Genomic DNA, 64,895 nt, shown 5'->3' with positions numbered 1-64,895 from the left:
AAAATTCACAAAAAAATAACTTTAACATTTGGAAAGTAGTTTTCACATATATTAAATGATTTCACAAATAAATAGATGAAATCACATAAAATAGTTTGTTTCACAAAACAAAAATCATAAATCACTCATTGTAAATATAAATTCACTCAATTTTGACAACTGCACACATTCTAAAATTGTTTTCACCGATAAATAATATATTGCACAAAGAAAAGGTAGAAGTTCACAAATGTCAAACTAATAATTGTGGCAGAAATACAATTTATTAGAAGACAATCGCAAAAATGATGCTTAGGTGTCAATATAATTAATGTTTAACGCAGTAATATAAATATGTATATATTCGTGCTGCTATCGTTCATATATTATTTGATGTAAATTTACAACCAAATAACACCACCTAGGTACTTATATCTTTTTCGGCTCATCGATATAAATTTTGGTAAATGTGGCGCAGATGCCGTCATGAGATTGTATAAGTATCTTTTTTGAACTAAACCTAACCTAACCTAACCCAACCTAACCTAACCTAACCTAACCTAACCTAACCTAACCTACCCCAACCTAATATTACCTAACATAATCTTAGTTTGTGATAATGAAGTATCAAATTCTATGAGCATTTCAAATTTTAAATTAACAATTATTGGATCGAAAAACCTATGCGCCGACAGAAAAAGGTATTTATTATAATTCGAGTGCTTAAAGTCAGACAAACGTTATTTTACATTTACGGCTACATGATAGTTAAACAACGTTATGTCAATCTTTTCTAATTTCTTATTAAATCGTCAGTAAAGTTTAACGCTAACTACATAAGTTACCCTTGTTTTCATATTTTTCTTAAACTATCCCTATAAATTTTGACATCATCATAAGCAAGATAAATGTACAATACACAATAAATTATAAAATATTAACATTAGGTTTTAAATAAACATTTCCCTTGTTGAGTTACAAGAATCTAAAATAACGATTTTTGGCTTTCCTGTAAAGTTGCACTTTTGTAGATAGTGTTGTTTGACACTAAGCCCTCGAATTGTATACTTACATGGAATAAAATGTTTTCGTAAAATCATAAAAGCTCATGACGGCATCTGCGGCACAATTACCTAAGTTTTAATTAACGTCACTTTTTAAATAGGTATTTATAGTATTATTTGAATCTGAAAGTAGGTACCTAATACATACTTAAGTTTTGCCAAAATATTGTTTAAAATCATTAAACCTAATTTTCATAGTGTTTGTATTCTTTTACGATTAATTGGTTACAATAGTATATTGATACGTGAAGACTACTTTTTCCTTAGTGCAAATCGATCATTATTTGAGAGTTGTAGTTGATTTGTGAATATCATCCATTTCCGATGTGACGAACATATTTTTAAATGATGTCAGCGCTTTGTGAAAACAGTCTATTCAATTGTGCGAATATATATTCCCCCGACATCCGTAGATAATAATTTGAATATAACCCAACCTGCAGACCATAGATAATAGACAACATTTTTATCGAAAATACATAGTGCCAACCGCTAAAAACAAAAAAAAAAACATGATTTTAACATGACATTCGAAAAGTGTAGGTATGTGGAATATGATAAAAATGTTCAAAACGTCATCCAGGTGTCGATGCAGTGCAGTTCACATAAGGTAACATTATTGTTGTTTTAGTGATTTCGGCAGATTTTGTTAATTGCACAAATGTGCTACGGGATGGGAGTATCAGTCTGATAACATTTTAAACACCAAGAACAACGACATTACACACTTTTTTCCCGTAGCAGCAGCTTACTGTGACGTCACGTGATAGTCAGCGACATGCATTTCAATTTGGTTCGCGCTTGAATCTTGTTTTATTGTAAGTATTATAATTTATAAACACTTGATTGCTTTGCTTGACTACTTATCGGTTTCAACTTTAAGCCGTAAATGAGAATTACTTCACGTATTTCATTCATCTATACTCTATACCACACATTCCCAACCTTTTTCGAGTCATGACCCCATTTTATAGAAGTCAAGTGACCCGCGACCCCGATAAATTGTAAAAAGTCTTTTTAATAAGGTAAAGACATTCTCAACATTTAATCTGTTTCTTGTTTTGGCTTTCATACGAAGAAGCGTTGACAAACTACTCTCGCAGAGATACGTAGAAGCAAGTGGTAGTAAACCTCGAAAGGCAACCAACATAACTAGGTAACATTTGGATATGACTGAAACATAACACACCAGAATTGGAATATCTTCGCCGATTCTGGAGTTAGGATGAAAATGCACTGAGATTATCTTGAAATGCAATAATATAATTAAAAAATAAACCGATGCAGTTGGATCCTTATAAAATTGATATCTCCGTCAATTATCAGCAGATAATCCTGAAAATAAAATATGTCCTAATTATGGATATTCCCAATACTAACTCAAAATGTAAATTTTACTGGTTGTAGCTTGTCATACTAGGGGTGCAATTTAGTCCATAAACCATATATTTTTTCATGTTTACTGTTTCACCCGGCGGCCCGGCAGGAAACCCTTGACGACCCCGCTTGGGGTCGCGACCCATAAGTTGGTAACCCGTGCTCTATACCCATAGCGACGCTGAATTGTCACATTCCCTTCATGCAATGAGTAAAGGACCACACATAGATGCCGATATTGATATATTTACGGTGGGTTGATCATTGATTTATATTTTAAATGAGTTGAATTACCCTGATTTGCTCGGGTGTGATTATTTTGGTTACATGTAAGTTGTACGTATGCAGTTCATCGTGGGACACTTATTCGTGCGCCGCAGTACGTGAAACATGAGTTCGTATAACATTTTATCAAATGACGAGTTCTTCGTTGAATACATTGAATACATTTGTACGTATCTTACAAAATGCGGCGATAGTTTGCAAATAGTACTGTTCCAATTAGATTAACCCTAACCTAACCTAACCTAGTAAAGACATCTCCACATGTTGTACCATACGTACAAATGTATTCCACGGTATAATGTTCAACGAAGAACTCGTCATTTGATTAAATGTTACACGAACTCATGTTTCACGTACTGCGGCGCACGAGTAAGTGTCTTGCGGTGAACTGTTTATGTAAAAATTTCCGGATACGGATTATTTTATGGTATATATTTAATATTTCACAGCCGCACGTTTTTGTTTGTTTCATTAAAAATATACATATTACCTATATACTTACCTATTTTGTGATTTTTCCAGGGAAAATTGTTCTGTGGATTTTTCAGATATTGAGAACCAAGAGTTTATTTTAAGAAATTAAGAATAATGAAAATGTACAAATTCAATTATCTTGAAACTTAAATCGACGTTGCCTATGTTTTTGCATGCATCTGGAAATCTGGACTATGCAGAATCTATCAATGAAGGTTTTATATTAATAGTGTAATTAACGAATAGTTTCTTTTTATGCAAGAAGGTTTGGACCACAAAACTGTGCAAGTTTTATCAATATTGGTCTAGTAGTTTTTAAAATATAATCGAACGCATGGAAACGGATAGACACACAGACACTCCACCTTTATTTATTAAGTACTTAGTAGATATAGATATACCTAGAGGTAACTTAATCTTTATTTGACTTATTCTGTCGTTCTAACCTAGCCTACCCAGTGGTCCAATGGGCAAATTAATATTTTCTCTTAAGTCAGAAGGTCTTTGATTTTTTATCTCAATGTACCTAAAGTATTTTTTTAAACGTTTTTATATAACTCGTAATAATTGGTGATTAATATAAATACGTCAAGATGTCGTCGAAAATTAATACAAACATAGGAATAATAGATAATAACAATATAATCTATGCGTAGTAATACGTAGATGCCTACGGACTACGGACGTGATCGTGCGCACGTGGGAAAATGTTTATTTTTATCATTTTTAACTAGTCAGCGTAATTACTTTGCTAAGAACACTTTATAAGTTATAATAATTATAAAGGCTTTTAAAAGATTCGTCATACAATCATTCAATACATAGCCATGAAAATAAATTTGCAAATGTTTAAAATTCCAACAGGTATACCTAGGTATTAAAAAAATATCTACTCACAGTCAGTGGGTGGTCTTTTATTTATTTATTTAAAAAAAAAAAACATTGTGGACATTACAAATCTAAATTCAATACGTTCACAACATGAAAATTACGTTATAACAAATATTAGCCTCACAAGAGATAAGAAGAAAAATAAATATAAAAATATACAATCAATAATAAAAGAAAATGTCTATTTTGTCTTTGTGGAGCGCATTGACTAGTCTTGCACCCCTCGCTAATGATGCCTGATAGGCTTGACACGAGGAGATGGTTCCGACCCAGAATAGATTATGGCTGCGACCACGTAGGTAATAATTGATAGGCGCATATAAATTCAAATTCTTTAAGACACCAGGATTGGAAAGCATTCCTTGCGATAACAGGTAAAAATGTCTCAAGAGCAGAAGTGACATACGAGATTCAAGAGAGTGAAAAATAGGCTTGCCTTGTAGAAAGGCAGTCGGGAAATAATCATTTGACGAATATCGAAAGTATAATAGTTAATGTGTGATCCTGAACAAGAGCCCGATGTATTGAGTGAATGACTAATAACCATTTAGCATCTGGGTGCGTAATTGCTCCGTTTAGGACCGATAATGGTAATTTACATTTTTCTGCTATTCTATAATGGATGGATTTATCACTATTTATTTTTACTGCTTTACCGGGAGTGGTGATGCGTGGTCTCGTAGAATGGTATCTCGATTAAAACGCGCAAGTTTATACGGCTTTGACTGTTACATATTATAAATTAATAACAATATATGCAGTTGAGGAACTGCGTTAAGGTTCAAACAAATGATTGTGCACGTGCATTTTTTGCTGGAATATGTATACAGTAGGTATGGGCTTTATTTAATGAAGCCTTAATAATCCCCAATGAAAAAAAATATCACTTGTGTAGAAAATGTAATTATTATAGACATTCTTGTGGAAGGTGCAGAGCAGGAGATTGTATTAATTAGAGTCAGTCAGTCATGTATTAGTGATGGAAAATGATGTTAATCTAACAGCGGATATTGAGGGCCATAACAGATAATTACTGAATCCTAGCGCATTGATCGCAGACTGGAGGGTCTGGTTCATTTGAGAACATTATTTAACTCTTTGTTAAAGGCTCGGAAAATAAGATTCAATTTTGGTTAATAGGTACATCATGGAAGCAGAAACAATCAATTGGCAATAGGAATATATAATTTGAATAATAATAATTAACAGAGAGAGGAAAGCTCAGCATACATTAATGTGAATGTTCAGCCAACTAAAGACACCTAGCGCAAAAATACGAGGTTTAAAATTTGAGTCTTGCAATGATTTATTGATCATTTACATTTTTTTACCATGTCCGATACTAATAGTAATAAGATCATATTATGGGGAGGTTTGTATTTACTTAGCCAGACCCAGGATTCGAACCTGGGTCCGACGACGTTATAGGGCGACGATTAAGCCGCTCGGCCATCGTGGGCGTTAAAATTTTAACGTCTTTTAATTAATCAATACCTACCATAAAATTTTGAATATTAAGCTTTATTTTATCTATGGAAAATGGTGTTTGTGTTATTGCGAAAAATATCTTAGTTAAAAAAAATACCTGACCTGGGTATCATAATAGATAATCAGATGAATTTGAATGCACACATCAAAGAACATATGTATTTTATCTGAAGCTCTGAAGGTACTTTATTTTCCATATATTCGATTAATAGTTGAGGAGTGATTCTAATTTTAGACGAAACTCCTTTATTCTGTGGTCTTGTTTAAATAGTTATGATAGTTATTTTTCAATAGTTGATACGTTCAATAATTCACCTTTATTTTACCACGTTTTTATTAGCTCGTATTCTTGTTTGTCCAGTACAATTTTTTTCTTGTTTGTCCAAATCTTGCAATCGATTTTTAACCGACTTCCCGACTAGATAGACATTTGAAACTTTTAGAATATATCAGAACACGATGACAATGCATTCTTTTAATACTTTTAGCCATCTTTAAGCAGAATTGAATTCATTTTCAGTTAATTCTGTTTTGTATGGAAAGTTATTATTGTTGGTTGCTAAGGGGGTCCTAGCAACTAAATTATTAATATTTACGTGCGTTACTATGTAAATCAATATGACATGTCAAAATGAGATTTCAGTATTCTATATTTATTCAGTATTTCTATCTAGTACAAAAAAAGGATTTATTAATACATAGTATTGTCAAGTTTATATGATTCAACTGAAAATTTAAAAACTTGGTAGCTATATAAAAAGTTCTTTTTATTTTGTAATTATTTGTATAATTGACACTAATCGAATTTCAAATCTTTTATCTTTCCTTATTATTCTCTTTTTCTATTCTCTCTTACATTACTCATATGTACATATTATATATTATAAAAATGTTACCAGTTTGTTTTTAATTATTCAATATTCTTTTTGTATTTGTATTCTATAGTTTCTTTCGATTTTATTTTTAATGATTTTAGATGACATCTTTAGGTTAGTATCATTTATTTGTAAATATTAAACAACTTATTTTCAAGAAAAGTTCAAATAAATAAGTTGGGTTAACTCTCGATTACCTATATAAAATGCATTCATATTTTCTAATATGGTTTATAAAGACCTGTGCAAATAATCAAATCAATTATAATGCTTATTAGCGATTGTTCAGTGTGTTAGATGAAATAACATTATTAGTAAATGTTGACAATGAGGTAATATGATTGCAGATACTATACAAATTACGTATAATTTGAATCTTATTAAAAATACAAATTTGTTTATGTTTTGTTGACATTATAGGCTGCTCTAAAAGTGTAAAGCATACGCAAAGTATGTGATGCATAATTGTTAACCATTATCTTTCGAATTGTTTGTCACTGGTCTTTTGCGTAGATTCATTTAATTATAGTACAACATAACATTTCCACCAAACAGGGGTGACGGACTCACGCATGAAATTCAAGCTGATATTAATTTATTTAAGCAGTTATTTTGTTTCCAATATGTACGTGTAACAGAAAAAAATATGAATTGTCCTATTCCTGATAAATTAATAAATATTTCTCCAAGGCTACTCGGTATCATTACTAAACTGTAAAAAATGTGAGACGAGACACGCAAAATCACTGTCAGATTTGTAAAAAAAAAGTCATTAAGCATAATATCTATTGGGTGTCCTACTTTATGGTACCAGTGGCGCACCCAGGATTTAATATTGGGGGGGGGGGCAAGGAGGAGAATTTAAATTAGTCCTATAGGCTCTTTTTCTTCTTCACAGCCTAATTTATCATTTATCGGTATTTTGTCTATTGCATTCGGTGTACCTACACCATGGTTCCCACATCCTGAAACGGGCCCTCAGGCTAGGATATTTGGCGGGCCCCCTACCTACCGCTAAGATTAATGGCAGTGTGAAACTCTAGGTATATTAACGTTTTTCAAATTGTGTTTTAGTTAAAATTAAGGGTACTTATACAGTGAATAGTTGGCGATTTTTAATACATCTACTTTAATAATGGAGCTGTCGAGTATCGACACATAATAATCAAAAAATAGATTGCACAATTATATAAGTAATTGAAAATGTTCATGGCTATTAATTAAATTAAATTTTTTTTACTATTAAAGCTAATTTATGATGTGTGTTTATCTCACTTATCTGGTCAACCCGACACGCCGGGCCCCCCACAACCCGGGTCCCCAGGTTAGAGCCCTGTCAGCCCTCCCCGGCCATGACCTACACCACTCCGGAATTCGGGTGGACACCGAGAATTTTTTGACAGTTCCATTAGGGATTGGGTTTCTAAAAAAACCTGACATTAGTGTTTCGAAATTAAAATCTAAGAAATTTTTCTAAAAAGGGTGCTGGATAATTATTACAAATCATTTTTTGCCGTGTTTTTATTTGTGTAAGCCCAAAGGTATAGTTTATTGGCTTTCAATTTCAATTTTTAAAATCATTCTGATAATTTTCATTTTGGGGGGTGCCAGGGCCCCTTGCCCCCCCTGGGTGCGCCACTGTATGGTACTGATCGATACATATTGATTCGGTTTGAGCAAAAGAAATCTATGAAAAGAGCGAATAGGAAGGTGCTAGTAATGGCATATTTTTTATGCCGAAAAGGTGTAAGAATGATTTATATTAAATCCTTGGAGATTTTAGTATTTTACGCATATTTCCTGTAAATTATAGTATAATTTACTATGTTACATTTTTGCGGAAACGCACTTATAGTATAGGTACTACAATAACTAATATGAGTGATAACCTAACGAGAACACCGTCGATGTAGTTATAGGTGTTATGCTGCAAATTACATTTTTTTATTCTTTGTACAAAATTTTTGCACAACAATCAAACATACTTCATTAATTCATATGTGATTTATTTTTTAAATTAGAGATATTTTCCATGAAAATAAAATATAACCATACTAATTATTAGTCTATATTATATTTAAAAAAGACGATTTTTAGGGACGGTAATCGTTGAAAAATATTTTTAATCCCCTCATAAAATATCTACAATTTTTTACCTGTGTGGGTACATATTTCATAATTACATATTATTATGTCATTTATCGTTGAAAACCCGGGTTTTAAAAATTATTATATTGTTTCTTTTATCGGCATTATCATATTTTTTTCACTGGTTTCGCGGCTTCCTTCATCGTCTGTTTTGATTATTTCGTCGAAGTTAGCATGGATGATTTTTAATTTTTTAATTTATAATTATTGACACTATCTTTATGTTCTCTAAAATAAATACATCATGTACCTACAGGAAAAGGAACCGTACCTATTGATAATATATTAGTATGGGCTATAGCGGAACATCATAATATTATATTATAATAAATATGCCATCGTAAGAAAAACACTACCTTGTCAATGCTGTACCGGTATATTGAGATACTACTTAAGGGGGATGTCATCAAAAGTTTCGATTTCATAGAACCATAATATATTCCCCGAATTACAAAGCATATAGGTCAAAATTATATCAGAATCGAATTCCAATTACAATCCAATTTAAATGAATCCTCGAGGCATCTTATCTAGATGTCACTGTAATTATATATTAATAAAAAATCTAAAAACAGATGATATAATTACAGTTATTATTTAAACAATGGTATATATATATTATATTTTGCATTTTATTTCAATCGGACTTTTTTATATTTTGTCAGATTATTATAAAAATATCCGTGGACCATAGACCTGGTAGTACCTTATAATAATTACTTATGTTGACGTTGTAAAAACACATAAAAAAGATAAATATATAAGGTTTATGGTATTTAACATGTTTGCAGCATTGCTGCAGCAGCATTCTACTACATTGCTGTTCCCTCGTAACACTGATAATGACGGATTTTTTAAAAAGTGGGCGGAATAACCCCGAGATAGTGTAATTATGCCTACATATCTGTATCAGTAAAATCAATATCTTAGAATGTAGATAAATAATATTAACTATTTTTAATATTTGCAGTTAAGTATATATAACCATACATAACAATGGATACGTAGTACAAAAAAATGTCAGAAAATACAAATCAACACGCCTTCGAAAAACCAGACGGAATAACCCCGTTTGACGGTACCCATTTTAGGACATTCCCCATGGATGTGGTTTTCATTGTGTATTGAAATCGACTGATGAATGTTTGCTCAAATGAGATAACGGCTTAATGTAAATGCTAACATAAATTTCTCAAATTGTTTCAGAAGATTCGTAATAAAATAAATTATGTTTCTTTTGTTTAAATCGTAGTTTGAGGGACTTTTCTAAACTTGGCACTAACCATCCAACAAAACACCACCATTCGTCAGGAATGAATTATTCATCTTATAGGTACGTGTTTCCGATGCTCATAAAAATAAGTTTACTGCAATTAGAAAGCACACCAATTCAAATCTTATTGAAAATATAATCGCCACTTTTCGCCGTTAGAGGCGCCACCTCCTGGTGCATAGTAATTAAAACATGTTAATTAACAAAAACCTCATTAAAACGCAATTAAAATATTACATAAAGTATATCTAAAAATTAAAAAAAATATTTTGATCAGATTGTCCTATTCGTTTGTTGCAATTATTCAAAAATAACCGAATAAAATACATTTTAATTTTTCGTAAAAATCGATGTTTTTTAGATTGAAAAAAAAAACATTAAAACTATAATTAATTGACAAAATAGATACACAAGTTCCAAGAAATTACTTGGAACAATAAATATATCTAATAGCAAAACCCTTATTTTTAGCGGTTTTTTCTTATTTGTCGCTTTCTCTTTGAAATAAAAAAATATATTTTATTTTTCCCATTGTATTTAGATAGGTATTGATTGATTATAATATGTTTAAAGCATTAATTTGATGATGATTTATAATGAGTTTTTATGCGTCTCCCCCTTAAGGGGGAGACGCATGCCAGCAGAGAACCTAGCGGAAATATACGAAGCTTGCAATTTGAGATTTTTTTTGATAATTTACAATTTCAACTGTATTATTTAATAAATATGTATCCGAAAACATTAAAAAGATTCTTTATTTTTTTTTAAACTTAAAGTAAACTTACAATTGTAAAAAAATGTAATAAAATGTGAATTCGTTGCAGGGTCAAATCTGATTATTGCATTATATTTTATGGTCATAATTATCATTAAAATTTAGTTTATTAAGTTTTAGATTTTATGTGGTTTAGATTTTTGACTAATTCATCGTTTTAATATTTTTTATATATATTTTAAAAAATATCGATTTTTATAAAAATATAAATGTGTGTAACTTGAAATCCTTTTTATTTATATCAACTCAAACTTCAATATTGTGACCATGCCTAAAATAAAATTTGATATAAATAAAAAGGATTTCAAGTTATACACATTAATATTTTTTTTTAAATCGATGTTTTTAAAATATATATAAAAAATATTAAAACGATGAATTAGTCAAAAATCTACACCACATAAAATCTAAAACTTAATAAACTAAATTTTAATAATAAATATGGCCATAAAATATAATGTAATAATAAGATTTGACCCTGCAACGAATTCATATTTTATTATGTTTTTTTTACAATTGCCAGTTTATCTTTAAATTAAAAAAAAATTAAAAATCTTTTTAGTGTTTTCAGATACATATTTATTAATTAAGTACTACAGTTGAAATTGTAAATTATCAAAAAAAATCTCAAATTGCAAGCTTCGTATTTTTCCGTTAGGTGCCTCTTTTCGCCTCTGATAGTATAAGCATCCCCCTTAACTGTCTTGTATTCTGTTTCGAATGCTTTCTTAGCTATAAAATGTTGGCGTGGCTGCCGTACCGTATCAGTATCTTGCGTGACTTAATCCACTACACTCAGTAGACAACTCAGAGATGGCGAGCATTAAGACGTTCGGAACAATAATATTGTTTATTTTAAGGTTAAAAATTATTTCTGTATTTTTATAAAATCTCTAAGTACTACAAGTTTTAACTAAAAATAAAAAAATATAATACGACAGTATTATGTACATATTAAAAATAATAAAATTGCAGTGTCAACCGCATCGTTTCGTACATATTAATAGTGATATTATTTTATATTACAGTGATTATAATGATTGTTTATTGATTCTTTGTAGAATAACCTTTTCAAATCCAGTGGAAATCACAGTGAGAAAATTTCCCAAAGATTTCACGTTCGGAGTGTCGACTGCATCTTACCAAATTGAAGGGGGGTGGAATGCATCAGGTAATTTTTTTTAATATAAATAATAATGAATTTAATAGTAGGTAATAAATAATTATTTGAAACTTTTTCTATTTTAAATATTATTCAGTGCTTTTATTTTATTTTGAGAAAGTAGGTAAGCATTTAATATTTTTAAAAAATCCCAATTTTCAATAGGTATTTAAAGGATTGTGAGTAGGTAATGATATTAACGCCAAAAGAAAAATGCCAATTTAAACTAAATAATACTTAATAATAGTATACTGCAGTGGCGAAGGGTAGAGGTAGGCTGTTAAAATCCACCATAAATAGTGCACACTAAACTTTGTCAGTCAAACGTATATGTTTTTATTGAAATAAGACTACAATTTACAGATGGTATTGGTTAGTTTTTAAAATTCAATTAAACCCTGCGGAAACCAAGCCATAATAGATAATAGTAAAAAAAAAACTCATCTATCTATAAAATATCTAAAATTACGCAATTAAATCATACATAACTTTGGATATTTTATAGATAGAATAATAATTCTTATCTATTATAGTTTGGCGTAAGCAGGGCTTAATGAATTAAAAATGAACCAACAATATGTGTAATATGTATTCTTAATCCAACGAAAACAAATAAGTATGAATGAAAAAGTGTGCACAATTTTGTCGTATCGCCTAAAATATACAAATACTATTATGGTTTGGTTTTGGCAGGGCTTAATTGATTTTTAAAAACTAACCAATGCCATCTGGAAATTGTAGTCTTATTTCAATAAAAACATATACGTTTGACGGACTCAATTTAATGTGCACTATTTATGGCGGATCTTAACAGCCTACCTCCACCCTTCGCTACTGTAGTATAGTCACTATGACATAACTCAATACTAAAATCTGACATAAAAAACCGACAGTCTCAAAGACATAAACTAGGCATTTGTCCAATCCGTATTTACAGGGACGAAAAGAAAGTATTCATAGTCAGTCAAATTAAACAATTAGTGTTTAACATTAATGGTATTAAGTACATAATACTTGATACATTTTTATATACTTTCCATGATGTATAATATACACCGTGAATAGTATCGTCAATTATCTTCTTAAATAATATAGTAATTCCAAATGCATATTCATATTATCGCTCATTTAAATCTGTACCCGATTTTTTTTATTTACAAATTCAGTATACAAATTCACTATTGTATTAATCAGTAAAAATCACTGAGGGATTAGGTACTCAGGAAAATTAGTGGAAAAATCAATTAGAATACACTATCTAAAATTGAACGGAATTATACCCCGGGAAAACAAACGTGGAAAAATGTCGAAGATCTTCGTTGTCGTCACAAAAAGTCTATTATCCGTTTCGTAACATGTCGCTCTAATAACTAAATCGTTTTATTTCAAATTGCTATGCACTGACAGTGAGGTTATCTGTTGTTAAACATTTTGCGATATAATTCGTTGATGTTTTTACACCAATTAATTTTACCGTAGTGAATCATTTGAAGTAGGTAGTGCTGGAAATGGAAAATTAGAGCTATTTTGCGGCGTGATTTATTTGTGAAATTTAAATGATAATATTATGTTTTGATAGCTGATACATTGTAAACGCTTGCGTTAGATTGAGAATCATAAATTCTATGCAAATTATTGTTTTGACGTGTCATTATTTTCGTGTTGTTTTCTTGTTCACCATATATATTTTATATACAAAATATAGGTATTTAGTTATTTCTCTGGAATTTTGTTTCATTTGAGAAATAACACCATTTTAACTTTGTGAAAAACGTTATGCACAGTTTGTAGGATGCCGATCTCACGAAACGGTAACTCATGGCATTTGATCCATCTAAAATCAAAGATCTGATTTGGATATCAAAAAAATGCATTAAAAACAACCATTGAAACATGTTTTTTTTAAATTATTTTGTCAATGACGTGTAAGACGTAAGTACACACTGGTACAGACTATAAATAATGCAATGGGATTTATCAGGTAGGCACCTTTGTGTACAATATAATTAGCTTTTTATATTAGGTTTGTGACTTAAAATCAGAGATCTGATTTGGATATCAAAAAAATGCATTAAAAACAACCATTGAAACATGTTTTTTAAATTATTTTGTATACCTAAGTGTTGTCAATGACGTGTACAGACTATAAATAATGCAATGGGATTTATCAGGTAGACACCTTTGTGTACAATATAATTAGCTTTTTATATTGGGTTTGTGAATTATTGCTTTGTTTACCTACATATTTATTTCATTGACTTTATAAAGCTATTATACGAAGAATAACATTTGAATATTCATTGTTCCCCAGTAGTAACTTTACTGTCATTAGTTTTTATGGATATATCTGACTCGTGCAACGATTCTGTACTAGGTACAGTAATAATTGAACCATTTTTGATGATTCAAAAAAGGTATAATATTTTATATGGGCGTATAAATAGACTTCCCTGTATTTCTTCTAATATGGCACATTTAAAATTCACTGGTAGGTAGAGGAAGGACATATTCTTTTGGTATTGCAGCCACGATGAAATTACTTCATAATGGTGTTAGTGTCATTTAAATGTAATGTTACCAACACATGAATGAGTCGCCTCACCGCCATCTTTGGATTGATAAATCCTGAGCATAACTTTTTGCACAAGCAACGAGTGGTCCACTTTTCAGCTGTCAAAATCAGATCTCAGATTGCTTTACATATTGATTCGCCCTTTCTCGTTTCAAATTGAATTATAAAAAATTCTCACATCAAATATAACTATCAGTGTTATTTAATAAATAATATACATTCCTGTTATTCATCAGCTGTCCAAAGTCAGACTAGTCCTTCACACAAAAACCGGTGGTAATATCGATTTTCAAAAAATATATAGCATTGATCTATGCATTACATTTGTAGAAGGTGTGTTAATGCTAGTGTATTATCTATCATATAACAGTAACTCATCTATCCAAATCAAACCATTCCCTGTGTGAACACGAAAGACGCGTCAGTATGAGCACTCTATAGATTATAGAACAATGACAGGCAATGACAGGTCATCCATCGACGGGAGGGTCGGAAAAAGTAGGACCAGTCGTTGTGAATGTATCGGCTTTCTACTTAAGGTGATACATCAGTGAAACGGCAAATAATTTTCAACTATAGGCGCGACGAAATTTTGGACACGCTCGCATTCTGAGAGAGAACGTCGAGATGGAAACGCGTCACTTTGTTTCGTGATGGCGACGGGCGTATTAATTCTTAAATCGTGTAAAGATGACTAAAAACGTTACCCATTTACTTTAAAAAGAAAACATGTCAATGAATATATTATTATTATTATTGTTAATTGTTATTGTAGAACAATAAATAGAACATAAAATGGACGTATATTGGATTTATATTACAAATTATATTTCGTTTGGCATGCGTCATTTGCACCCGTGACCCGCTATTCGCGCATCGCCTAGCCACGATCTTTTTAGACCGTGCCTCAACTGAGGTACAACCTTAAGTCGGCAATGGTCGCCTACAAAGTCAAACGAATCTGACACAATTCTACCTGAAGAATTTCATTTTTTTATTAACAGTCGGCCAAATTATTGCCGTGTTGGTAAATGTTGTAATCATAATCTTTCTCAATTATTGCTTCATGTTTATTATGTATTATTTGATAATATAAAATTGTGGGTTATGAATGTGATATGATAACGGTTTCAAGGTTGAAAATTATCAATGAACTCGAAATACTAATTAATTATTTTTTAATGAAAAGAAATAGTAACTAGGCACCTATGTACCTATCTACTTAAAGTAATGGGTTCGCATTTTTTTTTTTATATCTACCTAGGAAGAATCATAAAAAAATAGTTTATAATATAATGTTATCACAACGCTATAATATCACGTTTATTGGTAAAGTAATAAGTACTTCCAGCGAAAAGTGAAAAAATAATAACAATTAATAAAACTTAAAAATCTCAACCTCTTGTAAACTTTCCGTGCTGCACATTCAGAATGAACAGCCTTGGGCCCTGAGAGAGTGAGATGATAAGCTATTCTCTATAGTCTATACCAGTGGTCGGCAAACTCATTAGTCAAAAGAGCCAAATATCAACAGTACAAGGATCGAGATTTCTTTTGAGAGCCAAATATCTTAAACTGAAATTATAATATAATATATTATGTAGGTACACTGTTTATTAACTTATAAACTTTAGTTAAAGATTTAAGTCTTAATTAAACTATAGGTACACTTAATAAAACTTGATATCATACGTAATAATCATCTTATGTATTGATAAAAATTAAATTGTAAGTAAGGTATCAATAGAATTAAATCATGACAATGACTGACAAACACTCAATGTGAATAATGGTCTTGCATCTCCTTGCAAAGTTTGGGTAAGTTTATATGTTGATGTTTTTAATTTTAAACACGATTCCAGGTTCTCATCAATAAGACGACTTCTCAATTTACTCTTGATTTTCTATATAAGAAATCTTTTTACTAACCACAAAACATGCAATATTAACATTGTTGGAAGATTTTATTCAGTAATTAAATACAGAATTTAATTTTTCTTGACTCTTCTAAAGTTCCTCAACTGCTTTCTTCCTTGAATCACCGACAGGATATTTAGTGCTAAATGGCGCGTGTTCAGTTGTAAAGTGTCCCTCCAAATTTGACTTCATGTTAAGCGCCAATTTTTCCCGACAAATAATACAGGTCGGTAGTTCATTTTTAAGTTTTGAATAAACGCGAAAGTCTCGGTCCATTCAACTTTAAATTCACGGTTTTCGTCATCCATAACGCGGGCCGCATTACTACTGGTGTGACGAAAAAAACGATGAAAATCCCCCTTTTTTACAAAACATTTTTGAGATTTTAAAAATTTTGCGTGTTTTTTAAATTAATCGTGTGCAATAGCAACACTCTTATACTAGATCTGATGTGGACCATAATGACAATCCTCTTCGGGTGTCATTATCTGTGCGTCGAAGTCGAAACGAATCTCAAGATATACGAAATTCCTGATAATAAATGTGTTTCGGGCCGCACATAAAAGCGTAAAGGGCTGCATGTGGCCCGCGGGCCGCAGGTTGAGTATCACTGGTCTATACCTTCTCCAAATGTAATACATTTTTTTAACGGACGTTGGCGATCACCCCGGATATTATTTGTAGGAAATGATCATTGCACAATATGTTTAATGAGTAGTTTTCCATTGCCTTCCGCAAGTTTCAGAGACATGCCGTTACTGTACAGTCTGTAAATTTTTGGATCAAAATCAATCGGATGTCTATCATCATATTATTTCCTAGACTCTAAGCCCCGGCTGTTCATAGGAGCTTGAACCTTGAACAGATAACCACAACAGCACTTAGTGCTTTGGTCATCCATCACTATCAGGCACATGCCGCACAGCTTTCGTTAACATGATTGTACCGTCCTAAATTAATAATAAATAATAAATAAAAAGCCTTTTTATTTCTTACAAACAAAAGTAAACACGTATATATTAAGGGGGGACATGCTCGTCGAAGGTCAAAATTGAGTTTTTATTGTATTTTCAAACCATGATCCTGGACACTCCTTAAACGTTGTAGATAATCTATTTATATAATTTTGAAGCCTTATTATCCTTTATAGTTATTTTAAACATTTGATGACTGCATGAAGTATTTTTGTTACATAAAATAGTATTCTTTTAAACCTCTCGCTCTAATGTTTTAGAATATAGTCATATTTCGGTACAGAACTGTGCAGTGGTGTTAAGATTTTTTACATTTATTAATTTTTAAACGCATTTATAAAACCATTAGTATAATTTATTACGAGATAATTTTTGTAAAATATTCACGATAAAAAAATATTTTGATAATCTCTGTGATCCCAAATTTGACAAGAATTAGGCATTTTATTATTCAAAAAATCGGCAAGATTAACACATTTGAAGATGATTCTAAAGATATTTATTATAAGCTATGTCTTTGATCATTCAAGTGTGATAAAAATCTTATGAATAATGATTGCTTTATAATAATTATTGACCTAAGAATAAGGTAGTGTTTTTTTGAAATACGCCATTTCTTTTGTCATTCCCTAGTGGTTAAGCTACAACATACGGCCGTAGCCATAAAATGACAAACTATAATTAAAGTAGGGAGTAAAATTATGTTAACGCGCGTGTTTGAACATGTACCTAACCGAATTTTTTTTTATTTTTTTTTAAACGGTACATGTTCAAACACGCGCGTCAATATCATTTTACTCTTTACTTAAATTATAGTTAGTCAATTTATGGCTACGGCCGTATGTTGTAGCTTAACCACTGGGGAATGACAAAAGAAATGGCGTATTTCAAAAAAACACTACCTTATTCTTAGGTCAATAATTATTATAAAGCAATCATTATTCATAAGATGTTTATCACACTTGAATGTTCAAAGACATAGCTTATAATAAATATCTTTAGAATCATCTTGAAAAGTGTTAATCTTGCCGATTTTTTGAATAATAAAATGCCTAATTCTTGTCAAATTTGGGATCACAGAGATTATCAATATAATTTTTTATCGTGAATATTTTACAAAAATTATCTCGTAATAAATTATGCTAATGGTTTTATAAATGCGTTTAAAAATTAATAAATGTAAAAAATCTTAACACCACTGCACAGTTATGTACCGAAATATGACTATATTCTAAAACATTAGAGCGAGAGGTTTAAAAGAATACTATTTTATGTAACAAAAATACTTCATGCAGTCATCAAATGTTTAAATTAAATATAAAAGATAATAAGGCTTCAAAAGTATATAAATAGATCATCTACAACGTTTAAGGAGTGTCCAGGATCATGGTTTGAATATACAATAAAAACTCAATTTTGACCTTCGACGAGCATGTCCCCCCTTAAGACTTTTTATTTATAATACTATGAGATAATGTTTATAAATTAAACAATGATATGTAATTAGTTTGTTTGGTTTGTAAGAGCCCCTCTTCGGGTGAAGGCCTCCTCCAAAGAGTCCCACTGAACTCTGTTTTTGGCTATTTGCAGTCAGTTTGGGCCCGCTATCTTTATGATGTCGTCTTGCCATCTCGCACGGGGTCTTCCTCTATAGCGTTTCCCTTTTGGGCCGTTCCATGAAGTAATTATTTTTGTCCATCTCTCATCTTGTAGTCGCGCTACATGACCCGCCCATTTCCATTTAAGTCTTTGAGCATGGATTAGAGCGTCTGTGGCTTTTGAAATATTTCTTATAAATTAATACAAAAGTTATTTTCTCAGTTTCAATACCGTGAGAGAAAATATCTCTAATAATTGTATTTTATGTTTTATTTTAAGTTTAATTAGAATATTGAAGTATTCAAGTAATCTTAAGCATACTAAAGGTTAATTCTTTTTCTTTTGACCATGTCCGACCCTAATATGATATAATTATAATGGGCCTCCATATAGTGGTGAAATGGATGTTAGCCACTTGCTCAACCTTTTAAGTCCATACTTTGACTCTAAACAAAAATTGAAAAACAATATATTATGTATTTGCCAGACCCAGGATTCGAACCTGGGACCCACGACATTATAAGGCGATGCGTAAACTTAAATAATGTACGTTTATTTTTTTTAAATAAATCGTTGATACGAATGTGAAGTGTGAGCAACGTTTAGTTCTAGATTCAAGTTATTTGAAATAATTATATCTCTATTAGATACCTACCTACATTTCACAAAAAACGTAAATAGTGAAAACAACGAATCCGTGTCAATGACATAATAACATCTCAATGATATTTATTGTATACCTACTTACCTACATGTTCTTAGCTTATATTTGATTGGATAACAGTCGGTGGTCCATATTTGACATGATAAGATTTTTTAGGTCAGTAGAATACCTTTGTCATCTAGTCGGAGATTTTCATAGGTCTCACATTTTTCGATTCTGGAGTGTGAAGCGATTGATACTGCCACAGTAATAATTAATTGTGTTCACGAAATAGACATCCACATTAATCATCATACTATATATATATTCAAAAGCAGCGCTCGAAATGGAAAATTTTACGAACCGGAGCGCTCGATGATTTTACGAAAATATTAACATAGTTATCTAAATTTATGAGTATTTTATAAAAATAAGTGTTAGGTTCTTTTGTTTTATGGCCAATCTAGCTCAGACGGTAAAATTATTTTCCTACCAGATTTTATTAATCGGAACGGCGCTCCGGTGCGTTCCGGTCCATTTCGAGCCCTGAAAAGGGAATATACAAATTAATGAAAAATAACATTATAACTGAAAGTAATTTTATTATAATGGTTTTTTAAATATTTTTTTGTTAATTGTACGATATTTTACCACGTTTTGCTTAGCTCGTATTCTTGTGTGTCCGGTGGTTGTTTATCCAGTACAAATCTTGCAATCGGTTTTTAGCTAACTTCCCGACTAGCTAGACATTTGAAACTTTTAGAATATATCAGAACACGATGCCAATGCATTCTTTTAATACTTTTAGCCATCTTTAAGTAGAATTGAATTCATTTTCAGTTAATTCTGTTTTGTATGAAAAGTTATTTCGAAAGAAATCCGTAATCCAATCCACTATTATTGGTTGCTAAGGGGGTGGTCCTAGCAACTAAATTATTAATATATACACGTGTGTTACTATGGAAATCAAAATGAAATTTCAGTATTCTATTTGTTTGTTTGTTTGTTGCAAAATAGTAAAAAAATGATTTGTTGACAATTGCCTTATTTGTCCTAAATTATTAATACATTGAATTGTAAAGTTTATATGATTCAACAGAAAATTTTAAAACGTGGTATATAAAAAGTACTTTTTATCTTGTAATTATTAGTTACTATCTATCTGAAGATGAATTCGTAGCCCAAAACAGCTGTCAACATAAATAACTAAACTATCGTAGAATTAACAAAAATCAAAACCATTATAATAGGCGGCCACAGACGGACAGTTCTCGTAACAGTTTGAACATGGCACAGACAATAACTGTTCAATAACTGTACGTTAGTGGCCACACCACAGATCAGTTTAACTACCCCATTTAAATCTGTAGAATTGTCAACAGACTTGCCCATATACGTACAGTTATTGTCTGTGGCAGAGCAAGTAAGTGTCAAAAACTATGGAGGTTAGGTTCGCGGAGATATTACACAGGGGTATTGTTTCAATTAGTTTTAGGTAGAGTATACTTGAACGATATTGATGCACGAATAATTTATTTTACTTTGAATTTATTATGGTTATAATTGTTTTTATTAGAAACAAATTGACATAAAATACACACCTATGACGTTGGTAAAATAAATCATGATTTCGCTAGTGGATTGTGTATTTTATCGATTCACCGAAACAATATTATACACATTTGTGTAAATATAAAATATAATCTTTTCTTTTCAATAAATTATTCCCTTTAATGGACAGAATTAATTAAGTAAGAAAACGGTAATATTTATAAAGGTATTGATTTTATATACAATAAATTTAAGCATGCCACAAAATTATATTTACATCAATCATCAGTATAATAATTACTATGATATTATTAAAATATATACTTAAATTTTATTTAAATTTAGCGACATTGTCATTCACAATTAGGTATATTAATTTATGTTATGAACGTCTTAAATTAATAATTTGTAATATTCACTACATACAATAAATAAAATTTGAGTACTGAGTTATTAGTCTATATTTTCACAATAACTTAATATTTATAATGCTCTCTAAAATTTTAACATTTATATTATATTGTATAAAATAATATGTTTACATAAATAACTATTACTTTGTTTTACTCTCGTAAAAATAAATAAAATATAATATTTGCGATCTAACGCGTAACTGCGTACATAATATTATTACATTTTTCATAATAAATGAATTTGTATTTTATAATTAGCAACACCAGCCGCAGTTGTATCGCGCGGTATATTCTACTTTACGTTACCAACATCTAACGTCAAACGAGAACTTTCGGCTAGTTGAAATTCCAACAGTTTTACAAAAACACGGGAGTAGGGGGTCGCTGGCAGTTTGAACCTGGCACACATCTGGCAGGTCGAAAAGTGTCCATCTATGGGCGCAGCAGATTATCTACCAAAGATAACTGTATGGCCGCCATTACGTATTAACTGGCATGTTCAACCTCTTACGAAAACTGTACGTATGTAGGTTGTACTACGTAAACGTCAGTTCGATTAATAATTTTCTCAGCCGTGACAGCAATACAATTATTCTGAACCTTATTCATGGCTCTACAATCCGTTATGGATTTTTCCGCCTCAAGAAGAGGTTTTACAGGTTTGTTTTTTAGACTAAACGGGCACGTTTACACATCTCGAAATTCTGACCTTACATACTTGCTTACTTCACCCTGCCACGATCATCCAGTGTTTTGGCATAGGGAAAGCACAAGGTCGCGCCACTTCCCTCAATCTATCACCACGTCTCGCACTTCCCGCCATATGAGACCTGATCTACCAAACATTTTTTTTATTCCATTCAGATTATTCAAGGTTTTTTTTCACGTGGCAAGGGATTTTTTTCTTGTAGCAATAACAAGTGGCGGAATATAATTATTTAATAAAAATATAATACATTGACTATATTTCCTATAATAGAGAAAAAACTAGATATTATGTTAGCTCTACAGATATGTTTAAAATAAAAATTGTTGAAAGAATAGTTAGATAATATATTAGAGATGGAGATAATTGAGGCGTCCATTATTAGATCCGTGTCCGGGAACTTGTACGTATGCAATTCGCCGTATCACACTTCACCGTGAAATGATGTATCGGACATATATGGCCGTATTTTAAAGACCGTCCAACCTCTTTGGGTCGTATAGTAGGTACTGACATAAAATTCATGTTTAAATAAAACACGCTTTTGTCGGTTTACACTTTACAGGAAGCCAGCAGCAAACAAATTTTGAAAATAACCAATATACTGGATTATTTGTTAGGTTAGGTTAGGTTTTCTTTCTTGAATTCATGATTTTTGCCAAAATCAGCTTTGAAAAATAAATTAATGTTCATATTGAATCTAATAAAATTGGAGACCGTATAGTATACCTACGCCATACGGTCATCTGTTTCCAATAGAAGCCCACGGCGAATAATTGTGCCACGGTGAAATATTTTACGTACAATTTACATGTACATAACCTATTAGATCAGTGCGGTCCATGTTTAGGCTCTGTGTCTATTTGTCTCTTCAATTTTGCACGAATTACAGTTTTTCATGCCCATTCCACGAACGTATTTAGTTTCTTAACCTCGTACCTATCTATATGGTTTGGTATAGAACTTATTTCACTAGTCAGTTTTTTACATTAAATAATATAAGTACAGCCCATTTTTTAATCTATACAGTGATGTATATTTATGATAATTTTATCAATGCCAAAGAAATGTATAGTATTATAATTTAATTAAACGAAGGTCACCGATGACCTCTCATTTTTTTTATGCAACGATTATTATTATTTGTTGAAGTGAATGATTGACTTCCTTCTACTAAATAATTTAATATTCAATTTTTTTTTTTTACCAATAGTGAACTTTACAATTTATTAATTCAAGACGTTCGCATCATTGCATTTAGAAACAAAGAAATATTATTTAAACAGTATTATATTATAAAAGTTATTAAACAGTAAAAAGGTGTAATGCTCTCATATACTCATCCTCATGCAGGTGGAATATGTCAATCTCCTAATTGACATTACCAATGGCAGGTTAGTTCTGCACTTTGGGAGAACAAACAACTGATGTTCCCGGTTTCTAAGATAGTTATCAGGGATACACAGGTCAACACTACGAAGAATGGCAGAGTTCTCATTTTCACCGCGTATAAGTCGGAAAAAATACATGGCCAAATATAAATATCGTCGACAGTTTCAGCTACAGTATGTAAGCATACGTAAGAGGAACCCAGTTGGATAAAGCCACGGATAGTATCCATACAACCTCAAGTAAAGGAGTCTCAAAAATTTCTTTTGAACTCTCTCCACCATAAAGTCGTATTTCAACGGATGCGGGGCCCAAACAATCGACCCACTCTCAAGTCGGCTTCTAACTAAAGAGTTATAGAGAATTTTTAATACAGTAACATCTGAAAAGACCCGGGAAGTACGCAAGACGACGCCCAACATTTGTAGTGCTTTTTTACAAATGACAGCCATATGACCACTATATGTCAGCTTACTATCAAACGCAATGCCAAGGTCCCTTACAGATGGTATTCGCGAAAGAACTATGCCATGCATCGAATATCGAAAAAATATCGCGAGGCTCTAGTAGACGATAAGATATCGCATTCACCAATTAATTATTAGTATTTTGTAGTCGACGCAGTAGTTTTCTACGTTCATTTAAATATCTCTCCGTGTTACTGTTTTGTCAGCAAAACTATTCTATTGATTCGTTGCTGCTGTTATCGATTGGTAATAATTATATTATAAAATAAATTGTTTTAACCTATGCACTGAAGACAGCTGATAATATGGTGAACCCTATGCCGCCTTTAATGTGTGCTGTTATTGAACTTACTTCTATTGCATGTTATTTATCCCTTTAATATTCATAATAATATGTATTTTTTATCAAGAGTTAGTTCATTGCTTCGTAAAACAATTTTGGAGTACAACAAATACTGCACCGGTTTAAATTACGACATTAACAATATTATAAAATACATAAGTACTTAGGTATACAATAAAATATTTTTTAATCTAGTTGTAAAATAATTAAAAATTTGTGTCTATCGAGCTAACGTCTGAGTGGTACCTATTGTTAAATGTAATTTTTTGTTAATCGGACGTGTTCGATTTGTATATATTTGTATAAAATATTGACAGCTATTTACTATCAACTTTAACACAGTCATCATGAGTAGATATCTCACGAATGTTTGAATTGTTTTTAAGATAATAAAAATCCTAGTTAAATGAAATCGATATGTAGGTTAAACCAGAGATCCCCAACCGGTGGTTCGTGAGAGAATTTTGGAGTTCCGCAGAGTAATTTGAATATACATATTTGCAATTTTCGTATTTATTAAAAAGTTTCAGTACCTACCTATATTCTTTTAATATTTGTTTCAAACAAGTAGCAACAAAGTTCACATTGATTATCTTTCTGTTACCTGTGATTAATCTTTTATGCACTTCTATGTCGACGTAGCATTCATATTAATTTAATAATTGTACATATTGATTCTTTTTTAATAAAATTAAATTTAAAATGTTTTTTTTTTGCATTTTTCGTAATGAATATCTGTGTTAATAAGTATATTTATTATAATTATATTGGCATATCGAATTTATAACAAGTGTGGAAAAAATACGTGGTAGTGGTTTGCGGGATTCAATATTTTGAGTTTAGTGGTCCGCGAGGCCCAAAAGGTTGGGGACCGCTGGGTTAAACAATGTAATATAATGAGTGACATGTAGCCACCTGTCTATTATTAAGCACTTTTAAAATTATTTTTATATGCAATTGTTATAATTTTGTTTTAAGATAAAGGAGAAAACATATGGGACCGCCTGGTCCATACGAAACCAAACATGGTGAAGGATGAAAGTAACGCCGACGTGTCCTGTGACTCATACAACCTGTGGCAACGAGATATTCAAATGCTGGAGGAGCTGGGAGTAGATTTCTACCGGTTCTCCATATCTTGGCCGAGGTTGCTTCCGAGCGGATATGCTGGAGGATATTCTAAAGACGGCCTCAACTACTATAATACGTTAATCGATACTCTGCTATCGAAAAACATTCAGCCTGTTATCACAATCTACCACTGGGATTTGCCCCAGTATTTCCAAGATCTCGGCGGTTGGACGAATCCGCTAATGGCTTCTTATTTTGAAGATTACGCCAAGTTCGTATTCGAAGCGTTCGGCGACAGAGTGAAGTTTTGGCTTACATTTAATGAACCGAAACAGGTCTGCATGGAGGGCTACGGAAAGGCGAATATGGCTCCGGCAATTAATTCTCCAGGAATCGCAGATTATCTGTGCACGCATTCTCTATTGTTGGCTCATGCTAAAGCATACCATTTATATGACAAGAAATTCAGAAGCAGACAGAAAGGTAAATCTTAAACTATTATGTATCATTATTTGGGTGAGTCCCCGACAGGAACAGATCGAGTTGCCGGAATAGGTACAGGAAGTACCTACAGATTCTTCTGGCATTGCGGCCACGACAAAATCACTTTGGAATGGTGTTAGTGTCATTTGAAAGTAACGATACCAACGCCTAAATAGGTCGCTTCATGCCACAAGAATCTGCCACCATTTTACCTTGCTGTATTCCACAATTTATTGTAGTCAATCTAGTCTATAGACTAGAATAAAATGTCACCTCTTTTTTTGGGCGATTTTTTTTTCGGCCATGTCCGATCCTAATAGGATCATATGGGATAGTAGAGGTTTGTATTAACATAATATTTTGTTTTTTTACGAGAAATGGATGTCAGCCACTTGCTCAAACTATTAGGTCCATACTCTGACTCACACACAAATTGTAAAAAAAAAACAATATGTGTACTTGCCAGACCCAGGATTCGAACCTGAGACCCACGGCATGATAGTCCAACGCAGACACCGTGGAATTTATTAATCGGCGACAATTGATATTTTTTTTACTAATTAATTATCTATAGGAAAGCTGGTGAAATAAAGCTCGTAAAAAATCAAAACACATACATAATTATGTAGGCACATTTTTTCTATTCATCTATTTTTATTTCAGGTCAAATTGGAATAACTCTTGATTTTTGGTGGGCAGAACCTGATACTCTTTCTCCTGAAGACATCGAAGCCGCCGAGAGATCGATTCAGTTTAACGTAAGTACAATCAGCAATATTTAATTTGAAATGTACCTATCGGATAATACGAACTTTTTCTTTTTTTTTCTATTGACCTTGTTCGATCCTAATAGGTACTATATATGGGCCTCCACAAGAGTGCAGGTTTGTATTAACAAATTTTTGTTTTTACGAGAAACGGATGTTAGCCACTTGCTTAACTCATTCGCTGCTGACTATATAATGAGATTTTAATTAGCACCTTTAAAATGCACGTTAATTACATCGATCGGCCGACTGGTCATTACGCGCATGTGCGTCTTCAGCGTCCAAAGTATTAACCTATTAGGTCCTTACTCTGACTCCAAACCAAATTGAAATTGACAGACCATGGACCCACGGTATTATAAGCCGACGCGAAGCCGCTCCGCCATCGTGGGCGGAGCATACCAACTCATCATCAGTTGAACACAGTTTTCCCTTTATTCACGTTTTTTGTTATTATAATATCAATTATATTATAGTATAATACAAATATTATGAAGTACTTACTAAGGTTTTAGAATCATTTATGATTGTAAATGAACTAGAACGGCTGGGTGATGTAAAGTAACCACGAGTAGTTGTTAGTTAAAGTTGAAAGTCTTCATAATATATTTTTATAGCTGTCATATTTTTCACAATTTATTATTAAGTAATTATAATTATTAATTAAGTATTCTCAATGAAATATAAAAATATTTATAATCAAATATAACGTCATTGCTCACATAACGATGAAATAATTATTATGTAGTACTTCTATTAAAATAAGTTATGTTGTTGATATTATAAAATAAATAAAACATATTTTTTTATTGATAGGCTAATCTTTTCCTAACCTTGATTTTTAATTGACCTTTCCAGTTTCCTCTTTGGGTTTTATCAGATATCAATCAAGTAAATCACGTTCGTATTAAGATATAAACTTAACTGTTTTTCCCCATTTCTTACCCTATCGTAAATATCAGACTAGATCGGTTCCAGTTCATTTATTTTTGTGGTGGGTGATTGGCCTTGAACTTTTCGACCACATAATTTCATGTCGTAGTTTCATTTCTCATAATAAATTAATGTTTCCAGTTCGGATGGTTCGCGCACCCGATCTACTCTAGCGACGGTGACTACCCACCCATCATGAAATCCCGCGTGGCGGAATATTCCCTCAAACAAGGATTCGCGCGCAGTCGTCTTCCAGAATTTACTCCGGCAGAAATAAGGTCGCTGAAAGGAAGCGCTGATTTTATAGGAATCAACCATTACTCTGCCAAGATGGTAAAGGCGCCGAAGAAGAAGACGATAGATCCTACGCCCTCCTTCGACAATGACATCGACGTGGATTATTACTATGATAAGAGCTGGCCAGGAGCGGCGTCTGAGTGGTTGAAGGTAACAATTCAGAATGTATTACTTTTATTAGGTAGATACTGATAAATTATATACTAATATAACTGTCAATTCATGGCAGAAATACATTGTATTAATAATTTTTATTTAAACTAATAATAAGTAACTGATAAGTTTGCCAGATACATATAATAGACAGTATATTATAGTCATTATCAATCAATACTATTAATTAAAACACTAAAATCTTTTGGATACTTAATACAGTAATTTCTTATTTAAACGCCTTTTTGTTAATGTTTTAACTAGGGCTCGAAATGGACAGGAGCGCACCGTAGCACTGTTCCTGTTCGTGAAATCGGTAAAATTATCGCTCCGTCTCGTGGAAAAAATAATTTGACCATTTGAACCAGATAGGCCAAAAATAGAAAATCTAACACACTTATTTTTATGAAATACCCATAAAATTTGATAACTATGGAAATATCTTCAGAAAACTGTCGAGCGCTCCGGTTCGTAAACTTTTTCATTTCAAGCGCTGTTTTTAACACTTTCACTTCGATTTATGCACAGCAGCTGATTGCAACATATTCTTAAAGAAATTGACATTTTTCAAAAAATTGTTTTCTATACGACAACACACCTTCTTATAATATATTTCCGTCAATATATCATAAATTATTAGTAATGTCGTTTAACACTTTCTCTATCAACGCCACAGTATATCACAAATCACATTTATCATTCTAGAAACTATTTAAATCTGAAATGGGCACACCGGTGTACTTGAAGTTTTAACCATAAAAAAGGATATTTCCTCACTAATTACTGCGATAATATAATCTAAAAACACGACAATAGTATTTACTTATCTATTAAACTAATACGAGAATGATTGTTATTTGTTTTCTTTCACGACTCGATTATAAACGGTTCGTTTATTTGACATATCAGTATATTTTCTAATTTAGAATTTGCAATATTGGGAAACATCGAAAATTTATGTGACATTTCTATTATAAACTATTGATCAATTAAGACGACTTTACTATATTTATATTTATTCATAACTAATAATTGTAGAAAACTAATACACAATTTATGCTTAATATAGCAAAATAATTATAATAATATAATATGTGTTTTTGTCAGATCATTTTTAATACCGTCTTATATATTATAAAATACGTGGTTATTTTGCAATGTCACTGTAATTTCGATAATTACTTAAGAATATTTTTTGCTTACTTTTTCTTGACATTTTATTAGAAAGTAATAGAAAGAAAATGTTGTATTTTAAATTTGCCAACTAAGAATTTTTACGATAATCCTAATGACGGACTGTTTAAAACTGGACTAATCTTTATTAGTTATTAAATTATATTTAATTTCGTACCTCTAATAACAATGATATTGTCCGGATTACATTTTCATTTTCCCTAAAAGAAAAAAATCAACATTTTCGTTCCAATACCAACCACATACACCCCCCCCCCCGACAGAGATATATTAAAAAACCTTATACCTGAAGTAATTGTTACCTGTTTGACCGATCCTTTAAGTTCTTGCTCAATCGAATTCTCGCAAAAATGACAAATCTTCAAAAACTGTGCTGCCATCCTAAAATAATATATTATATTGCGAGTGGTAAAACACCCCAAGTCGAAGCGTATCATTATTATCAGATTTATTTCATTATTATATCACCATCATGTGATTAGGTTAGGTTAGAACGCCGACCCAAATTTAGTGCCTAGCGATACAGATGCAGCAGCAGGCTCCGCTAGTATTAATAGTTGTCATACAATAGTTTGTTTCTCTCAGTAGTATTAGCAACTATCATAAAAGAAACAATATTATGCTCCATAATAATAATAATTACAAGATAAAAAGAACTTTTTATATACAACGTTTTAAAATTTTCTATTGAATTATTATGCTCAATATGCTCAAACTTGTACTTGATATGAAGTAAATAAAAAACAAACAAACAAATATAGAATACTGAAATGTCATTTTGACATTTAATTTTGATTTCCATAGTAACGCACGTATATATTAATAATTTAGTTACTAGGCCCACCCCCTTAGCTGCAAAAGCTTCAAAAGTTTCAAATGTCTGGCTAGTCGGGAAGATTAAAAATCGATTGCAAGATTTGTACTGGACAAACAATCACCGGACAAACAAGAATACGAGCTAATAAAAACGTTGTAAAATACGTTTGAAATATGCGGCGGCAAAATATTAAATGAAATGACACAATTTACTTAATTGACCCACAGGTGGTGCCGTGGGCTTTCCGAAAGGTGCTCAACAGAGTTCGCGAGGAGTACAACAATCCGCCAGTGCTCATCACGGAGAGTGGATATTCAACCCACGGGGGGCTAAACGATGTCGATAGGATTGTTTATATGAACCTTTATCTGAACGCTCTATTGGACGCTATCGAAGATGGGTGCAACATTGTCGGATATGGAGCATGGAGTCTGATGGATAACTTTGAGTGGATGAAAGGATACACGTAAGTTGTTCAAGTATGTAGTATGTACATATTGACTTAAATGGTTAAATTTAATGTAGGTATGTGAAGGTGTTCATTTGCATTACCCCGTTGGTTAAGTGCTCTGTCTTGACTGCATATGGGAAAAGGTGTATGTAGATGAGATAATACTGTGTCATCTAACGGAAGCCCGAGCAAAGAGGATACGTTAAGGGAGTGTTATAAAAAGCATAGAAAATATTTATAGGTTTTTCGATTCAATTATGTACGATTTACAAAAACTGACATTGTCAATTTTAATTATTAAGACTTCTTTAGTAACTAAAACAGTGTAGGTAGTGGTACAAATCAGCACTTTAGTCGTCACATTAATAAAATTAAATTATACTTTATAAATTCCAAATTCTAAATAATATAATACACCATTTATTTTATTCAACGAATAATTCACAAGATTTGAGAATAAATAGAATGTTATATTCTCAAATCTTGTTAAATATTCATCGAATGAAAGACTAAGTTATAACTAAAATTTGGAGTGATACGGGCGTCGGTTGATTTAAAACACTAAAACCGATAGTCAACATTAACGAAATTTGATAAGAATTTTCTTTAAGAGCGTTCTTCAGTGTAACGGCAAATAATTTTCAACAGTAGATGCGATGAAATTTCTCACTAGTCGCCAATCGGAGACCGACAGTCGAGGTGTCCGCACGTCGATTTGTTTTGTCATGGCGTCCGATGAAAATATTCTTAAATCGTGTAAAGATGACTAAAAAACTTTACGTATGTACTTAGAAAAGAAAACATGTCAATGAATTTACTATTATTATTAGTAATATAACAATAAACATAATATTAAATGGACGCATGTTGGATTTTTATGACAAATTATATTTCGTTCGGCACGCGTCATTTGCACAATCAGCGCATCGCCTAGCCACGATCTTTTTAGACCATGCCTCAACTGAAGTATAATATTAAGAACTATTACTTAAATTCGTCCTAATTAAGTAGGATGCCCGTCTCTTACTTGATAAAGCACATTGTAGCGAATATTTTTTGAAAAAAATATTTTTTCTATTTGAGATGTGTTCAAATGATGTAAGTATATTCTAAATAATATGATGATGTGCAAGAGTCGTGGATAAAACCGAGTCCGAGCTATTTGCTGAATTTAAACTAGTCGTCAGAATCAGCTTGAATGTAATTATCTAACCAAGAAAAGGACACGCTTAAATTTTTCTTTCTTTGATTTGTTTTTTTCTTCTTCTTTGGCGTTTTGCAAGGCCTATTATAGGCAGGCCGTGACACGAAACTAAACTTCGACAGAAGTGCTAGTTATTGCCTATACTTCGATTGCAATATGTTAAACTGTTTGTATAGATTGATGTTTATTGCATATTGAAATAAATGTTAATAATTTGAACGAAATATGAAATCGAAAATGTTCATTGATTGCAAACAGGTTACCGATTTGCATTTGAAGATAATCAAAAACTAGCACTACCATCGTAAATAAAATCTAAAGTCTAAATATAGTCGGCCTTGCTATGATAAGATTAGCTTTGCTTAAATCAAGGACGTGTTGTTCAGATGAGCCTTACTCGAATGATATTTAGTCTAGTTTTGAGCAACTAAATCTTTAAGTGGTAAACGAATATCCTATCCGCTTGCCTGATGTTCTCTTTTTATTTAAACTCAGCGATAATAACAGGAAAAATCAAATATTAATAGCACATAACTTACAAAAGAAATGCCTAATCATACATTTTACAATAAAATAACATAATTTTGGGTTATACGTTAACTAACCACTCAGGGCTCGAGATGACTTGAGTTACTGCTACTTTATGCTTTTTTTTATCAAAAATATTTTAATATTGCTCAAACACATATTTTTGGTAGATTTTTGTCGATACTCGATAGTGTTTACAATGTATGCTAAACACGTTTTGGATAACAATTAAGCATATGCAATAAATACCAAGTGACACAGCAATATTATAAAAATATTATTTTAAAATTTTAATATGGTTCTGATAGATGTATCTATGTACATACCTACAAAGTAGATGAAAGTTTTTGTATATAATTCATGATAATAAGTGATATTGTGTTCATTCTCACGATATGTCGATTTGCTTTGGAGTGCGCTTTGCAAAACATGTCGAAGAATTATTAATGATTTGCCTATATATTGCGTACTGTTTGTTTTGTGCAGGGAACGATTCGGCCTATACGAAGTAGACTTTACGTCTCCAAATAGAACGAGAACTCCTCGAGCCTCAGCGTCTGCCTACACCAAGATTATCAGGACGAGGTCTATCGCTTCAGACGATGACTGCATGGAATGTGAAGAGTCCTTCTCGGAGGCTTACAATGCAATTATAGTATAAGCGTAGATGTTAATTTTAGTGTTACTTATTTGGATTCGAAAAAACTAACGCAGTCAGTCAAGAATTTTTAAATACAAACATACAACCTAATATAAATAAATAAATTTATCATAAGCATGATTGTAACGACAACGTAGTTTACATTGTCACTCTTCTGAAATATTCTGAAACATCAGAAAACATAATATATATTTATAGCAGGATATTACATGTATGTAAATAATTATTTATATATTCGTAGATATTATGTACTATTCAGTGGCGAATGGTGGAGGTAGGATGTTGAGATCCGAAATAAATAGTGCACACTAAACTTTGTCAGTCATACGTATTTGTTTTCATGAAACTAAGAAAACAGTTTGCAGATAATGTTGGTTAGTTTTAAAAATCAATTACACTCTGCCTTCCCACACCATAATAGTATAGATGTGCTATGGACGATCCGATAAACATAGTGCACACCTTTTTAGTCATACTAATTATTTGTTTTCGTTGAATTAACAATACATATTAAAGACGGTGTTGGTTGGTATTTTCAAATTCATTAAGCGCTGCATAAACCAAACCATAAGAGATTAAAGATAATATCTTCTATATATAAAGCTATGTATGATTTAATGACATAATTTTAGATATTTTATAGATAGACAACTATTTTTTGACTATTTTCTAATAATGGCTTCGCTTATGCAGGTTTTAATTAATTTTTAAATTAACCAATACTATCTGCATATTGTAGTATTAGTTCAATGAAAACAAATATGTATGACTGACAAAGATTAATGTGTACTATTTATGTCAGATCTTAACAGCCTATCTCCACCCTTCGCCATTGCATGTAGTTACCCAGCTTGACTGTAAAGGCTGTCATGAAGAATTTTTGACGTCTTTATAAATAAGTTAATTGTTATGAATAGGGTAGGTACCTACCTATCTAATACACGTTGTATTTTTAATTTCAAGGATGAAATTCTAATGAGTGATTTTAACAGTAAGCTGTATTTCTTGTTTTTTATCATACGAAGTGCGTTCTTAATTTTTTTTACCTTCGCAGGAAAACAATAATGGATGAAAACGATTTTTTTAAAATTCAATATACCTACTCCCCTGACATTGTTTTAGCCATGTTTGCCAAACCTTTTTACCCGAAGGCACACTGCACACAAGAAACGGAATTAAAAATCGGAATAGAAATCTCCCCAAAAATTATACTTCATTAAAAAAAAATATTAGTGTAGCAATAAAACAATACTGTTATATCAACATATTATAATATAAATAATAATTTTATTATGTAGTGAAAAGCATGCAATTATTTTTGGGAAAGAATTATGTTAAAATGCAGCATTAAATGACATAAACAAACACGTAATTCCTCATCTTCCGTCTGTAATTGCTTCCATTTTTTTCATTTGATTTGATTTTCGAGGATATTGACTTCGAAATCCAAAATGCTGACTACTGCTAGCTCAGACAATGGGGTTTTGTCATTGGGTTTTGTACACATAATCGTTTTTATGTCTATTAACTTTTTTCTACTGTTGGTGTGTATCATCCTAACTAGCGAAAGGATTGATGACCCATTCGTATATTTGATAATCAAGAAAATACTTAAATACGTAAAACAATGCAGATGGGTTTTGCAGAAGTACACAGCTTGGCAGACACTGTATTTAGCATAACATTGCAGGCATGAATGTTTTAACGTTTACTAAAACAGTAAAATTAAAGTATTTAAAACTAAAAAGTCGGGGGAAGGAGGTTGTTTCCCATAGACTACCTGTATGCACTCGGTAATCTTCTTCGGCTTCTGGATAAGAAATTTGACCACGAACGGTTCTGAATTTTGAATAATGTCTCAGTTGGGTCGCAGGAGGACACACTTGCCATAATATGACTTTAAATATCAGAATCACACAGCTAAAATTGAGAATGCATCACACCAAGACGAGTCCCAATATGCTTGGACATTGGCTTGTCTTCTTTCATATTAAGGTAGGTAGAAAAAGTAATAAACATCCTACGTAGGCACCTACGTTAAATTGAAGACTTTTTTGTTAACGCAGTAATTTTCAATATAAGAAGTGTATGATATTCATGAATGCATACTATATGAGGTATTATTATATTATTTTAGTCACCTATGATTTTATCCATAACATTAAAGATTATTCCGTTGTGTAAGTATTCTTTTGTGATGAATTTTATCCAGTAAACAGTGGATGGTCTATACATATTCCTAAAATTGAATACCTTTATAAGGTATCGAGGATAGTTTAAATAAAAAAATAAGTAAAAATTATAATTAATTCGTATGTAAATCGTAATAAATATTATATGAGTAGATAAACGTATGACTGATAGACAAGTGTGAAAAGGCATGAACGCACGAGTAAAGTACTGCAGTAGCTTTAAACATATTTATCGCATTAGTTAGTTATATTTTACATTGTATATGCAGATAAATTCCTAATTCACTTTATAAGTGAAGATAGAATTTTGTTATATGTTATAAGATCAAATTGTATGTATTGTACCACAAACAAATGAATAAAATTCTTCTTTTGTTATTACAAAACTATTTTTTAATTCACCGTCAACACTTATTTATTATTTATGTGGAACAATTCAACCCTGAAATTGCGCAGATTGCGATTTCTTCTACTGTGCACGAATTACATATAGTAAATTTAATTATTGTTACCGTGTCTCTAACTACGTGAAATTTTCTGTCAAAACTATCGTACTTCACACTTATGTGGTATGTTTATACTAACTTTTCGAAAAAATTTCTAAATAACTTTTTAATTTTTTTCGTGTTATTCCAGCAGTGCTAAAAAATTGGCACAAAATTGGACGTCCAGAATGCATTTTGTCAATAATAACACTGTTATTAGTGGCCATATGCCCGAAATAATTTTCAAATGTTAATAGCATAATATATTGATCTTTCGAATAAAAAAGTTGATGAAAAGTAATTTTTTGTGTTATTTTTTTTACAATAATATCAAGTTCAATCGGGCTTCAAAAACACCTTTTACTTTTTATATTTTCTATTGAAAATTAGTAGATCTAGTCTACATATTATTATGGACTGACTATATCACTAGGTATACTGTAAAAATATTAACAACATAATTGGCAGGTAGGTATAGTGATATTAAAAAAACGTACCGTAATCTCATACATCGATATCTTTTCTTTTTTTGTGTAATAGTAATAATAATATGATTTTGAAAATGAATCAAATCAATGACTTTTGAAGTGGTTGATCATTTCATCAAACAAATTAATTTTAATAAAACTTTGGCATGATTTTATTGATATTATATCAATAAACAAACTTCAAGATTCTGGCAATCATGAAAACTAAGAATGAAGTGTACTTGTTTTACTTACTTACTTAGAATTTTTCCGACCATGTCCGATCCTAATAGGATCATACGGGCCCTACACAGAGTAGAGGTTTGTATTAACAGATTTTGTTTTTTACGAGAAATGGATATCAGCCACCTGCTCAACCTATTAGGTCCATACCCTGACTCACACACAAATTGAAAAACAATATATGTACTTGCCAGACCCAGGATTCGAACCGCGTGATAGTCCAACGCTTAGTTTAAATAAAGCGCAAATTTAATAGTAAGTACTTAAATACTGCTATCACTTTTATTAAATATAACTGGACCTGTTTCGTCCGCGTCAGAGCCTTCAGATGGACAATGTCAGTCAACACAATGATTAATGAAACTTCATATTTTTATATAAATTTACTGAATTTTCTCATTGGCGATATAAAATTGATAGATGAGTTTAAAGTATGTATTTTTTAAATAATTAATTATTTTAGGAGAGAGAAAAGAGAACACATTTACGCTTAAGTTATACCTAATTATTGTCATTTTTTTATATAAAATTAAATATTTTTAACAATATAAATAAATAATTCTCCGGCCATGTCCGCCCCGCCCCTTAACTGGAGCATATGGACACCACAAGGCGCCTCTAAGAATCCCTGTCTCTCGCCAGTCTTCTTGCATCATTTCAAGTCATGCCAGCATCCCGTAGCTCTGCCGTATACACTCGGTAGATAGTGTTTAGCGGTTATCTAGGACGCCTGAATCCGGTTGGCTTGAATAACAGGCAAGTCAGTTCACGAGATAATTGTCAGGCTGCATGACAATTCGTCAACGACATATTCGACAACGTGTTGTGCAATAGCACCTGTCCTAATCCAGATTTCCCCCTAATTAGCGGCCGGAAAAACATGGAGAGTGTCGACAGCTTCAAATACCTGTGGGTACTGTGAGTGTCTGAGACTGACGAAGAATGTACTCGGTAAAAATCAAATGCCGCCTATTCGACAGTTGAATTCTGACGGTGCTATTTTACGGTAGCGAATCATGTTACCTTTAGAAGGAATAACAGTACACTGAGCTGCGAGAACAACTGATGCTTGCGATGGATACTGGGTGTGCCTTTAGGAGTAACGAGTCTTTTAACTCCTCTTCTAGGAGGTGGAACAAATAATCAATTATGCGCTGATGAAAAATATAGTAACAATTTATTATAATCCAGAATACATCATATTAAATTTATAGCATACAAAATGTGACACAACATAACAAATGGGGCATTGCTTTGATAATTGTGCACTAGATGGTATCCGTCGACTCTGATACAAAAATTATTTTTACGTTAACAATACTTTGACAGCAACTAACAGCCAATTCGATTAGCAACATAATATAATATGTATTTGTATTTTACAATAGATGTCGCTGTTTTTGCGTATATATTATTATTATTGATGGGCTTATACTATTCAATTAATTATATTGTAGTAGGACGTACGTCTTGGGTAGTAATGCTTACAATTGATTTTTTAAAAAATCGGTGAAACGCTAATCTAGTAGTATTTATGTTGCCTTGTGTACATGACTGTTACAGTTAGGGATCCCGAGCTATTTTCAATACCTATGAATCTCGGGATAGGTAAACATAATCCCGAAACTCTCTGGATTGATTTTTTTATCAATTTTTATGGAAAATAAAATAAAAACGAAAATATAACAGAAATAATACTTTTAATAACAAATAACTACATTAGAAATAAACTGAGTTTGAATGAAGTTTGATTTATACCCATGTGTAAGTAGCCGATTGATTTTATTTTTTCACATAAGTACTTAAATTAATAAAATTGAGAAAGATTGGAAAAAACAATGCTTAGCACTATTAACAAAGTAATTCCACCATGATCTCATACGTTTTACGGCATTTTCATTATTGGCTGACTAATTAGATTTATGAAACGGAAAGGCGATAAGTGTACACCATGATTTGCTTTACCATTTTAAATCTCGCTAACCCATTCATTAAGTCTTTACCATCAGAAACACCAATCGCATATTAAATTCACATTATTATTTATATTACAATATTATTTACTCCATTAAACTTATGTATTTCCAAGATTGAACGTATACAATATTAACAATAAATGTCTTAAATAGTATAAATTATACTAGATTTATTTTTGACCGATTTATCAATGTTATTTGTAAATTTTAAAATTTTATATAAACAATGGAAAAAAAATGCCAATCCCGGGATTGTCAAATTGTAATCCCGAAATCCCGGGATCAGAATTTTTGCTCGGGATTGGATTCCCTAGTTACAGTCAAATTACAGTCAAAACAGACGGTAAGGAATGTGTGCTACTCGTATTTTGTTATATTATGTAAGTTGACATTTCTAACCCATGTTTTATTCTTACTATGTAAGTACAGTCGTCAGGAGATTTTCTTTTTTCCTAAAAACTATTAATCACTTGACATCAGCTGGTAACAATAGAATTTATTAATACTAGATTTTATTTGTGTTGCGGTTGGGATCCAATATATTCCTTCGTTTAGACCACAAACATTTTCCAGCGATCAGCGCAATGATAACAAGAATAATCATAAAAGTGATTATGATGGTGTTATTGAAATTATTTTCTGAAGGAAGAATGGTAATTTCTGGTTCTTCTAAGTGGGGAATGTAGCTGTAGTTGAGAGCTCTGGTCTTGATGATATTTTTGTAGACCAAGGCGGATGCTCGGGCAGTTCTTGTTCTATTGGGACTCTCGAAGTCCACTTGATATAAGCCGAACCGTTCTCTGCAAATAACAAAGTAATATTTTATTTTATATTGTTGGATCACTAGTGTGGTGTTCGATGTGTAGGTTGAGGATGATGATAATGAAGTCTACGATGTAGCAGGGTGAGATTTATTAGCAGCGTATCGGTACAATAGTATATTATACAATGATAGTTACGAGCTAGGTACTTGGATTCAAGTGACATCTAGATAAATTATTCTTCGTTATTTATACAATAAAAAGTAACACATTAACATTAAATTCTGGTACATAATCATATTGGAATAATTATAGAGTCGGCGTTTAAAATCGACTAGTTTGTGAAATATTATTTGTTATTACAGTCGTAAGAAAATATGATACTATGAAAAATGATTATTCGGCTAATACACCGTAATTGTATAATGTGTTGTGATATGATGTAATAATACACCGTCTCTAATTTCGCCAATCAACTTGCTGACCTAGCTAAGAGTTGTTTGCTGGAAATTGATTCGCTGGGAATATATTACTGCAGAGTAATTTGATACATTAAACAATAGATATTTGATCGCTATTATTCTACAGCTCCAATATTTTAGTTAAACATTAAACAATATAAATAAGGGACAAAGGGAAAACATTTTCATCACGCAATCGATAAGCCATTGCAGGGAGACGATAATATTTTATTGAATCGTATTTGGGAACGGATAATAATACTTATGTTATAAAGATTATCAAATAAGTGGGAACGCACGTTGTCCGTCAATCGCATGACCGAAATATATTCAGAACGCTCGAAGTCAAGCGAAAAGTCAGTTGACCTCTTGGAAGACGAATACTACTAATCGTAAAGCATGATTTGAGTATACATTGAGTCCACAACCGCAAGTAGGGGGTGCTTTGAACAGACCTAAACGAGACAAATGCTGGAGAAGGCGTCGATTCACATAGGGCTGTACCATTTTTTTTAACTGTCTCTACAATGTGGTGTAGACCTTTGCTGCCCCGAGAAGATGTATCTTAAACGTTTTTTAATTACGGATGATGGATGTTAGCCACTTGCTCAACCTATTAGAAACATATTCGGTGTCTAAAGACTTATTGAAAAACAAAATCTGAATAGGCCAAGCCCGTAACGTTAAACGCCAACATTATTATCATCACCGATATGAGGTCAGCTAAGGAACGAACTCTTCACCTCGGTTTCAACAACACATCGACAAAGGAAGCAGAGAAATGTCCTCCCTAACCAATTCCCCGAAGTGCGCTCATTAATGTGTATTATATTTTACGGTTTTGTCTGCTGACGTAACAAGTTTTATTATAAATTAATAGAATTTTCTAATCACAACTGTGTTATTATTTTTCTAGTAAAATTGTATCACACTGTTTTTATTTCTCTTCCTTGTTTGTACAGTGTCAAATATTCATCTCTACTGTGACATGAGGTGTAATAATGATGAGGAGAGGTCATAGTGAATTTTAGTTAATATTTAGGTAATAATAAAAAAAATGTTATCTTAATGATATTATTTCAACGCAAAATCGTTTACTATTAACAAAACATTTTTTTCTGATTGGTTCTTTCTCCGGTCTTAAGGTGAAGCCTTTACTGAGCCTTTTTTAAAGAGGCACCTAGCGGAAAAATACGAAGCTTGCAATTTGAGATTTTTTTTTGATAATTTACAATTTCAACTGTATTAATTAATAAATATGTATCTGAAAACATTAAAAAGACAAATATAGTCAAAGATAAACTTACAATATTGTAAAAAATGTAATAAAATTGAATCGGACCGCACCCTTTTATTACATATATTTTATTGTCATATTTATTATTAAAATTTAGTTTATTAAGTTTTCTAAGCAACACCTAAGATATTGTTGACTAATTCATAGTTTTAATATTTTTTAAATCTATTTTAAAAAACATCGATTTTTATAAAAAATATAAATGTGTATAACTTGAAATCCTTTTTATTTATATCAAATCAAGCTTCAATATTGGGACATATGAAAATGCATTCTATTGATAATCAAATAAAACTCAATGGGTATTTAGTAGATACTAATTCCACTTTTTCTAAGTTATTCATTAACTATACATATTATGGATTTAAAAGATGTTCTAACGCTAGGGGCGTTAAAAACGAGCGATTTACGTCATAAAATTCATGTACGTATTTTATAACCCACAATATATATTTTAAGTTCAACAGTGCTCGGTTATTATTAGTGGATTAGATGCTGATACATAATATAAATTGATTTTAAAAAGGTAATACAATCATAATATTATAAACATATAAACAAATAATTAATCGATGGTTCCATTTCCAACTTTACTATTTACTCTTATAATATCTTGAAATACGAGTAATTAGGAATATTCTATGTAATTAAAGTACTTAAACCAGATCAACGTTCATATTTCATTGATGATCATAATTTTATTGACGTTTTTAATATAGCCTTAATTAATACACGTATTCAATATCTTAATGGTTTAAAGCTGTGTCCAGCCGAACGTACTGAGATTGTATCGTTAATCAGTAATTAGTTCAATCAGTAGTAGTTAGTTCTCGAAGTGAGAAATATAAATTATTAATTGACATTCAACGTTCTTGATATTCAATAGTAATTCTTCTTTTGCACCCCAATGCCGTTGCGACCGGGGTGGGGTGACTGCTCCTCTTGCCCACTCTTTGTTTCGCTTCTGACTGTATAGTTATGTATTTATATATATATATAATTTAAAATACATGCTAACATAAGATATGTAAGTACCTAAATAAAAAGTATGTAAGTTTTACTATTTTATACTCACGAGTAACCACGAGTCCATTCAAAGTTATCCATCAAACTCCAAGCCGTAAAAGCAGTCACGTTACAACCATCCTCAATGGCGTCAAGCAGGGATTCGAGGTGATCGTTGAAGAACTTTATTCGGTCGATATCGTTGAGTCCACCGTTGCTGGAGTAACCGATCTCGGTAATATACATCTCTCTATCGCCGTACTGCTTGCGAGCCCAATTTAAAATGTTACGCAGCCCACTAGGATGGAGCTGGAAGACGAATTATTTGATTTACAATTTCACTGTAGTATACGTACCAGTAGAGTTGGGCATTTCCCGATAAAATCTCAATCTCGTGATTCGGGATTTCCCTAAATTATGAAATTTTGAATTCTCGAGATTCGGGATTTCCAGAAAAGAATTCTCGAGATATCGATGAAATTAAAAAAAAACCTGTAAAATCCTAAAATCTGTGTAAAACAGACAAATTCCAAGAAATATATTTTTTTTTTATTTAAATAAGAAGATAAACAAAATAGAAGTAGGAAAACATAAATAATTCAAAACATTACTTATTAAAATAGAATTTCAAAAAACACAGACTGTCAATGGAAGCATCTGACAATCTTATCGTGTACGCTTTTGAGACACAAAATTCCCTGATGTTAAAAAAATGCGTTCATTTTGAGTCGACGTTGGTTTATTGTTTTAAATGCCCCGATCAGTCTTTGAACGTTTTGTATTTTCTGTCCAATTTTTTCATATAGAAAACTCGTTTTTTCAATTAATGTTTGATAATAGAGAAAAGATTCCCGAGAAAAGATTCTCGAGATCCGGGATTTCCCGAAATGTTTAAAATTTCAATTCTCAAGATTCGGGATGGAGAATTTCGAAAATTTCTCGAATTCCCCTCGGGAAATTCCCGAAACCCGTCTCTATGTACCAGTGGCGTATAATCCATACATGCATACATATTTGATAACTTACTTACTATAATATAATGATAATATGAATTTATTGCGCAAGTGTATTGAATATTTTTCGAAAAACATCATAACTATTTCATCGGGCGCCCACCAAGATTCAATGTGTTACAAAACCCTAAATGGATAATAATGTAACAAACAATATCTATATATTTAATAGATAGCCTTTAAGCATAAATCACCACGTAGCACTGACACCTATCATTCAAGTATTTCACAGTAATAATTCACATAAATATCGGACAATAAACCAATGTGAAAATCACAAAAATATAGACAACACCAAGAAAGACTAGTTGCTTTAAGAGTGCTGTGTGAAGGTCGAAAATGAAGAATTTGTGTGTATTTTTGCGAGCTTAGCCTAGCTAGATAATCTGTAGACTCTGTAGGAATAACGTGTATGACATTATGATAATTTGTCTTTTCCTATCTTAGAAATTAACATTATTTTAATGACCACATAAAACCACTATAAAAGAGTGTTAAAATGACGTGTTAAAATTGAGAATAAACCCATATTTGGTACATCAAATGTCCGTGGTTATATCACAAATTGACACAACAGATTTTCTAAACTTCTCATTAATGTGATAATAATTATTAATTATGTATTATATCTGGACATCCCCGTTAATGCAGGCGTCGATAGTCATCAACACCCTTACCCCATGATTATCACGGAGACAAACCAATTCCAAAGGACGGATTATGTTAGAAGTCTTCTTCATTGTAATGCTTATTTTACCCTTATTTATCCAAACCATTTGAGCTCATTATCCGAAATGACAAGTATTTGATTATTTTTCAGAGCCACAATTGTTAATTATTAGATACAAATTACAACATTAGTATAATGTAGAGAAGATTCAATGATCTTTGAAAGTTCTTTAATACGTTTTAGAAGAGATTGGCAGAGTGCATTGGTGATTTAAAAATATCTAATTGATAGCACAACAACGAATGCCTACCTTTAACCAAGATGAGGCCGCCTGCTCCCATTCGTCTCGCTGGTAGAAGCCGTATCCGAAGTCATTCTGGTACGATGGGACACTGTTGGTAGGACGATGATTGGAGCTGTTTATGACGATGGAAGTGTAGAAGTTCACTCCAATATAGTCGCAGGTACCGATGATGCTCAGCCGCTCTTCGTCGGTGAACTTGGGTAAGCGAGACTTGGTGTAACCCTGCTCCGCACTCTGGGCGTCGATATTGTCTCGCATTACCTTTGGATAGTCTCCGTCCTTCGTCAAAATGGGGTGGTAGAACCAACCGGTCTGGAAATGCCATGCACATTATTAGTAACCTTAAACTATCTTAATTTGGGATAGGTATTATATACTTACATTCTTACATACATATTTATCTTTAAACTGTCTACATATTTTCGCATATTTTTCGTAAAAAAATTCGGTGCAATCTTCTGCAATTTAACAAAAATGTATACTTTATTTCTTATAGGCGTTCTGAACAGAATACTCTACAATATTGTATGTACGAGGGTGGTCCCAGAAGTACCCGACCTAACAACGAAAACACAAAAAATTTGGGATTTTTTTAATTTCTCTACGTAGTCTCATTTTAGGTCGATACACCTTTTCCAGCGATGTTCAATAGCTTTGACACCCTGTTTATAGTGAGAATCGTCGACCGCCGACTCCACCTCTTCATTGTTGGAAAATCTTTTACCACCGAGTCATTTTTTCAAGTTTGGAAACTGAAAATAATCCGAGGGGGCTAAATCTGGCGAATAGGGTGCTAAGGAAGCAATTCAAACTTTAACTCATTGATTTTAACCATTGCGATAACGGATGTGTGAACTGATGAACTGTCCTGATGAAACGAAACTATCTTTTTCGCCAAATGCGGTTGTTTTTTCTTGATTTCATCACTCAAACGCTGCAATAAGTTTGCATAACACACGCCGTTGATTGATTTTCCTTTCTGAAGATAATCAATGAAAATTATCCCACGCGCATCCCAAAAAAACTGACGCCATGACCTTGCCTGCAGATGGAACAGTCTTCGCCTTCTTTGGAGCCGATTCTCCCCTTTCGGTCGATTGTTTTGACTGTTCTTTCATATCAGGTGTGAAGTGATGGATCCATGTTCAATCAATGGTTATGAATAAACGCAAAAACTCTGCTTTATTGCTGTGAAACTTTGCCAAACACTCGATTAAAACATCCTCACGATACTGTTTTTGTTCCATTGTGAGTAATCGCGGCACCCACCTTGCGCACAGCTTTCACATGTCCAAATTTTCAGTCAATATGTAATGTACAGCACTTTTTGAAATGCCTACCATGTCTACTAGCAATTTCGACGTTCATCCAACACATTTTCGTCACCATTTCTGGCATGGTCACCTCATTTGGTCGACCACTGCAATGTTCGTCTTGGCAGCTCGTACAGCCTCGTTTAAACTCACCCACCCAATATGTTATTGTTGTAAACAAAGGAGCAGACACACCCCCAGAGTAGAATCTAGCGCCGCTTTGATATTGATTGGACTGAAGCCTTTCAAATGAAAGTATTGTATCACATAAATTTGACCAATTTTTTCCATGTTTACAAATTCACTGAGAGCGTTCACTGTTAGTTGATGGCTGACAAATAATTACTGAACAATGTAGCGTCGTCAAACTTCAAACTTAGGCTTTATAAGGTTGGTACTTTCTATCGTAGTCACTATTTTCAAACAACAACTGCTATCTATACGTCAGGTCGGGTACTTCTGGGACTACCGGTAAGAATCCTAATAAAAATGCATAAAGTATAGAATAGATTTTTCAGAAATTATACCTATAAGAAGTAAATGTGAAAGTGATTTGTCAACATTGTAGGTACGGGAATAGAAATTGTAGCTTTGTTTTAAAAGTATTTCTTTTTCTATTAAATTTGTTAAATACGACTGATGAATTGAAATACATGTATAATAATAATATATTTTTATAAAATCAAAACGATTCGATATAAACATAACAATGCATGTACCTACCTGCAATGCGATCATCGCATAAGTAAAATCACCTACATTTGAAAGTAGGTAAACATTCAATTCGGCCGAATGCGATCATCGCAAATATTATAGTACACTGCACTCCCCATTTACACGGTAAATTCGTTCCACGCGATACCGTGTTAAAAAAAACGTGTAAAAAAGTATACACTAAAATCAAAGGTAATAAAAAGTATTCACTATGTTTTCAAAAATCGTCTTTATTATACTAATATAACGAGCGAAAAGAGTCCCCGTAAATGTTGACGATGTCATATATTTAGAGATTATCATTGTTTTACACTAATTACATAACATCATAATATACGTAATTTTTAAAAATCTTAGTTTAACTTATTCTGAGAACGTTGTCATACGTATCGTATAACCAAAGATTTGTTTTAACTTAGGAACTTTTGATTTTCTCAGTCTCCATTGCTTTTTTTGAATCTTTGTATTTTTGTTGCTGTTTTGTCGATTTGAGGATCGATTTGTCGGAGGGGTATCGAAATCGTTTCGGGGTCTCTTTAATTGAGATCAAATAAGAAATACCTACTTACCTCTATTTTAGTGAATATCGAATATATTTTTTTACTATCGATCGAGGGGAGGGTACCTACTTGATGGAATTTGAATTTAAATTCTAATGCATTTAAGTTTTGTACTATTCCATTTGAGTCATTTTACAACGTTTTTCTTAGGTCATATTCTTATTTGCTCGGTGGTTGTTTGTCCGGTACAAATCTTGCAATCGATTTTTAACTAACTTCCCGACTAACTAGACATTTGAAACCTTTAGAATATATCAGAACACGATGCCAATGCATTTTTTAATACTTTTAGCCATCTTTAAGTAGAATTGAATTCATTTTCAGTTAATTCTGTTTTGTATGAAAAGTTATTTCGCTACCATTATTGGTTGCTAGGAGTCCTAGCAACTAAATTATTAAATAATATATACGTGCGTTACTGTGGAAATCCAAATGAATTGACATTTCATTATTCAGTATTTCTACCAAGTACAAATTTTTTTGATCGTTTAAGCTAGTCAAGTCAAGTTTATATGATTCAACAGAAAATTTAAAAACGTTGTATATAAAAAGTTCTTTTTATCTTGTAATTATTTTAGAATTATTTTATCATCCTATTTTGAATTATTTATTACACTCATCTGTGTGAGAATTCTAAAATGAAAAAGGTACATTTGCAATAATATGTAGGTACATTATTTTATTTTCATTATTATAATATAATGATGATTCTCTTACAAATATTTTTTTTTATTATTTCATAATTACTTACTGCATTTTGTTAACGTGGTTAGTGGTTCGATTTTTTTCTAAATCTAATAGCTGTCATGGTTTGTAGATAATATAAAGGTATCTATATTATATACTTTAATTTTAAACTTACATTAAACTGAATACTTGTTTCAGCAATTATAAAATCATCGTGGGAGTCAGTTTCTGGATCCGCCCATACGAGTATATGCGCTAAGCCAACTTTTCCTGCAAAGTTTACAGTACGATTTAATTTATTTTTGGTTAACTCATTTAGTGCTAACAACGCGACTGGTGCGTTTGCATTACCTGGCCATTAGATATAATTAATATGATATTTAACCCTTTCGCTGCTACGATGTTGTGCAAAATCCGATCGAGGATTGCTACCAATAATTGTTGATACATTAAAATATTGTATTATTTTTAGACACCTTACCACTCTAATTGATTCTGCGAAATCAGAATATTATGAACACGTTTCGTAATTAATTTATCGTTTTGAATAGATAACGAGGCAAGTAATTGACATATCTCTTTCTCGCTCTATCATACGAGCGATCGCGAGAGCGGGCGAAATGCACGATCCGCGCACAGAGTTTTGATTTTTATCAGTTATTGGAAACATTCGGTTATGCCACACGAGGGATAATACAAAGTAGTGGAATTAGGAAACTACTCGGCTGAAAAGAAAAAATTTGCATGGTGGCCTCGTTAAAAGATCGCGTACAATATGCGTGATTTGTGAAAAAGGTCTTCATGGTGTTTGTTTATTGGAACATTTAAAATAAGTATTGCAAATGATTTTATTTCATTATTTTTTTATAAATGAAACTGTTTTTATATAGCACAAATCCACTGTACTTTAAACACTGAGTTGAGTAAGTCTTTCCCATTATTTCAAATGCATAAAATAAAATAAATCATTGTCCTTCCACCAAGAATTTGACTGTAAACAATTTTTTTATATGGTAAACTGAAATTTGTATTTGGAATTGTTTTTATTGTAAAAAGGGTGATGCCATGAAAAAAAATACAATAGTTATAAGTTCTAAACCTACCCAGTCACAAAACATATATGAATCGGGTTATATTACACAACAATAAAACTAAATAGATAAACAATGTTTCGCACCACTGGTGCAGTAGTATGTTCCCAAATTAACTTAACATTTCAGGCATCAAAAACAACGATATATCGTTGCGTAGCATTCTAAGGGTTAAATGTGGTAATTAAATATTAATTAATTACTAATTAATTATTAATAACAGCAGTGATTTAATCTAAACACAAAATTAGTAAATAATGATTTAAGTGCGAACCACCGAGAGATATATTGAAGGTATACATATTGTGTGTAGTGTATACTATAATATTAAAGTTTTAAGATAATTAGTTAAATATCTCTATTTTACAATAGTTTAAGACGGATGTCTAGCTTAAGGGGGAGAGGCATGCCAGCAGAGAACCTAGCGGAAAAATACGAAGCTTGCAATTTGAGATTTTTTTTTTTGATAATTTACAATTTCAACTGTATTAATTAATGAATATGTATCTGAAACCATTAAAAAGATTTTTTTTTTTAATTTAAAGATAAACTTACAATTGTAAAAAAATGTAATAAAATGGGAATTCGTTGCAGGGTCACATCTTATTATTACATTATATTTTTTGGTCATATTTATTAACTAAATTTAAAAAATAAATATGACCATAAAATATAATATAATAATAAGATGTGACCCTCCAACGAATTCAAATTTTATTACATTTTTTAACAATTGTAAGTTTATCTTTAAATTAAAAAAATAGATAAAAATCTTTTTATTGTTTTCATTTACATATTAATTATGTATTTATAGTTGAAATTGTAAATTATCAAAAAAAAATCTCAAATTGCAAGCTTCGAATTTTTCCGCTAGGTTCTCTGCTGGTGTGCCTCTCCCCCTTAATGTATTTGCATCAAATAAATTGGGTCAATTGGGAATTGAACCCGGTATACTGTATAGCAAATCGGCTACAGCAGTTGTAAATGAATAAGTATCAGTCAGTAAGGAATATTCTTGAAAATTACCTTTTTGGGTAGATCTGAAAGTGTCATTATAAATATGGTAGGCTTTGGCATGAGCTTTGATGATATTGTGCCCGCAAAGATATTCAGCAACACCATGGAAACCAAAGTTCGGTGCTAGCGTCAATAAGCCGTTACTCATTCCATATCCGTACAAGCACAGGTTATAGGGCTCGTTGAAGGTTATCCATTCCTTGACTCTGTCTCCGAAGCACTCAAACGCCACTCGGGCGTAGTCTGCGTATAAATCCACCATCACATCGTTTGTCCAGCCACCTTCGTAAAACAAATGAGGCGTATAATTACAAAAAGCGTCAAGTCCACAATTCAATATTTTCGGGAAACAACGTTTTTATGTTTCAAGCTTCAATTATTTGTTTTAACGAGAGATTTTTTTCCGTTGTATTCTATGTTGAAATTAGAACCAAATAGCAATTTGTTTCAGCCGATAAACTCTTAAATGTAATAAATGTAGGCAAAATAAAATTGGACATAGCGCATTTTGTACCTCATTTTTTATCTTACTCCTAAATAAGGCACATATTTCCGTGGCACTGCCATGAGTTAACCAGTTGCTACAGCATGGGAGACGCCCTTTTCAACATTAAACGTTCCCTTATTGGTTGACTTAAACAAGCGCGAAATCAACCAAGCCTTAAATAATAGGAAACACGGACTTGGCGCTTTTTGTAATAAATCGAGACCTAAAATATTTATTTTCGTAGGGTTATGTCGCGTTTTGGAATTTTTAGATCAATACATATTGTGTACCAAATGTGGACTAATCGCTTTTTGGAATTAGACGCCTCAAATCATATTAAATAGTAAGTACCTTTGAGATAGCTTTCAAAAAATATGTAGATACCTAAATATTGAATTGCATTATGTTTGTTTGTAATAAGTAATAAGATATTCTTTAGCGGTATAACCTACACACTAAGGTAAAGTATTTTATTGGGTTAAATGAAAATTGTATGTATTACATTTCTCCATATTACAGTTTACGGTGAACCAACGCACCAGAAAGAGATGGCCGTATAGACTTGACATAAAAATGACGCGTTGTTTGTGGAGCATTATATACAGTAATCAGTGACGTCCCGTGAGGGTAGGCAGATTGAGCGTCGCTTGGGGGCGGCAGTTACTCGAAGGGCGGCAAATCGAGGAAAATCATTTGGAATATATAGAAATAGCTAAGTACCTTAACTTAGTAACAACGAAAATATCTTTCCATTAAAAGAATCAGCTCATTGGTTTTGTCGGGTTCGCGATATCTAGTTTACTTCCGTTGCCCTTCGACGTCCTTGGTGACCAGAAGCGACACGTGCAGATTTGCGAATAATACAATTACTCTAATATTTGGTTAGTAATGTATCCATACAACACATTTCTTAGACATTGGACACATGAAAGGATGATAAAAATAATGTATGAACAATTAATGTAGCGGCATTTTGGCGCTGCCTAGGGACGGCATTTTATCTAGGGACGTCACTGACAGTAATGTTCCAAATTTATTAGATTCAATATTCACTATCATCATATATTTGTACGATTTGATACTTACGAGCAACTTTACTACGTGCTAACCGACTTTTGAACCATTCAGAATTTTATGTAAATATAATAATACGACATGATTGTATTGCTAATTTACTTTTCTACTTATTTTGCTCTGGTTTTCCCTTATATTTTTATTTATTTATACATAAATTTGATCTCAATTCTATACGGCCATCAGTTTTCAATCCAACATCTCACGAACTGTGATGCGGCCAACTGCATACATACAATTTTTCTGACACGATTTTATTGGTATCTCAACAAATATATCCCAATAGTACCTAATGCTAATTATGTTATGGAGGATTTGGGGAGGATTCCGCAAGAGTTTTGAGTGCTAATAAGTATTGCATTATTTAAATGTGATAGAAGCGTCATAAAGGAATCATATAACATGTAAGTTATAATAGGCATTACTACAATGTACCAACAATATAAACCTAATATACGATGAAAAATTTTCGGTGCTGCGTTTGAAAACTACCTGCCGATTGCAATACTTAGGTAGGTAAGTAACTATGGGCCTAATGGTAAGGAAATAATGAATCTTGTCTAGATAAAAATAATAAATACCCAAGTAACTCGTTTTTCAACGATTCAACATTTTTTTGTAAACATTTGCTGTACCTATTCCAAAAAGAAATTATTGATCATCGATTATATTATTAGGGAATATAATATGTATTTTTCATCAAGAGTTTATAATTAGTTAGCTCTAATTATATTACAATATTATATTATGCTAATTACAAACAATAAAACATAGTGGTACAGTAGAGAAATACATATTATATTTTACTGTCACGACCCAAAAAATATATTGTTATCACATTTAATAATATAATATATCGATACCTTCTCCATATTTTCAGATTAAAAAATATAATTCCTTTACAGGTATGGGCGCCGGTAGCGTGGTGCAAGGTGGTGCAAGTGCACCACCTTTGATTATTTTATTTTTTTTGATAATTATTGTATAACAATATTATTTATTAAAGCAAGTTCTACAAATAAAAAATCATTTAAAGAGTAGAAAAAACCGATGTAATTAAAAAAATTTGCAAACGGTGATTGCGCAATGGATGAACATGGCTTTTGGGTATTAATCCCATGTTATTTTTGGAACTCCACCTATATGACCAGACATGTTGGAACAGCCATCGTATCCTTGCCCACCCAACATAATATGCAGATCCGATCCAAAATCCTATACCGTCTTTAATATCATCTTGGACAAAGGTTGTGCAGCTAAAGCGGATGAGAAGGGACCATAAATTCTTCATGTATTTTGAAAATGTTACTATTATCTTGTGCAGGTATCAAATTGTACCTGTTTGTAGTAGTTGTGAGAGGTACTGTTTGAGATGGACTCTCCGCTGTCGAATCCCGCCGCCAGCGAGGTGCGTTCAATCACTTTCTTTTCGCTTCCTCAATCAGTCCACCCTGTTGAAATCCATCGTCGTCTCACATCCATTTATGGTAATGTGATGAACCAGCGGAATGTCAAGTGGTGTGCTGAGTTTTCGAGTGGTAGAACGAGTGTTCATGATGAGGAGGGGAGAGGAAGGACGTCCTCAATTGATGACGTTTTGTTGAAGAAAATCAATGATAAAGTTCGTGAAAATCGCCGTCTGACAGTTCGTGACCTCGCAATTTTATTCCTAGTTATCTTGCGCATAGCCCCGACCTGGCGCCGAGTGATTTCCATCTTTTTCTTCACCTGAAGCAACATTTGGCCTAAAATCGCTTCGAGACCGACGAGGACGAGGTGGAAGAGGTCAGTACATTGAGGACGGCGAGGCGGAATTCTGCAAGGGAATCAAGGACCTAGTGCCACGGCTCACCAAGTACATCGATCGTAACGGGCACTACGTCGAAAACGAAAAATATTGGGGATAGTTACCTAAAATTTATGCTTGCAAGGCTGGCAGGCATAGACTATAGATACATATAGACGCCACCCGTTGCATTGCTAAATGAAGCTACGTGCCGTGCGTTTGGTTTGTGGGCGAGCGAACGCATTCGCCTATAAATGTTCGAGACCATAGACCATTTCGCTAGTGCTCGCCCAAAGTGCTCGCACTAGACGCTCAGAATTCAAATATAATTTTCTGTTTTTTTACGTTATATAGTATTTTTAAGCGGTCAAAATGCAACCAATTAGGTAAATATATCCATAATTTAAGTTATTTTAAAGAAACACTAGGTCACTGATATTAAAATAAATAATAATATATAAATAAATTGTCACGAACATGTATCAACTTACCTATGAAACATAATACCGTCTTCTTGCTTATCAGTACGGCTACCATATTTTAATACAACATGCAGAACCACCTTTCCTACTTAATTAACTAAAAATATTTACCACTGACTTTATGTTTAACACAAAAAATAGCAAATTTAGCAACACGAACAACACTCTACGTGAAGCGATTCAGCACGATTTACCGGCGATATTTTTGGAGACCAACTTAAAAATATGTAGACCTTTTATCTTACTCTAGCGCGTTTCGCAGGGATTATAAGGGTGCCGAATACTTTCTCACTCGCACTCATGCATCGTTTTTGTTCAGGCCTTGCTGGCAGGGCTCTAGCCTGGAGTGGCGGATCGACCAGTTAAGTGAGAAAAACACACACCACAAATTTTCTCCGATAGTAAAAAAAGTCGCTATTTTCTTCATGATTATTACCATTTGAAAATATGTGATATACTTAAATGATAATTCGCGTGTAGAATTTTATTTTATAATTATTATTAAATATATGTTTAATGTGTTACTTACTTAATGGCTATTCATTCAATATGACCTTAAAATCGCTATAATTACACGGAATACCCTTAACAATGGATTTCGCGGAAACCATTTGGGGAGCATCACTGTAGAAAAGCACACCGCCTTTAACCTTAGCGATATGTAGGGGGACCGTCATATATCCTGGCTTGGGGGGCCGCTTCAGGATGTGGGGGTCATGCAGCGAACTATGGGGTGGCTGCAAATTATAAACTGCGACGCCTAGGCGACATAGCCAACATTGGAATAAGAATATGAATTCTCTGACATGCACCACCTTACGCAAAATCCTGGCGGTGCCCATGTTTACATGTCATATAATTTACGATCGCAATTCAATAAAATTACCGAGTTTTACCCCCCACCCCACCCTGTAAAGTGTAAACCACGAAACATGATATATTCTTGAGCTTCAAGTACCTATCATACATTTGAACTTTTACCGTTATTTATCTGTCTTTTATTAGCCGAGTGATAACAATATAATATTGGGAGCGATCCAAGGGTGGCGGTAGTAGCCTCGGAAGCAATTGGGGGGCGTTGAATTTAAATAAGGTAGTGGAAGCAAAAAAAAGTAGAAGATAAAAATGAGAAACTGTTCGTAGGTACATGTTTCATGTGTTGGGTAGCGAAGAGTCAAAAATCGTAGTGATTGTTATATTTTCCAAATAAATACACAAAATTAATTTATCATTTATGCTATAAAAGATATGAACGGCTAAAAAGGGCTGCACCAGTAATGCACCTACCTATATCCTGGAAGACCTGTGGAGTGTCCCAATGAAATAGTGTAACCATTGGAGTAATATTATGATGCAGAAGCTCGTCTATCAAGTTGTTGTAATATCGTAGACCATCTTGACTGATCTTCGCAGGGAATCCCGTAGGAAGCAGCCTTGTCCAGGCAATGGAGAATCGGTAGAAACTGACTCCCATCTCGACTAGCATCTGAACGTCTCTTTTGTAGAGGTGATAGGAGTCGCAAGCGACGTCTCCAGTGCTGTTTTCTTTCATAAATTGCTTCTTGTGATGCGTGAAGTGGTCCCAAACGCTCTCGGATTTGTCTAGAAATAAACAAGCAATCAATAAATTTATTACTGTTTTCTTACAACTCCTGATTGAGACATGGCATACCTACATTCGTTTCGTTTATGTTGGATTCACACTCTTCGGGAGGCCGAGCGTGATAGTGTAGTAGGTGTGCTCGCCTTGGCTCCTTGCTCCTCGCCAGCGCTCGTTCTTTTTTGTGCCAGCATTTTTACAATAAAGACCTGCTTTACGAGTGCAGAAGCGCTAAATCACAAAAACACAAAAGACAATAACATTTAAATACGTTTATGCGTGTCAGTGGCATGCGGTCCATAAATAATGTATTAATGAGTAGCGTTCCCGAAAATTCTTGATGCATTACTATATAATTAATTATATTATCTACATATTTTTTTACGAAATTACTTAATAAATATTACTTATAAATATTTACTTCATCTAAAGCTAAAGGTTCTATATTATTAATGAGACTTTCGCGGACGGTTACTATTGTTCACGTTCTATATTACGAATATTACCTAAATACGTTTAGGACGTCGCAAATCTCTCACTGTGAAATACCACACACCATACTAGCTGGAATGCGATCTACCAAGATTTAATTAATTATGTGGTCCGATGACAATATTATTCATTTATATTTTATAGCATCACGCAACAGAATATTATCACTTCAGGGTCACCATTTTGGGTAATGCGTATCGAGAGAAGGTGTCTCCCGAGTAGAAACACGCGACTTCGATTTCTCATTACCATTCGATATTTAGATAATTAAAGTAAATTATAACGAACGTGGAAATGTGGCAAGTTACAGTTACCCATGCAAAAGAACAAAAAAGCGAACGTTTCAATGTTGCCACACGTTTTGATATGGTTCAATGGGAATATAATTATCTTGCGACCTGGTGTGTAAAACTCTCACCTATGTCATACGCCACGTCATACGCGGCCGGCTAACATAACCCTTACGTGTGCCAGATCAAAGAATTTAAGCCCTCATTTTGTCCCGAGCAGAGCCGCACGGGACTGGTGATGCAACCTTGCACCGAAGTGCGAATGCATGATGTTAATTTATATGGCAACTATCAGAGTGACTTTAATTTGAAGAGTCGCAAGGGGAGCCGAGAGTGTCCCGCTCCTCGTACGCTCTGGCGAATTTAGTAAAGGCCGCAAAATTGGCCTCGGTTGCCACCATGTCCGCGTGTCCTATTGGGCCCGAATGGGGTCGGACCCGGGCAAACAACTCCGCTCGTTCGGGGCCCATAAGTGGACAGTCCCACATGACGTGCTCCGCGTCCTGCTGGTCGTGTCCACATGAGCAACCGGACCCATGTCTTGCCAAACCAAACCCCTGCAGTTTGACCGCAAAGTTTCCATGGCCAGTCATGAGTTGACTAGTCCAGTGGGTCGGCACCAGTCTCCTCGTCATGTGTCTCACCGAGACGTCTGGAAAGTATAGAAAAGTCTGGCGGCCCTTAGGGGAGGCCACCCATGTCGCCTGCCATGCCGCATATGCGGTCTTGTAGACCAGCTCAGATACAGTCTTTTTGTAGCTCACGCCTTCTATCTTGCGATCTGTCACTAATATAAATCCTAAGTAGATAATATTATGTAGCAAATAGTATGTATACCTATATGTATCCCTACAAGCAAAAGTCACCGCACGTCTCTTGTGTAAGTACAATTGACGGTTTGGGCACTTAAAACATGTAGTTAGTGTCTACTGATAGATAAATAACTACATGCAACGCATGCTGACAGGTAGTTTGATATTGTTAAAACAAGAAGACATATATTATTTTTAATTATTGCTAATTTTTGGATTCATTGCTTTAAAACCTTAAAGAAGTAAGGAAAATAGTAGTTGCATTAAAAAAATATTTAAACGACAACACGTTGAAATATATGACCGCCCCCTACGACGAACTAGGAAAGGAAATAAAGGACGCATGGTCACCGTATTCATCATGCACGAGCTTACCAAAGAGTAGCACTCGGGCTCAGTGGCGCACCCAGGATTTAATATTGGGGGGGGGCCCAAGGAGGAGAATGTAAATTAGTCCCATAGGCTCTTTTTCTTCTTCACAGCCTAATTTGTCATTTATCGGTCTTTTGTCTATTGCACTCGGTGTACCTACACCATGGTCCCCACATCCTGAAACGGGCCCTCAGGCTAGGATATTTGGCGGCCCCCCTACCTAGCGCTAAGATTAAAGGCAGTATGAAACACTAAATTAACGTTTTCCAAATTGTGTTTTAGTTCAAATTAAGGGTACCTACTTATACAGTGAATTATTGGCGTTTTTTAATACATCCACTTTAATAATGGAGCTGTCGAGTATCGACACATAATAATCAAAAAATATATTGCACAATTATATAAGTAATTGAAAATGTTCATGGCCATGAAGTATAATAGCGCCGCAGGCGACTTTTTTTACTATTAAAGCTAATTTATGATGTGTGTTTATCTCACTTATCTGGTCAACCCGACACGCCGGCCCCCCCGGCTAGAGCTCTGTCAGCCCTCCCAAGCTATGACCTACACCACTCCGGAATTCGGGTGGACACGGAGAATATTTTGACAGTTCCATTAGGGATTGGGTTTCTAAAAAAACCCGGCATTTTCGAAATTTTTGTGTTAGAAATTAAAATCTAAGAAATTTTTCTATAAAGGTGCTGGTGAATTACATTCTGATAATTTTTATTTTGGGGGGTGCCAGGGCCCCCTGCCCCCCCCCCCTGGGTGCGCCACTGCTCGGGCTCCCTCGCCTCGGGAAAGTTTCGGCGAGAGTGTGTTCTGGCGTTATGATTGTGTGTTTATTATTGCCCTGTCATACTTACTTTCATATTATAATTATAATGAAAAATAAATATAAAATATATTATGAATATTGTACCTCCAAATATTAAATCTATTTTCTATCAAAAAATATAATAGCGATTTAAAATTATATGCATATTACTATTGAATTAATTAACACATACCGCTAACATTCCAGCCACCCTCGATCTGATAAGACGCAGTGGCTACGCCAAATTTGAAGTTTTCGGGAAATTTTCTCTGAAGTTTCTCGGCAAATATTGGGAAACACAAACAACTGAAAAGAAAAACGAATAAAATATACGGCCTGAGGATATAGGAAAGATTTGGAAAACGAAAATGCATTATAAAAGAATTCTGAATAAACAATAAACAGAGCTAATGATGGTAATGAAAATAATGCTATCCATACAAATCCTGCAATTAATTCCGAGCTCGGTAAACTTAATATGTTGACTAGATACTAATAATTACCGAGTTTAACTCGTGATATATAGAATAGTTTTTATTACATGGCGAGCGTACTTATTATAACATAAAATATTATGCCATAATAAGATGGGGGTGTTCATTAAACACACATTTTATTACTGTTCTTTTACATTGTAAGTTTACCTTTTTTATTTTATTATTTTAATGTTTTTAGATACGTATTATTTAGTTAAACCGCTTTAAAATTTGAATTTTAAATACAATTTATTAACTTCGTCACTCGTATTATGTCGCTAGATACCAATTATTCTCCTTGTGCTTCCTCTTTACGTTGGGTTAAGAGCGTACTTCAGTGAAACGGCAAATAATTTTCATTAGTAGGTGCGACGAAATTTCGCACTCGTCGCCAATCGGGGACCGATAGTCGAGGTGTGCGAACGTCGATTTGTTTTGTCATGGCGTCAGATGAATATATTCTTAAATCGTGACTAAAAAACGTTACGTATGTACTTGAAAAAGAAAACATGTCAATGAATATACTATTATTATTAGTAACAAGCTGAAGTACCCGGCATCGAATTCACCTAAGTTTCATCGCAATCGGATGAATGGTGTAAGAACGCATACGGGATAGACAGATAGACAGACAGACAGACATTCAATTTTATTTATAAGATATAGCCTTCGCGCAAGTGCAAGCAATAAGTTGACAAAGTTTTATCGCAATCGGATGAACGGTATGGCAGCGCATAAAATACGAACAAACAAACAAACAAATATTGATTTTTATATATTAGATATAACAATAAACATAACATTAAATGGACGCATGTTGAATTTTTATTACAAATTATATTTCGTTCGGCACGGGTCATTTACACAATCCGCGCATCGCCTAGCCACGATCTTTTTAGACCATGCCTCAACTGAAGTATAGCCTTAATAATTACGGAATGAAACAATAAAATAATTTTAAACCAGCGGCGCTCCAATAAGCGGCGCTTTTTCTGAGTGTGTAACAATATATTTAAAATACTAATATTAAGTAATATTAATTATTACGAAATGAAGCAATAAAATAATTTTAAACCAGCGGCTCTCCAATAAGCGGCCCTTTTTCTGAGTGTGTAATTTAACAAGATAATTAAAATAGTAATAATAAATATTATTGATAATTACGGAATGAAGCAATAAAATAGGTTGAAACCAGCGGCGCTCCAATAAGCGGCCCTTTTCTGAGTGTGCAATTTAACAAGACAATTGAAATAGTAATATTAAATAATATTAATAATTACGAAATGAAGCAATAAAATAAATTTAAACCAGCGGCGCTCCAATAAGCGGCGCTTTTTCTTAATGTGTAATTTAACAAGATAATTAAAATAGTAGTATGAAATAATATTAATAATTACGGAATGAAGCAATAAAATAATTTTAAACCAGTGGCGCTCCAATAAGCGGCAATTTTTCTGAGTATGTAATTTGACAAGATAATTAAAATAGTAATAGTAAATAATATTCACAAACAGATACGGAATGAAGCAACAAGATAATTTTAAACCAGCGGCACTCCATTTCAACTTCCTACCAATAAGAAAAACAAATAATTTGGATAGTTCGATGAACCAAAGAAACACTTTTTATTTTGTGAACCTGATTCTAAATCACCACACCAGAGCTAGTCGAAGAATCTATGTTATCACAAGTTTTGTTTTTGTTTTGTTACGCCAAAGACGTATAACTTCTAACACGCGTACATAAGTACACACCGATTTTTTTCAAATATCAATTTTAGAAGGAGAAGTTACTATGTGCATTTAGCGACAGAATACGAAAAATGTAATTGAATACAGTTAACAATTTTAATGGTAATATAAATTATATTAAATTCTACAGGTTGTTTTTTTTTAATCGATAGTCGTTTCGGTTGTTGTCGGTTATTGTAGAGACTATTCTAGTAAGTTTATCTTTGATTTTTTCTTTTGAATGTTTTACGCTATACCTACCTTTTGATAAAAATACTTTTCATTATAAATTATATTAAATTATTCCGCTTGTAACGCTATTTTACAGGAAATCATAAATGTTTTGAAATCCGATTATATTTTGTTTGATAGATAAGCATCCGTTATTATCAGAATAAACGAAGTGAAGAATTTCAACTATAAAATAAAAATTATTTCCACACGGTAAACTATAGCAAAATAATATGACAGACGGAGACGATAATGATAATATGTCGACCAACATATTTTCCAAGAAAATGACTTGATTCAGTTTATCGACTTCGAAATGGGGATTTCCATAATCACAATTGAACTGAAAAATGGAGCACGAAGCACTCTTTAAGTTCCTTTTTTTAAGTAATGCTATTAGTATGTACTTATTATTAATATTATGTTGATAATGATAAGATATAAATTAAATTTAATATTATACTTACATCTATTTGGTCCATTTGAATTAATAATTAATTTTTAACGCAAATAAAGATGATAGCCTTATTATTTATTTACACTTGTGTACATACATGACGTCGAAGCGATTGCATATTGTACAAAATGTAATAATTTTACTGATAAGTGTTTCAATTTACATTTAAAAAAATATAGGGATATGAGGAAACATTGTGTATTTCATCATTTACCAAAGTTTCACCAAAAACATGAATGTTTTCTTTTACAACATATCATTAGTTTTATTTTTTTATATATAAATGTTAGTATAAGATCTTTTCTTTTTCAATTTAATTATTTTAAGTTATAAGAATCAATTCAATCAATGTTATAGAAACGAAACGATAAGTAAACTCTATTTTGCTCATTTGATCAGCTGCACTAAATTAATTTATGTTAATTCGAAATCAGCTTCATTCATTTTGTAAAATAAAGCCGATTTCGTTTATATATTTTTTAGTTTTATTAAATTACAGAAATCACATTATTGTGGTATTCTTTAGGTACTGGTTTCTCATATCGAGATACCGGGTTCGATTACCGGTGAGGGTGAGGTCACAATAATAATATATCTTAATATGACTTTCTCAAGTCTGGGTGTTTTGTTATTGTATCACTGTTACTACTATACCACTGTAAATGAGCCTCGTGGCATGTTGTAGTTTAAAAAAAATGTAAATAGGTAGGTACTGTTAATGTAGATTGTGTTAGAAATAATTATATTCCTAATCTTAGAACATTTACATTATATATTTGCGATAAGAAAGGAAATACCTACCTGCCTACTTTATATAAATTATTAACAAACCTCAAACACGACACTAACACCATGACGTAAAGTGTGTACATAATGCACTTATTTTTAGGAATACACCCCTTTTCACTATTGAAACTTGAATGAAATTTTCTCCAAGAGAGAAGAGACAGTAATGATTTTTAGCAGCCAAACTATCGAATCGAGTGTTCGTTCACAAACTGATATGGAAATGATATCTAAACGTTACAAATCAGTTTACTGGTAAGTAGATTTTTACGTCGTTCAGATACATTCAGGATATCGGTACTAGCATGAGGTAAGTTTTTTTTTCAAATACAATTTATTTATTAAAATTTAATGAAATCTACAGTGAATGAATGAATGATATTGTAGATCAGAAATGCATGTTACTTACTTTATAATTCATCTATTTAAAAAACAAGTATTGTCTTGTGTGCAGATTATCATAGCTTATCATTATTAATTTTATGCAGCCTGAAGTACCTAACTATGCTTAAATTTGAGTATTTAGTACTAGTAATAGAAGGACCATAGAAACAGGTTTTAATCTTATAATGTCTGAATAATGAAAATGATGCCACAGGGTTATGTAGACCATGTACTGCTTACAGGCGACTGGGAAAGGGAGAACAGGTATATTATTGGCAAATGTATTTGCCGGCTGAATATGACAATGCCAGAGCAGTCATTATCAGAATGATCATAGGATCGGACACCCCAAATATTTCCCACATTTTTTAAAAAATTGCGATAATTTCTTGTGGTGTCTGGCTCGGCGTGATGCCTCTCATCACAACACGCTGACAGTGAAGGGGCGATGTTGGACCTGGCTCGGCCACGTGCTGCGGATGCCAGAAAAGAACCTCAACCTGGCTTGCCTATTCTTTAAGCCGACGGATTCTGGCGTCCTGGAAGGCCGCTAAATACTCTCTATAGAGTATATACGGCGGAGCTACGGGATGCTGGTTTGACCTGGATCGTAGCAAGAAGACTGGCGAGCGACGTGATTCTTAGAGGCGCCGCGTGGTGTCCATATGCTCCAACTAAGGGGCGGATATGGCCGAAGAAGAAGATGTCTGGCTCGGGCGTGTCCCTCTTTATAATCTTCAATAATATCTTCGGATGTTATTATTTGGCCAGCTGCCACGGTATTCGCCTTATAAATTCAAATTCTCCAGAATATCAGGATTGGAAACTGTATAACGTGAGAACAGAGAAAAGTTCTTTGAGATCCGAAGTGACCTACGAGCTTGAAGAGAATGAAAGGCGAGCGTGCCTTGAAGGAAGCTAGTCGGAAAATACTCTGTTGAGATAATATTATCAAATGGAAAATAGTTATACACATTAAAATAAAGATGTCGAAGACATTATTTCTGGACACGCTCTAAAACAAGCTTATTGGAAACCCCATAAGGACTCCAGATAATGGACCCATATTCAAGAATACTCCGTACTAACGGCACGTAGACAATAGGGTATACCTACGTAAAATATTTGGATTCTTGAATGGCTTAGCTTGTCTAAATTATGTTTTTTTTGACCAAACGTCAATTGAATTGAGATTATTTTGCAAAATGTGACAATCCAGCTAGCTGCAAATTGTCACATATAATTTATTAAACAAAATTGTAGAGATTTTTAAAAAGAATTTTGTTTTTAATATTAGTTTTACCCAAATATGACAATATATTCAAGAAAATATTATTCTTATGGTGTTGGAGATGGAGCCTAAAACATATGCAAATGATGCAAAAAAAGGAACACTGGTCTAAACTGTGAATAGTAAGAAAGGAATTATTTCATTGTGTTTTAAATGAAAAAATACACTTTATGTCAAGACAAGTTAAGTTGTTTTAAGTATCAATTTATTTTGCATACACATTCAAAATCACACATCATGCTACAAACTAAAACTTGTTTCATTAATTTTTACAGGGAATTCACAGAAGGCACCATCTGAAGAAACATCAATGGTTTTAACATACTTAATGAACTGTGCTAGTACATCGATTATAATAATTTTTAATTTAAGTATTTTTTCATGAGATTCAGCATTTAATTCGTAGGTAATAATTCATATTATTGTGTTACGTGGCGAATATCAAGTGATAACCCATTTTATAAAAAGTTCAACGGTATTATCTGATAATAAATTTAGAATTGAACTTTATCTACCGGGTCTCAATGGGTTTCGAAATTTTTAACACGTGAAATGAAGAAACATAAATTTTAATGTTGCGTGAAATTACGGCCAATTGGCTCAATTTTAACGTCTCAATAACATTAGTATATGTACATTATCGGACTTAACAATAATAATATATTATATAGATAAGTAAACTTTTAGCATTACATAATACGATGCCCAACGGTTAAACGGATATTTCTGTAATATCTAAAATGACTACATTAATTAAAATTGAGTAAGTTGAATGAGGCTTTGTACTGTGTTGTATCTAATACAGAAAGGTAATACTGAAAAAAAATCACAATTATGTAAACAATTTAAATATCCGTAAATGTTTACGGCACATTGCATAATGTCACAAAGCACATTTGCGATATATTGCGAGGCAAATATGTAAATTAATTTACCATGTTCGATCTTACGGTATACCTCAGCTGAGGCATGGTCTAAAAAGATCGTGACTAGGCGATGCGCGGATTGCGGGTCGCAGGTGCAAAAGCCGAACGAAATATAATTTGTCATAAAAGTTCAACATGCGTCCATTTAATGTTATGTTCATAAGCGTCATAGAAAGCGGCCGTGCATATCCACGGTTGTGCATATATGACGGGTGGTGGTGGGCACTTTAACGTATGTTATATTACCAATAATAATAGTTTTTTTTATTAATACTAATTGACGTGTTTTCTTTTTTAAGTACATACGTAAAGTTTTTTAGTCATCTTTACACGATTTAAGAATATTTTCATCCGACGCCATGACAAAACAAATCGACATGCGGACACCTCGACTGTGAGAAATTTCGTCGCACCTACTGTTGAAAATTATTTGCCGTTTCACTGAAGTACGCTCTTAATGTCATGAAGCACACTAATATTGCGAGGCAAACATGTAAATTAATTTATCGTGTTCGATCTTAACGGAGCATGATCGGCTTCCACAGAGTGGAGGTTGTATTAAAATACTTTTTACCAGAGCGTTGCAGCGGACTCTTTCTTGAGTTGCTCCGCTCCGGGACCTAATACTTGCTCCAGCTCCGTTCCATGGTCTGCTCCGCTCCGGGTAAAAAGTTTTAATAAGTATTATATTATGTAAGTATACAAATGTTAAAAAATAAAAAGTAGGTTTAAAATAATCGTCATTTTCATTATTAATTATATTATACAAAATCCGACAGCAAATCGTATCTCATTATTTACCTCTTCAGTCAAAAATGTGACGTTATTTATCGCTTGGCAGTGTTCAAATAATTCCAGTGTTGCAAAGTGTCAAAATATAGGTATCTACTATTTTCATTAGATTTTAGGACGACACTTTCATAATACAAAAAAAAAACAACCGGAGCAGGGGAGCACTACAAATTTTTGGTGCTCCGGGTAAAATCTCATTGCTCCAGTGCTCCGTGCTCTTGTTCCGAGCTCCGCTCCAACGCTCCGTTTTAACACTGATTTGACTTTTATAACACTTACTATTTATAATGTATGTTATAGATTGGAATTCAAAATCAATAATAATATTGGAAATAATCTTATTTATAACAATAGTATTATTTAAGAAAGTATTGGACAAATATTACCTACACAATTTGATAATAAATGTATCCAGTGGGTACATTCAATT

General features: G+C 32.7%; 2 protein-coding genes across 2 annotated transcripts; one reads left to right on the top strand and one right to left on the bottom strand.

Annotated features, from left to right (window-relative positions):
• The first annotated feature begins 11,409 nt into the window (after positions 1-11,409).
• Positions 11,410-34,163, top strand: LOC147072456 (myrosinase 1-like). The gene is made up of 7 exons (XM_085947236.1): positions 11,410-11,489; positions 11,691-11,800; positions 25,344-25,919; positions 26,583-26,677; positions 27,761-28,066; positions 30,308-30,546; positions 32,750-34,163. Exons 1-7 carry the CDS (start codon positions 11,443-11,445, stop codon positions 32,922-32,924), a joined length of 1,548 nt encoding a protein of 515 aa, XP_085803362.1. The 5' UTR covers positions 11,410-11,442; the 3' UTR covers positions 32,925-34,163.
• Positions 34,164-37,471: 3,308 nt separating this feature from the next.
• Positions 37,472-61,374, bottom strand: LOC147072455 (myrosinase 1-like). The gene is made up of 8 exons (XM_085947234.1): positions 61,118-61,374; positions 57,586-57,698; positions 54,297-54,611; positions 49,190-49,462; positions 47,248-47,342; positions 43,805-44,110; positions 41,882-42,120; positions 37,472-39,087 (listed from the first exon to the last, which is right to left on the bottom strand). The coding sequence occupies exons 1-8, from the start codon at positions 61,156-61,158 to the stop codon at positions 38,793-38,795; spliced, it is 1,677 nt and encodes a 558-aa protein (XP_085803360.1). The 5' UTR covers positions 61,159-61,374; the 3' UTR covers positions 37,472-38,792.
• Positions 61,375-64,895: the final 3,521 nt, after the last annotated feature.

Source organism: Rhyacophila brunnea, unplaced genomic scaffold, assembly GCF_057557595.1.
Source record: "Rhyacophila brunnea isolate RB1 unplaced genomic scaffold, BYU_Rbru_1.0 scaffold_2, whole genome shotgun sequence".
In the NCBI taxonomy this organism is placed as follows: domain Eukaryota; kingdom Metazoa; phylum Arthropoda; class Insecta; order Trichoptera; family Rhyacophilidae; genus Rhyacophila; species Rhyacophila brunnea.
This window is presented reverse-complemented; position numbering and strand designations above follow the sequence as displayed.

Bases quoted from the DNA above. Each gene is read 5' to 3' on its own strand.
- LOC147072456 (XM_085947236.1), top strand. From the start codon at position 11,443: ATGGCGAGCATTAAGACGTTCGGAACAATAATATTGTTTATTTTAAG. The intron at 26,678-27,760 runs GTAAGTACAATC...TAATGTTTCCAG, and splicing joins AGAGATCGATTCAGTTTAAC to TTCGGATGGTTCGCGCACCC. The intron at 28,067-30,307 runs GTAACAATTCAG...ATTGACCCACAG, and splicing joins CGGCGTCTGAGTGGTTGAAG to GTGGTGCCGTGGGCTTTCCG.
- LOC147072455 (XM_085947234.1), bottom strand. From the start codon at position 61,158: ATGTACACACTTTACGTCATGGTGTTAGTGTCGTGTTTGAG. The intron at 57,699-61,117 runs GTTTGTTAATAA...TTTTCTTTTCAG, and splicing joins GTGTTAGTGTCGTGTTTGAG to TTGTTTGTGTTTCCCAATAT. The intron at 49,463-54,296 runs GTAGGTGCATTA...TGTTTTACGAAG, and splicing joins ACAGGTCTTCCAGGATATAG to GTGGCTGGACAAACGATGTG.